Source organism: Podarcis tiliguerta, assembly GCF_965153285.1.
Source record: "Podarcis tiliguerta genome assembly, chromosome: 3".
In the NCBI taxonomy this organism is placed as follows: Eukaryota; Metazoa; Chordata; class Lepidosauria; order Squamata; family Lacertidae; genus Podarcis; species Podarcis tiliguerta.
The window spans coordinates 38,172,282-38,244,199 of record NC_139536.1 but is presented as its reverse complement, the minus strand read 5'-3'; the positions used below and the strand labels follow the sequence as shown (position 1 = coordinate 38,244,199).

Genomic DNA, 71,918 nt, shown 5'->3' with positions numbered 1-71,918 from the left:
ATGCTTGCAGACTTCATAATGATATTCTCAGTACCACGCTGATGCTTATTGTCAGACATTTTTCCAGACACAAGATCAGAACTCCAGTTTCCAAGGAATGTAAATGCACACAGAAACGTGATCCCTGTCAACCAAATCTCAGTCACAGTTCTAACAATCACCCATTTCCACTCAAGCTGGTAAAACATTAGGAGTCGAGTCCATTCAGGTGTATAGCAAGGATGCTTTATCTTAAAAAAAAACAGCACCCAAGCCATACTATCTATCGTGTCCACTAGTAAAAAGAAGGTGCCAGCTATGCGATTAAGTCACTGCTTGATAGTTTAGCAGAAAACAGAGGGAAGAAAAAGTGAGGCAGTCAACAGAAGTATAGTGTCCTGATCAAGGGAAGTAATAGTTCTGCTCTATTCTGCCTTGGTCAGACCACACCTGGAGTACTCTGTCCAGTTCTGGGTACCACAATCTAAGAAGGATATTCACAAGCTGGAATGTGTGCAAAGGAGGGCAACCAAGATGGTCAAGGGTCTTTTCTTTTCTCTTCTGCTGTATCACACTGTTGACTCATGTAAAGCTTGTTGTCTACCAGGATTTTGACCCAGTTCTCCAATCTGTTAAGGTCATCTTGAGTCCCAATTCTGTCTTTTGTGGCATTAACTACCCCTCCCAGTTTGGTACCATCTGCAAATCTGATCAGCATCCCCTTGATTCCTTCATCCAAATCATTTGCAAATATATTGAACAACAACGGGTCCAGGACAGAACCCTTTGCAATCCCATTTGTCAGTTTTTTTCCAGCATGATGAAGAACTGTTAATGAGCACTCTTTAGTCAGTCAACCAGCTACAAATCCACCTAACAGTTATTTGGTCCACATTTTACCAGCTTCTCTACAAGAATATAATAATAAAAAAGAGATTTATCTGGCATGACTTGTTTTTGAGAAACCCATGCTGGGTCTTTGTAATCACAGCTTCCTTTCCTATGTGCTCACAGACAGACTGTTTAATTATCTGTTCTTGGACCTTTCCTGGTATCAACATCAACCTAACCAGTCATAGTTACCTAGGTCCTCTTTGCCCACCTTTTTGATGATGGGGACAACATTTGCCTGTCTCCAGTCTGCAGAGACCTCACCTGTTCTCCAAGAATTCCCAAAGACTTTAAACAGAGGCTCTGAGATTACATCCACAAGCTCCTTTAGTATTCTTGGGTGCAACTCACCAGGCCCTGGAGATTAGAATTCATTTAAGGTGTTCCCTTACCACCTCTTTTCCTATCTTGGGGCTGCAGCTCCCTCCATACATTGTTTATTCTGTTATCACCATGTTGGGCACTGTTTTCCTTTTGGGTGAAGACAGAGGCAAAGTAGGTGCTGAGCAGTTCTACCTTCTCTCTGTCACCCAACAGGATTTCGCCATCTTCTTCCCCCAAGGAACCTACTATTTATTTGCTTTTCCTTTTGCTTCAAACATAGCCGAAGAAATCTCTGTCAATATTTTTAACCTCCCTTGCAAGCTTGAGTTCATTCTGAGCTGACCTTCTCCCAGAAACTGTTTACCACTCATGTGTACTCTTCCTTTGTGGTTTCTCCTTTCTTCCATTTCTTATACATTCCTTTCTTACATCTCAGCTCATCTACAGGCTCCATATGCAGCCCCATTGGTTTCTTTAGATGCCTCCCGCTTTTTGTTCTCGTTGGGATTGTCTGCCTTTGTGCCTCCAGACATCTGAAAACTTGAAATTTTGGAAATGAAGTGTGAATTCCTCTACCAATTGCTTTCAGCTCTTGTTAAGATATGGGAGTATATCACATATGCCAATTTTCCCTGAGATATAAGAATTTATACAATTTGGAATATTTAGCTATTAACAGCAGGTATTGTTCCCTTTCAAATCTAGGTGTCCCCCCCCCCAAAAAAAAATGAAGTTCAACTTCTTTCACAAAATGTAGGCATTATCTCTCCTCTCTCATTTCCCCCCTGCCCGAATCTGATGAGTAGCGGACAACATGGTGGTGGCAATGGGGCTAATTTGATCTCCGGGGAGACAGAAGGGGAGGGGCATGGTGCCAACTCACTGCCCCTTTGCACTCACCCCTCTACCTCCCTGTAAGCAGCAACAATGCAACTGGAGGCCAGGTGAATGCTGTTGCTCTGCCACATCACCTTCTACTGAATCTGGCATGCCTTTTAGTAAACAAACAAACAAACAATCAAATCACACAGACTTCCATGGGTACATTCTGTATGACCCATGGGGTCCCTAGAGCTGGGTATCTGGTTCCAAACTATGAATGAGAAACTATGCATTCAGCACTGAAAGATGACAGAAGTGCCCACTAACATCTTTTAGCTGATGTTGACTACCTGTTTAGAAAAAGGAACTGAACCTAGGTTCTTTTCCAGCTTTGCATGGCCACCTGTCTGGGATAGGGAACTGAACCAAGGCATATAATACAAATACAAGATGGGTGACACCTGGCTTGAGAGCAGTACATGTGAAAAGGATCTAGGAGTCTTGGTTGACCACAAACTTAACATGAGCCAACAGTGTGACGCGGCAGCTAAAAAAGCCAATGCAATTCTGGGCTGCATCAATAGGAGTATAGCATCTAGATCAAGGGAAGTTATAGTGCCACTGTATTCTGCTCTGGTCAGACCTCACCTGGAGTACTGTGTCCAGTTCTGGGCACCACAGTTCAAGAAGGACACTGACAAACTAGAACGTGTACAGAGGAGGGCAACCAAAATGGTCAAAGGCCTGGAAACAATGCCTTATGAGGATCGGCTAAGGGAGCTGGGCATGTTTAGCCTGGAGAAGAGGAGGTTAAGGGGTGATATGATAGCCATGTTCAAATATATAAAAGGATGTCACATAGAGGAGGGAGAAAGGTTGTTTTCTGCTGCTCCAGAGAAGCGGACACGGAGCAATGGATCCAAACTACAAGAAAGAAGATTCCACCTAAACATTAGGAAGAACTTCCTGACAGTAAGAGCTGTTCGACAGTGGAATTTGCTGCCAAGGAGTGTGGTGGAGTCTCCTTCTTTGGAGGTCTTTAAGCAGAGGCTTGACAACCATATGTCAGGAGTGCTCTGATGGTGTTTCCTGCTTGGCAGGGGGTTGGACTCGATGACCCTTGTGGTCTCTTCCAACTCTAGGATTCTATGATTCTATGATTCTATGATTCTATCCCTCCAGCTGTGTGTGTGTGTGTGTGTTTGTGGTGTGTCTGTGTGTGTGAAGAGCCTGGACTAAGGCTCCCCACCTCTCCAAACAGGTAATGAGTAATTCCAAAGCTGAGAACGGGGCCTGTCTATTTGACAATTTGTGTTGTTTCATGAGATAATATATCAGTGATGAGATGAATTTTTTTTTAATGTGTGCGATGCTGTGATAGTTCTTTTACCAAGATTCAATATGTTTGTTAATTTTCCATTTTCTTCTTCCATTCGTTTTCTCCTCCACAATGGATAGCGTATGACTGTTTCACACATGCAAACACAAAATGTACAACTCTGTTCTCAAAACACAGAGTGCTGTATAATCAGTATACCCTACTTTCATTGAGCATCCTTGTTGCATTTCTGCAGCTACATTCCAAACAACTGAGTGATGTTCTACGGGCCCCCACTTTCTAATCCCTCAAAGCTAGGTCTTGAGTTCAAGGGCTCTGGACATTGCGTAAGCATAAGCGTTAATGATAACATCTGCTTTTGAAAAGGGACTATAGACAGAGACATAAACAAAGGACCTTTCCATGTGATAAAACAAAACATGCCATGTGTGCATGTTGTTTTGTGTGTGTAATACATTCAGAAACCCCAGAGATACATTCCAGTAGTGGTGAACTTTGGGATCTCAAATGTCAGCAGCACCCTGTGCAACGCTACAGTTCGTGCTCCCCCCGCCTCTTGCACTCTGTTCTACACCATTGTTGTAGTGCCCCCATGGTGCTGGTGCCCAGTGTGGCTGAACTGGTCGTGCTACCCTAAAACCGCCTCTGATTCCAGCACCAATAACACCGTAGAACAGCTTAGCAGAACGGGTAGCCATTCTCCTTTTTGTCCATTCTTTTCACAATTGTGGGTAGATGCATGCTCTAACACAAGACAGAATGCAAAACCTTCAAATATTTAATTATATATATTATAAATAATTCCTAGAAGTCCGTGAATGACAGGGATGAAGGGGTATTGTAGCTGCTATTTTGTCACTTTAAAAAACAGCATTGGCTTTGTATACTTGCTTTGATGAGCCTCCCCTTGCATTGATAAGGACTGGAGACTTGGTGTTTTAAAAATAGAAGTTGATATTCATATACGTACTGAACGACTAATGGGACGCGGGTGGCGCTGTGGGTAAAACCTCAGCGCCTAGGACTTGCCGATCGCATGGTCGGCGGTTCGAATCCCCGCGGCGGGGTGCGCTCCCGTCATTCAGTCCCAACGCCTGCCAACCTAGCAGTTCGAAAGCACCCCCGGGTGCAAGTAGATAAATAGGGACCGCTTACCAGCGGGAAGGTAAACGGCGTTCCATGTGCTGCGCTGGCTCGCCAGATGCAGCTTGTCACGCTGGCCACGTGACCCGGAAGTGTCTGTGGACAGCGCTGGCTCCCGGCCTCTAGAGTGAGATGAGCGCACAACCCTAGAGTCTGTCAAGACTGGCTCGTACGGGCAGGGGTACCTTTACCTTTACCTTTACTGAACGACTAACAATGGCTGCAAACCCGATTTACATCCTTTTGACTGTATTGGCACTTTCCCATTTCCACACCAGAAATAATTTTGCAAAAGATTCCTGCATTTCAGGGGTTGGACTAGACGACCCTCGTGGTCCCTTCCAGCTCTGTGACTCTATAGATCTTCTAGTCTCGCAGAAGGAATTGCTCTGAATTCTCCCTAGTTCTTCCCCTCCTGCAGCTGCTTCTTTCTGCTTGGTGTTTCTGACATGCCTTTGGTTTTCTGTGGCTACTTCCTGCATAAATGCAATGTATTTGTACAGGAAATATTTGCACTGATTTGAACAAGTAGATAAGAAATTGCTTGGAGTCTTCTTGCTCTTTAAAAGCCGACTTTGGTGATCAGCGAACACTGAGGCTGTCACCCCACTCAACTTTCCTGTGTTTTCAAGGGTCACATATCAGCCAGACGTTCAGCAGGCCACATCTTTGCTCAGCATGGAGAGGGAGTAATGCCAAAAGCTTCTGTTGAGCTTCTTCCAGTGGGGAACTGTTAGAAAACACTGTAATGGTTAAGCAAGAGCAAAGGGACTGTTAACAACACAAGTGATTGCATAATCGTGAGAGGTCCATGTGTCCTTTAGGTCATGTCTAACTGGAGCTTTCTCAGTAGACTCATGAAATTAGGCTAGTGAAATCAATACACATAATCCACAAACAACTGAACACAGACTCTACCTGGTACACCAGCAGTCTGCATGGGAGCTCTGGGAAACGGAGGCCATTGCTGAAGAGGCACAGTCCACACTCAAAAATAGCAATTCTATTTACCTATAGTCCCAGTTTTATGACAGATGAGAGAACTGAAATATTCTTGCAGAGGAACCTTTTAAGAGCCCATTAAACTGATTTTAAATCTATTGTGTTATTTTAGCTGGTTTTGGGTTTATTGTTTTTCAAAAGTAATTACTTTGATAAAGTATTTTCAATCCTTTGTTTTAATATTGCAAATATATTTGATTCTAATGTACACTGCCCTGGAGTTCATGTGTGGATGGTGACTGCTGAGCATTTAAGCCTGAAGTATGGGAAATAAAATCCCATCAGATGACATAAAAGCATTCTGGATCCTAATGCAGTTCATGTGCATTTTTCCCCTCTGCAATAGTTGAAGTCCACAAGTTCTTACACCACAAAAACAAATGTAGATTCCCCCCAAGGTTTTCCATTGCTTGGCTACTGAAATCCTAGCTGCAGCTAACATCCATGTCAAAAGCTGGTAATGCAATGTAGGAAGTGCAGTAGTCAGCTGGATTCTGTAATAATGCATCAGCCAGGAAGCTGAAGAAGGCCGAACCATAGCTTGGCTTCTTATGAGGCCTGCCTGGGCCTAACTGCCAGTGACTACAAAACTACTAAGCTGTGTTGTTAGGGGCACCCCCCCCCTCAAATTCACAACGCGCGCACACACACTCCAAAGTCTCATTAAGCCAGTGGTGGAATACATATCTTCATCACATAAAGAATGACTGAACAGTAAGCTTATATGGACCTGGAGAAGCATCTACACGCAGGCCAGTACCAGTAAGGGTCTCTCTCTCCCACTCTCCATAATGAATTGGGCATAAAAGCCATCAGGCAATCATTTGGTGGTGGTGGGAAGGCAAACGTTAGTGCTCATCTCTTAAACAAACTATTCAAGGTTCAATGCAGGGCAGAGCATAATATTTTTGTAACTGAAGTAATGGGGACAACACTACCAGCCTTGCTCTGCTGTACCTCAAAGTGCATGAAAATATTGCGCAAAAAAACTGTGTTATGTCATATTCTGGGCTTCTGCTTTGACTTACAATGACTCTGGGGAGGCAACGCCAAGTCTTGAACACAAGCCAGTTGTGGGGACGTGCTGCTTTGGGAGCAAGCCAAAGGCTGGGCTGTGTTTGTGTATTTGTAAACATGACTGAGGTCTTCACACCAGAATTATTATTTTTTCAAGATGCTTAGTACTTACAATACGAGTTCAATTTTCAGTCTGTCCGACTGGTACTTTCTACCTCCATTTTCTCCTCTGTTTCTTAAAAAGAAGATAAATTGAATCCTATTTATATTTTAATGGCATCTCTCTCTGTGTGTAGTTAATAGCATATAGTTATGTATATAGTTATGCCACTAATTTTATATTGTAAGTCACTTTTCGTTTATTTTTCGTTAAAAAGTAAAAAAGCTTCAAGAAGTACAAAGCAAACCCTAGCTTACCACAGATTTGTGTGGAGGATATTGTTACTTTCACATTCTTTACTGGGTGGACATGGCTTGTTGAAAACAACCGATAGATGTAAATAACATAATGTAACATAAAACAATAAGTTCCTTTCTAGGGTATGAGAGCTTGGGAATACTGCTGTGGCAATATGTTATTCTCATTAGATGAAATAAGCAGTATTAAACTGCAGCACAGTGAATGATCCTTTTAAGAATTTAATTCTAAGTAGGTTTCATAGAATCATAGAGTTGGGAGGGAACTTAAGGGTCATCTAGTCCAACCCCCTTGCAATGCAGGAATCTCCTCTAAAGCATCCATGACAGATGGCCATCCAACCTCTGCTTAAAAGCCTCCAAAGAAGGGGAGTCCACCACCTTTTGTGGGCATCTGTTCCACTGCTGAACAGCTCTTATTGTCAGAAAGCTTTTTCCGAATGTTTAGTTAGAATCTCCTTTCTTGAAGCCATTGGTTTGAGTCCTACCCTCCAAAGTAGGAGAGAAAAAAGCATGTTCCCTCTTCCATGTGACAGGCCTTAAGATATTTGAAGATGGCTATCATATCTTCTCTCAGTTTCCTCTTTTCCAGGCTAAAATTACCCTGCTCCTTCAAGTGCTCCTCATAAGGCTTAGTTTCCAGACACTTAATCATCTTGGTTGCCCTCTGCTGCAGACGTTCTAGCTTGTCAATATCCTTTTTAAATTGTGGCTCCAATAACTGGAAACAATATTCCAGGTGTGGTCTGAACAAAGTAGAATAGAGTGGTACTATTACTTCCCTTGATCTGGACACTATACTTCTGTTGATGCAGGCTAGAATAGCATTAGCTTTTTTTGCTGCTGCATCACACTTGACTCGTGTTAAGTTTGTGGTCCACCAAGACCCCTGGATCCTTTTCACATGTACTGCTAGTAAGCCAGGTGTCCCCCATCCTATATTTGTGCATCTGGTACTTCCTGCCTAAGTGCAGAACCTTACGTTTGTCCCTATTGAAATTCATTTTGTTAGCCTGTGCCCAGTTTTCCAATCTGTTAAGGTCATTTTGAATTCTGATTCTGTCTTCTGCGGCATTAGCTACCCCTCCCAGTGTCATCTGCAAATTTGATTACCATCTCCTCAATTCTTTCATTCAAGACACTGAACAACAACAGACCCAGGACCGAACCCTTCAGCACCCCACTTGTCACTTTTCCCCCGGATGACGAGGAACCATTAATGAGTACTCTTTGGGTTTGGTCAGTCAAGCAGCTACAAATCCACCTAACCGTTACAACGTTAAATCCACATTTTACCAGTTCCCTTGTGATAATATCATGGGGTACTTTGTCAAAAGCCTTACTGAAATCAAGATACACTATGTGCACAACATTTCCCTGATCCACCAAGTTTGTAATTCCATTAAAAAAGAAAAGAAATCAGATTGGTCTGGCATGACTTATTTCTGGGGAACCCATGCTGGGTCTTAGTAATAAGAGCATCCTTTTCTCAATGCCCACAGACTGACTGTTGAATTATCTGTTCTAGGACCTTCCCTGGTATTGATTCTCTTTCAGGGGATTATAATACTGTATCAAGAAAATAAGCAGAAACTCCTTTAAATGAAGACATCTGGCAAGCCTAGTACTCCAGGCACAGCTGATGAAATCAGGAAGGACGCAAATGCAGCTTTGCTACAAAATATAAAGCATTTAAGTTTTAGGAAATCCTCTGGTTGGAGAGGCATGGACTAGAGATGATCCTTCTGGCTATAATCTGATTATAATCTGATTAGGGTGGCCAGTTATGTTATACATCGTCCCCCAAAAAGAGGCAAAGCAAAAGGCAGAAAATTTGGTGCAGGTTTGCACAAAATTTGCACATGCGGATTTATGTATATAGATGCACATTTAAAAATAATATGCTTTAAATAGGAATTCAATATTTTTCACCCTAGTGGGGAAGACAGGCGGCAAGTCTTTTTTTTTCCTCCAGCCGAAACTCATCAGAACTCACCAAAACTCAGTTCTGGTACCTCTCAGGTGGGTGCCATTGCAATTACAGTGGTACCTCGGGTTACATACGCTTCAGGTCACATACACTTCAGGTTACAGACTCTGCTAACCCAGAAATAGTACCTCGGGTTAAGAGCTTTGCTTCAGGATGAGAACAGAAATTGTACTCCGGCGGCACGGCAGCAGCCGGAGGCCCCATTAGCTAAAGTGGTGCTTCAGGTTAAGAACAGTTTCAGGTTAAGAACGGACCTCTGGAACGAATTAAGTACTTAACCCGAGGTACCACTGTATAAGAGTTCCAGCACCTCTTTTTCTAGAAAAATAGCACTACCAGGTGGCCTGTATTGTGTGTGCTCATTCTGTTCTCCAGGTGCCAACTTTTGAAGGGCAACTTCAAGACCTTTGCTGCTCTCCCTTGTTAGAGGTCTTCATCTTCAAACCAGACGGCCTTCAAATACCTATTTATTTATTTTGTGAATTCAACAAATAAATATATAGATATTTGAAAGGGCTGCCTGGTTCATGTCTGGTTTAAAGATAAAGAACCCTAAGGAAGGAGAGCAGCAGAAACCTTGAAGTTGCCCGTCAACTGGACAGGAGTCTGAGGACTACTCTATGAAAGCTCTTCAAACAGAGGGCAGAACACACGGACCCCCTAAATATGTTGCTAGGATTGAAGGGGGGGGGAGCATAGCAGGCATGTGGAAAGCAGTGTGTGTGAGAGAGAAGGAAAGGAGGGATTTATACATTTTTAATGTCATGGTTTCTCAAGGCAACACATCTAGGACAGGCCATATTCAGCGTGGCACTGACTGGTAAGAATCAAGTAGTATTGGCTGAAAACTGGACGCAAAGTGGACTCGCACACATATACGCCATTGGCCAAAATCTATTCTGGTGTAAGCAGGTTCAACTCAATTGACCTCAACTGGTGAAAGATTTAACATGTCACATAATGTGCGCCTTTGTCTTCCCCAGAAAAGTGAATTTCAATGAACGGGACCTAGGCGGGAGGAATTAGCTGCCAATGAGGAAGAAGGGATCACCGGGAAAGAGTGAAGGCTGAAACCATGGAAACCATCATCCGCTCTGACCCCCGCTCCACCCCCTAGCCCCTTCCTTTCCCTCTGCCTTTCCCAGAACAGACACTGAACTCCAGTTTCTTTTGATGAGGCAGACACTTGGGTCAATGGAGCTGTGATTAAAGTGGTCAGTGAGGTAGCCTAACAAGGGGCGATTGGCGAAGGATCCTCCTTACCCTTCCCCCACCTAGGCTGGCTGTATTATTGCCCAGTAAGGGAATGTTCAATATCTCCCACAAGGTCACTTTAAAAAAACAAGATACCTTGAGGGGATGTTGGTGGCGAAAACGTAGCCCTCAGTTAAAAAAATCTGTTTTACTGCAGCCCATGCCAAAGGTTCACTTATTGTTAGAGATGAAATAGGGCTTTTGAGGAAAATCCAATCAAATTCAGAAAATCTTAGAAAAATATCATTTAATATACTTCAAAATTCTCAAAAAATAAAATAAAAATAATAATGTTTTGCCTCACCCCAATTTGCCTCAAATTTTGCTGTTGCTGAAATCTGGTAGCACCCCTTAGAATCTTAGAATTGGAAGGGACCCCAGAGGTCATCTAGTCCAACCCCCTGCAATGTCGGAATCTTTTGCCCAATTCAGGGCTCGAACCCATGACTTTGAGATTAAAAGTTTCATGCTCTACCAACTGAGCTATCCCTTGAGATTTTGCTTTCCGCATCTCTCAAATATTACAATGGTGGTCTGTGCGGCAACTTCTGGCATACTATAACCAAACTGACAATGGCCTTTCTGTGCCTCTTAAAACCATGGGCACATTTGCAGTTTATCTACATCTGTCTATATAGTCCAGTGGCTGGACTAGATAACCCCCAGGGTCCCTTCCAACTCTACAGTTTTTTGATGTGTCTGAAGCCAAATCCTGAATCTTTTCCTGTCTTCTACTTGCAGATATAGGTTTGAGTTAAGTAACTGGGAATCCTGGGAATTTTACTTTGTTAAGAGTGCTGAGAGTTATTAGGAGATCCCCATTACCCTCTCAGAGGTACAGTTCCTAAAGTCTCTTGGGAAGAAGGATTGATTGTTAAGTTACTCTGGAAATTGTAACTCTGTGATGGGAATAGGGATCTCCTAACAACTTTCAGCACCCTTGACAAACTAAAATTCCCAGGATTCATTGGGTGACTCTGTAACTGTTTACCGTGGTGTGATCCTGCTTTCAATGTATTGTGCAGATGGGAATTTAGCCATGCTTATGCTACACCTCCATCATGCCTAACTTACCAAGTTTGGCTCCAACCCATACAATTATGCACATCCACACCAGAAAAGTCAGTGTTGCACTGAGCCTTAATGTCCAAAGTTCTGAAAGTTTTGAGGAAGGAGAAGAGGAGAGAATTAGAATTTTACAGAGGAAAAGAATGACATGGATCTGCAGAAGGAAGCTGTGAATGATCAGTGGAAGCTGGGGAGTGGAGGGAATGAAGACAGATTGACCAGGAGTTTGGTTTGGTCATTCCCGCGAAGAAGCAGAATATTCAACTAGGGATTCTCAGAGAATTGCTGTGTTCTAGGGGCCTTAGAGCAATATGTTCATCTCTTAGCTCCTGAAAACCATTGCCGATACTTACATCATATTCTAAGAAGGAGGGGACTTTTACTCATAAAAACACAACAGGAACATTGGGCTCAAGGGAAGGCTACTTGAAAGGCGTGTTTCTTTAGGATTTTATGATTATGTAATTGAACAGATGCAGATCTCTTTTCTTCTGTGTAAAATCTGAAACTATTCTTCTGGGACTTCACCAAGTGTCGGGTCTGAGGGTTCAGGACACCCTTACGTGTGTGTGTGTGTGTGTGTGTGTTGTGCTTTTGCCCAGCTGATAGGTATACAATGTGAGCAAGTAAGAGGAGGAGGATTTTAACAGTTTCTCTGTTCTTTGTATTTTCCGAAGCTTATTTGAAAGGATTAACTATGTGATTCTTTGGAAAGCACTGCAAACAAAAGTGAAATGTAAGGAGCAGGGCCGGCTGCCTGAGGTGCAGGAGAAAATGGCACTGTGCTCCCCCTACATAAGTATCTTCCACTAAGGCAGCAGATTATTTTAAGGGGTCAAGGGCAGGTTGTGTCCATACACAGCTCTCTGCCATCTAACATTCCACTGTGAATTCATGACTCTTTAGGTTTAATTTTTAATTTTTTCCTTGCTTTTTTGAGGCACAATTATATATTTCTCCCATGAATAGTTGCCCGGCTTCAGTTCAAGTGCGAAACTGCACAACTTTTGTTGCTCTCCTAAAGTGCTCCTAAGGCTGTTTCTTGTTTGTTTGTTTGTTCATTATTTTTATATCCCACCTTTTCCCCCTCCAAGGAGCTCAAGGTGGCATACATGGTTCACCCCCTTCTTCATCACAACAGTCCTGTGAGGTAGAGACAGTGACTACTACCCCAAGGTCACCCAATGGGCTTCTTGGGCACCTCAACCCTCCTAGTCCCAACCATCAAACCACTCTTGCATACTGGCTCTCGTATGGTGGTTGCTGTGTTAACACTGTAAACTGTGAAGGAGAGCAGCATATCTCCAAGGCGTTTGAGATATATAATGGAAAGTTACTGGCCAAGGATTTGTTCAGTCCCATGCCTACAGTTTGCACACTGCAGCGACACCCCTCTCCACAACCATTGCTGTGACGGTAAGGCCACCATCCTCTTTACCGTCACATCTACCCTACAGTCTTGCTTCTAGGCAGGTGCAATAGAGAGGGAATACATGGAACTGCACCTCAGAGGCTTCTTTCGCAACAGGAGCAATGGCAACAACCCACCAGAGCACCAGCGTAACTGATGGGCCCTCCTCGCTCTGGCAAGTGAATGAGGTGATAATGAAGCTGTCAGGTTTCACTATAGTTTGTGACCGATTAGCAAGGAAATCTTTGGGGCTGGATTTTCAGGTTCTTCTTGGTGGGCTGCCATAATGGGCTCCTGCACACCAACAAGTAGCCTGCTTCTTGAGTTGTTCCTTGTCTTCTGCTGCTCTGTGCTAGGCCCATGCAGCCAAAGGACTAAATGATGGCTTCCCCCACGCTTTATCTGCACCCCACCCATACCCACCACTCCCAGGGACAACGCTGCTTTTGTGTTGTGTGATGTGCAGACTCAACCTGCAAGTGCTTTCAGGAAGAAAGATCAAAAGCAACCAGATTTGTGAAGCGTTCTCTGACAAGTTGGTTGCTTCCGGTATCATATTTTAGGCCTATTGAGTTTCTGTTTCCATCTTCTAACTGAAGGAGGAACATGCTCTTTAATAATAAATCATTTCTAGAGGAAATGCTGAAGGAAGCAGCAGAAGATGGAAGCATGGGATGGTGGAGAAACTCTAGGGGAGAAATTAAAACTGATGATGGATGAGAGGTAAATCAGGCCACAGCAATGGAGAGGCTCTTTTTATCTCCCAAGTCAACAGTCCATTGCTTTCTATGTATAGTAGGGACAAGTTAGGGACAGATGATGGTGAAGTGAGGCATCCAAGGACTTGAGAGTATGGAAGGTTAACTAAATGACATACCACAAACATTGTCACAGCAATGGCTAAATTTGCAAGCCCAGCCAGAAGAAACGTAATATGACTACTGATATAGGTCAATGGAAAATCACGCCATACAAAATGATAAGGCTGATTTCCAGCTATATACACCATGACTGCTTACAAATCCAACCTTTTTTGTTGCTTTTGGCGGCAATGGAATTTGCTTGATTTGGAAATAATTTATAAAATTGGGTTAAAATTTGGAAAATCGATAAAAATAAATTGAGCAGACTGCAATGGAATTTGCTTCTTTGTAAACATGCATGGGATTGGTGACTAGATCAACAACAGCCTAATCACAAGATGGCTAGCAAGGGAAATACATATAACTATGCTGTTAAAACTATTATGATTTGCTTAAACCTGCAGTTAAATATGATTGAGGCTATAACAAAATAATATGAATATTCTCAGAGGAGGAACTTGGTGCTTTCTTGGGTCACACAGTGAAGCATGTTGTTCCATTTCCAGAAGAGAAACAAAAGTCTCCTGGAAGTCCCAGATTACACCATGTGTCCCTTTTACAGTAGTACCCAAGGTATTCAGCATCTGAAACATATTCATAAACTCAGCAGCCCTGACTGGCAAGGAGGTGCTGCTCATCTCGAATGAAAAGCTAAGACAGAGTTAAAACAGGTAATTTGCCCAAAGCCATAGAGGAGGTTTGTGATCCAACAAACATGTCTAAAAATCTGAAGTCTTGGGATGTGCAAACAAACTTCATTCCTGACTGGAGACAGTGCCAGATGGCACACACATTTCCTTTATCAGTTCACACAGACCAAAGGAGCCATGTGCTGTTATCCTAAAAGAGGTTTGGTTTTCTTACATACTTGTTGAGTACTTGAAAAGTTTCTCATTCCTTTCTTCTCAGTAGCTTTGCATGCCCTCCCACCAAATGAATAGATCTACCAGAGTTCTGCTCATGTGAATATGGAGTTGCATACCTTATGCCATATAGTGATACTTTGTTTTTATTTCTAAGGCTGGATATATTCAGTGCTTTTTTAAAATAAATAAATAAACCTAAAACCTGTTTAAAGGTAAAGGTAAAGGGACCCCTGACCGTTAGGTCCAGTCACGGACGACTCTGGGGTTGCAGTGCTCATCTCACTTTACTGGATGAGGGAGCCAGCGTACAGCTTCTGGGTCATGTGAACAGCATGACTAAGCCACTTCTGGTGAACCAGAGCAGCACACAGAAACACTGTTTACCTTTCCGCCGGAGCAGTACCTATTTATTTACTTGCACTTTAACGTGCTTTTGAACTGCTAGGTTGGCAGGAGCAGGGACCGAGCAACGGGAGCTCACCCTGTTGCGGGGATTCGAACTGCCGACCTTCTGATCAGCAAGCCCTAGGCTCTGTGGTTTAATGCACAGCGCCACCTGCATCCCTTAAAACCTGTTTACGTTCAGCAATTTGAGCAATTTTCGTCCTGCAATTTTGCTATGTTGCATAATTTGTTCTGGTTTCACTGGTCGTGGGAAGGGCAGCTCCCCACCCCCCCTTACCATGGAAACCAAATTCAATATATTTCCTCACTTCTGGGATTTCACCACCACACATTTTCAACCACACCTTTTCAACCACAGGGACTAGAAACTTTTTTATTTAATGGAAAGCAAAGATTCTCTGGAAGCTGAATTTGTTGCCTAGTGGAACATTATCTGCACTGCCGCAGAATCCCTCAATACCTCAATGCTGCAATTCATTTCTCATTGCATTTTTCACATTGTGCATGACATTGGACCGGGATGTGTGTATGAGGAGATGGGATACAGTGGCATTCATGCTTCTCTTCTGCTGAAGGACTTTCCATCAGGGGCATAATTGCACATTAATGCCTACTGCCTGTTTGAAGCCAATGACTCCTAAGACAGCAACAGACCATTGTTATCTTTTCCAAGGCAATGGTTGAAAATAAAGCTTGCCACTACCTTACTCATTGGATGCATCTACCTTTGAAACCGAGATTCTCCCTGTAATTTCTTTCTAACTTCACAGCTCCCAGTGGTGGGTAATAAAGAGTTGTTTAAAATGGACAGTTTCCCCAAGAAATTTGGCACATGTCTAGATCTGTCCATTGACAACAGGGAAGTTCAATGGTATTTCTGCTGGAGACAGAAGACCAGTTTACTGAAGAAAATACCTCAAGCTACTAAAGCAACACACATTTTCTTCCTTGCTTGCTCAACCATTGCTGGAAGTGACATATTAGCAAAATCACACCAGGGCTGGGAATGCCTTTGAGTACTGGTTTGGCAAGAAACTCTAGGGAGCATAGAATCTATTCATAGAATCCTGTTTTTAAGAGATTCTATTTGCATTTGGAAGATAAGACTTGACCGCGGGAGCACTTACTAAGCAGCATGTGCTGAAAAAATTCCTAACACTGAGGAGACCTAGGGTAGGCTCTGATTTAATATTTGTGACCAAGTCCATAGAAAATATTAGTAACTCCACTTTTCCCCTTAGATATTTCCACTTGAACCTTCTTTGGGACCTTCTTCAAGATGACTTCTCCTGTGTCTATGTCCCCTGCAGGCCTTGGCATTCCCACTGAAACCAACTAGGATTTTCCAGTTGGCATAGCAGGCACTCCTGTTAAGGCTCCCATCTCTCTGTGGAACAGTGAGATGGAAAGAGCCATGGACAAGGTCATCCTTAAGCAGCTCCTCCATTGTGGAACTTGAATGACTCCTTGGTTTGGGGAGCTTATTGAGGGTTAGAGCACAAGTGTCACAAGTACCATATAAAGGCAACTGAGTGAGCACAGGTCAGAGATCATAATCACACCTACTGTGTGGTGGCAAAGAAACAGACTTGTCAGCTGCAACTGCTTCAAGAGTTATCCAGTGGAGCTTTCCCAGGTGGTTAGGGGGCTGGTACAATCCTCTCCTCTGGGAGAGAGCCTTGAGAACTTGGAGGCCTGCTGTGGCAAGTTTCCAGGGCACTTTGAGGCAAAAATTTCCTAAATTGGAGTTGAACATCACACTACAGTTGTTACAACTCTGGCATAGGCATCCTGAGCATATTGTGTCTGGTTATTTCAGATTATTTTCAGTTGTTGCAGACTTATTATGTGGCATAAAGTTGTTGGGCCTACCACCTGCAACTTTGACCCTTTCCCATCATGACTTATGGTAGCTAGCCAGAGGAGATTGACTAGGTTGGTCCAGGGAGTGCCGACCGCTTCCTCGAAGCAGGGGGTGAGGCGAGCTGCCTTGAAACCAGAGGACTCCATGGCAGAAGCCCTGGTACAACCAGAGTTTCCCCTGATCTGTCAGAGAAAAATATTGCTGTTGTGAGCTGGACCCCTTTATTTTCAAATGCTGTGGCTTGGGCCTGAATTATTCAACTGTGTGAGAGACGGACAATTGCATGATGACAAGTGTTGCCTTCTAATTTGAAATTAGCAACAACTATTTTCATGGGAACAAGAAGCTACAGGGCCAACCACTCAGAGGAGGACATTATTCAAGATCCTTATCTTTTGGAACTGGAGTTGGTTGTGATTGTGGCTCCTTGTTGAACAGAGAATTTGCCTCTTCCCAATCGTATTTGTACTCCCTCTCCTTCAGCTTTCCGTGTGATGTGCTTCGTTCTGCTCGAGTCATTTTGAAAGTGGGACTTGTGGGCGAGAATGGAAACACAGAATGGAAATACAGTTATGGTCAGCAGTGTGTGAAGCCTTTTTTTTTTTTTGAAGTGCTGGACAGTAACCACAGGATATTGGTTTCTGTAATTACTTATGGTTTTTGTTCCTCATTCCCCCTGGATTTCTAAAGGGAGAGGGAGCAGTCTGCAGAAATTGTATAGACTCTTGGTCTGGAGACTGATTTAAGTTTTTAAGGCCATTTTTGTGCTTGCGGGCAATTGCTGTTTGGACTAATTATATAAGAGTTCACAAAAGGAGGGGGAGGGGGAAACTTGCAATTATTCTTCACAAACATTGTTTGCCTTTTTCTTTTCAAATACATGCATGCTGCTTTATTTTAAAAGACTGTGAGTGTTTTTCACCAAGGGATGCCAAGAACACTTTTAGGGTACAATCCTACCATCAAGTTTGTGCAATGTATACAGAAAGTACAGGAAAGCAGCCTAAAGACAGGAATGTCACTTTTGAACGCTGTTAATGTGGTATAGAAAGCAGAAGAGAGCCATTTTTAAATTGAATGTGCCTCCTAGACAATGCAGGGCTTTCATTCAATTTACAGACACGGAAAATGCAAAAAGCAGAAGCATCACTTGCGAAAAATAAAAATACCATTTGTCATTCATGGGAAAGCATTCTTCAAGTCAGACAGCAATTATGTCTTGGCTGGAGTACCATCGCCATCTTTAATTGTAAAAGAATGTGAGGACTTGCTATTTATAGTTTGGTAAAATTATTTAAAAACAATAACCAAACAGGATTGTAATAATTACTTTCTGTTTCAATTTACATTGTTTTGTTAAATGAAACGTCTTAAAAAGAGAAAAGAAAGACTGCTAGGGCTTCAGGGCAAGGGCATATTTGGTGATCCTAAGCCAAGGGATATTTGGCTACTCCTGTAGGTTAATGGGATTAATGCTGTGGCCTTCCAGTGGTTCCAGGAGCAGGGTAAAATCTATCCAGCAGAGATATCAAAGGCTAGGCTTACGGAGCTTCAGAATTAACAGGGACACAATGGAGTTAGACCAGCACCAGAGCACACTCCATCGAATGTAGCATCCTGAGGGGGCTGGCTGAAGCGAAACTGTGACATTGCTCCGACTTCTTCTCCTCTTAGTGCTCAGCTGAAACCTGTCCTCCAATTTCTGTGAAAGAAGCTGTGAAAGAAGCTTCCATTTCTCTCTTTCTCATGCTCAAGACACTTCAGAAATTCTCTAGTGTGGATTATTGTTGTGCATTCGTTAAAGGTGGTATGCATTTTTATTTCTTCCCTGTAAACATTTCCCCAGCACTTTGCAGCCCCCCTGTCTGCCCATATGCTTCCTGACCTGAAAAGTCCCAGGAGAGGAATTACCTCAGGATGTCAACCCCTAGGCATTAATTGAAGTGTGGGCACCCAGGAAAGCTGCAGAGTGAAGCTTACCCCTTGGCTGCTTTGAAAGTATAGTAGACACAGCAAAACCCTTGTGACAGCACTATATTATCTTGATGTCTAGCTCAATAACAATAAGAGGATGGAGAAAAGGAGGAAGGAGAAAGAGTTGACCACATCTAGCCCAACCACAGAGTTACATTCTCAAATTATGCTGGTTTCAAAACCAGTTAGAAATAACAATTATTTTTTTTACCTCCAAATTTCTGTTCTCTAAGTTCTGTGCTTGAATAATACAGTATTCTGCTTCTTTAGTAGAGAAAAGAGCAATGGTATTCAGAATAGAGCAATACAGTTTCTAAAAAACAGGGAACTTGCGATCTGTGAGGAAAAGATAGAGGAGAGGGATGTGGTAAATATAGCGATCACACTAAGGACTGGGTGGGAAACCTTGTGAGTTCAAAACAACAACAATTCTATGTGTAATTTTAAGGATTTTATTTATTTAATTTCTATACTGCCCTGTTTAAAATATAAAAATACAAAAATACACAATCTAGTAACAAACAGAAACAATACATCCACCCACAGTTTAAAAGGCCAAAGCTTGTTTAATTGGCCAAAGGCCTGGGAGAAGAGGAATGACAGTTCATAGCCAGTAGCTGATTGTCCAAATCTGATATTCAGTATTTGCAACCCAAGCTGTCATGGATCGTTAGGGAAGCTATTGGTTAAAAATGCTTGAGGAAATTCTAATCTGGCACCTTACTCTAATTGGTTGCCTGTGTCCCTGGTTGGGTTCTGCTCAATTAACAATGGCTACAATTGACTGGTGTCTAACCTGAAACAGCTGCTCACCACCAGCAGTCGACCACCCAATGCAGCAAAACATCAAGACCTGCCGCTCTGGCACCAGCTGTTTCCCTTCATTTACTCTGTATCGTAGGGGGCATCAGCCATGCTCTCAAAGGTACATTCACCTGTGCATCACTATCTGTTCTGTGCAATATGCTGGTACTTGTCAGGGGTGCCCTTTAGGATCTACACTAACACAAAAAAGGGAGTTGTCTTTAGTCATAGCCAACAGTAAAACACACACACAATGCAAAGGTGAGGGTAAAAACTTCAAGGCTATTTCAGAGCCAAATAAATGCAAAAAAATTATTGATCAACACAATAGAGAAATATAATTCAACAGGCAACACCCCCATTTGATGAATCTGTAGTGAATTCTTGTTCATAGTGGCTCATGACACAATTAGCCATGCACCCTTCCTCTTAGCACGTTTCTCCCTTGCGTCCTGAGTTCGAGTGTCTTCAAAGCCCGTGACGCCTTTGGTAAAGGCTGTTCTCCAATTGGAGCACTCACAGGCAAGCGTTTCCCAATTGTTGGTGTTTATACTACTTTTAAAAAAAAATTGCCTTGAGACAGTCTTTAAACCTCTTTTGTTGACCACCAGCATTATGCTTTCCACTGTTAAAACTGTGTTTATGGAAGACAATCTTACTCGGCTACGAGTGATCACCAAAGAAGAAGAAGAAGGGGCTTCAGTCATTTACACCAAGGAAAGCACCTCTGTAGAGGGGAAAAGGCTTCAAAGTGCATGTAGATGGTCAGATATTATTTTCAAATCTATGCGTAGGAAGTTGTGACTGAGTGTGGCTTCACAGGCCAAATGTACTATGGGTTGTATTCAACGAAGGGCCAAGGGGAGCGTTCTGTTAAGAGTCTCATGCTCTTCTGACTGAACTATCTTAAACCTATATAAAACACATGCATCTCTTCCATGCATAGCCTTGCCAATAGCAGCAACCTACAGAAGGGTGGCCTGCTAGCCTGTTGCAGCAAAAATAAGAAATCTTGTGGCATCTTAAAGACTAACAAATTAATGATGGCACAAGCTTTTGTGGACCATAGTATTTAAGACTAGTACCACTGAGCACACATCTGCTTAAATAAAAATAAAATCCCCCCAACCCCCGTCTGAAAGCTGTCACTCCTAATCCCAGATGGGTTGAAAGGCCTTGCAGTTACTGAGCTCCAGTCAGCACTTCTTCTCCTCATCTTCCTAATTCCCCTCAAGCCTAGCTTTCTTTCATACCACACCTACAGCTTCTGTGCAGTCACACTGTCTGTTTATTCAGCCATCGTCATCATTTGTCTGTGAAAGGCTTGCGATATCCACAGTTTAATGAGCATTCATTTTGATTTGTTTCTGATGAGGTTTTATGACACCTCATGGAGCAAATTAATCCCACCCTTTTCAGTGCGTTTCTCCATCACTTTCCTTACTGCAAAAGTCTAGTTTTAATTTTATTTTTGGAAGCGGGTTTGTTGTGCAAGAGCACAAAATCCTCTTTAAATGGCGCAACTTGAATTGGCAGGTATGTGACTGAATACCACTCGCAGCGACAGTTTGTAATTTAAATATACGGAACAAAATGATCTGTTTTTAACAGGACCACAGAACACACTGTGTGACCAAGAGGAGTCAATTGAAACAATTTATTTAATTTGCATTATTTGTTCCAGTCACAGTGTTTTTCCTCCACCTGGTCCGGGGCCCAGCCTTGGGAAATTTCTAGCAAAATGTTGAAGACTAATTGATTCAAGCAGCAGACCGTTTACAAGGTTCTCTTGAGTATGCAAGATAATTATAGAATGATATGGCACAGATGAAAAAAACTAAATGGTTTGTCCAAGTTGTTGCTGGTTATAAGGTAATCACCGTCTTCAAAAGATGCAGATTTTTGACAGCCAGCACAAGTTTCAACCCTGAAAGGGGCTATTAGGGAAAATGGCTTGGCAATGTGCTAATTAATAAATGAACTGCGGAAGTGCAATATAAACCTGTCAGTTGATGCAGGATGCTAGATGTCAACCCCACAAAAGACAGACTGGCCTGAAACTTGCTTTAAAAAGAGGTGGAACAAACAGGAACTTCACCAAAGAGGTGCTTAACAAACAAAGCTCCCTTTTAAAAGTAGTGAACATTCCAAATCAAAAATTAAGAATTAAAAAAATCCACCCTCAACCCAAGCTACCACCCCCCAACAAAATAGCTACATGCACCCAAGACATGAAGTAAAGAAAGAAGTTTGGTGTGTAAATATATTAGCAGTACCCAAGGGAAAGTGCAGGTGGTAAGGCAGAATAATTAAAATTTAGAAACTACCTCCTGAGGCAAATGAAATGAATATGGTTATTGGAGTCTCGCCGTTCTTCTTTTGTTTGATTTTTTTTATTTCCACATTTAACAAAGAGAAGTAAAATGGCTATTTTAAAAATAAAGAAAAAAGAGATCATATGAGTAGTAGTAGTAGCAGTAGTAGTAGTACCATTACCTCACGTTAAGGATGCATCAATCTTAAAGTAAACATAAATTATAATTAGCCCTCCAGATGTCCAAATAGGTATCAATACAAAATTGATGTCTATATGAAATATGTTCAAATGCAGTCAGAGCAGTGAGGTCCTCAGGCCATTTTGTGATAGACCGTGGATATTTATGCTTCAAGTATAATCTATTCATGGCCATAAGGGTTTTTAAAATATCCATTTTTGTTGTCCTGCCATTAATTCCCATACTACAGGTATGGTATACTACAGGTATGGTATAAAAGGTATACTGCAGGGACAAAACTGTGAACAACAACTTCAGACAACCTCCCCTCCCCACCCACTGGACAAGGCCACATCATGTGCCTCAGTGAGGCCTTTTCAGAATTTCACCTCCATCATCTAATTGTATGGAACAGTGCCTGCCTACACAGATGTTGTGGAGTCCAGTATACCTGAAATATTATTTTTTGACAGACTGATCTTAGCTTCAAATCTAAAGAATAATTCCATATAGATTCTAAAGGAATCTTACATTGTTTACACTGTAATAGACATTGTGTGTTCAGACCCAGAAACCTCCCCACTAAATAAATTCACACTTGACTCAAATTTTAGTTTGGTTTTTGGCAGAATTTAGGCCACAACTTTATTGATTACAGAAAGTGAGTGGTTGCATAGGCTCTGGTTCAACTAGCTCCCTGCACTTGCAGATAGCGCTGACCCAGGGTTCCAGCTTAGGTCAGCCAAGGGTGAGCACCTGGATGGGCGAAAAGTCGGGAACAGACTATGTCCACCACCCAGATGTCCCCCTGGACAGGGGTTGACCAAACCATTTGAGCCCCTGGATTACTTCAACGGAATACCCTTCACATAGGGATGGCAAGAGCGTTCTCCCATCCCTATCACCTGAACCAGAGCCTATCCGCAACCTTACAAGTTGTGACAATTTGCTACGCAGCAGGCAAAACCCAAATGGCAACAGCGTTTGATCTTAAACTAAGCCAATCCTACCCAAGATAATGGCATAATGACGGGGGGCGCCCTTTGCATGGACGTGCGCAGCCCCTGGATCCGGAGCAGGCTCCATCAGCATAGGCTTGGCTTTGCCTTCCCTCAGGTGGGATACCTGGAGGACTCCGCCTACCTCAGTCAGTTGTCCAATCCCACCTGGGGGAAGCGTTGCCAAGGAGACCAGGCCAGGTAGGGGAGGGATTACCTGCCCACACAATAGAGGGAGGATCTTACCTGGGAATCCTCACTTGGCTCCAGAGCTTCTCCTACCCTACCCACCCTCAGTTAGTGTCTTATTTTGCAGGTTAACTTTTCTTCACAGGTTTTGCAGGTTAACTTTTCTTCACAGGTATGCGGGCACTGCTACGTTAAGGTCGCTGTTAAAGGGCCGGTTTCGCCTTTCCCGTAGCAAAACGTCACAACTTTGGCGGTATCAGGCCTTGGGCGGAATCCTTTAGTCCATCTTCCTCTTTGCGGCGGCGATACCAGGGTTCCCCGTTAAAGGGGTTTCTGAAGGGAGGCTTTGACCGTACGCCGAAAGGTCGTCATTGCTCTCCCCTGCGGCGGCGGCGTAACGGGGGCGGCTATCTCTGCTTGAACATACATTCTCCAGAGCCGGCCCATCCCCCCCCCACTGGATAACCCTGATGCTCCCTAGGTCCCATGAGTTTGCGGGGCTGACGACAGGGAGGAGCAGGCTTCTCCTGCCGCCAGCCTCCAAACCAGGTTGGGGGACAGCGGGATGGCGGCGTTCTGCCTCCCTGCTGCCCCCCGAGCTTGTGGGGCTGGCAGTGGGGCTCTCCAGGCTTCAGCAAAAGCCTGCATTCGCCCCATAGGACACACACACTTTCCCCCTTCATTTTTGGAGGGGAAAAAGTGCGTCCTATAGGGCGAAAAATACGGTACTTAAAAAAATGCACTTCTATGCATGCTGGCTCAGAAATAAATTCCACTGTGCTCAATGGGGCTTACTCATAGGCAATGCTGTTGGTGGGTAATAAATTGAGGTGCTGGTACTCGTAGAATAAGAAAAGGGCCGTGGGTGTCAGCACGAAGTAATTTCCTTGTCCCCGAAGGGGGCAATGACAATAAAGATATTATTATTATTATTATTATTATTATTATTATTATTATTAAACTGGCTGCCATCAGTAGCAACAAAAGAGGAGCTGCTACTCCATACAAGTTAGTACAGTCACAAAAAAGTCTTGCTCATCAGTGTACACAGGGATGGATCTGAAGGAAAATCACGCTTCCAAGGATGATACTGGGCAAATACAAAGTGTATTTCTGCCTTGAACACACCAGAGGGAGCGTTAGTCATGCTGTGTAAAAAAAGTATCTCTGATATCTTTAGCTACTCATGCAAGTGGAGCTGAAACGAATCTTGCTTTCTTGCAGGAGTCCCAGTACTATGCAATAATACTGTACAACTACTGTATGTGATTGCATTTTTAAAATTTATTTTGCAGTTTTGATTGGTATGAGTGACCTGAAGCATTTCTGAGATGTGAGGATTTCTGGACTGCTTTTCCTCGGAAGTGAATGCTCTTTGGCCTTTTCCCTTGACCTGCTGAGAAACCCAAGGAGTCGGCTGCTTTTTCTGGTGCTGGGCTTTGGGTTTCCTGTCCAGGGATTTTATACGAAATCAGAGTGTGGTTTGAGAGTTAAGAAATAAAACTGGCATCACACCAATACCATCACATGATTCTTCTTCTTGTTTCCCTGACTTCTCTCCCGAATTATCCAAATCCAAATAACTTCACAAGATGGAACTCTAAGGAAATAAGTTGTTAGTTTGGTTTCTCTAAAGCCCAAATTTTCTCAAATAGAAATTGACATTTGAATTTTGCACAGGACTCCCTTAAAAATGTTTGGACTTTTCTTTGGAGGACACAGATCAAACTGCTTCCAAAGAATGGGAATACAGTCGTACCTTGGATCCTGAACGCCTTGGTACTTGGACGTTTTGGCTCCCAAATGCCACAAACCTGGAAGTGAGTGTTCTGGTTTGCGAATGTTCTTTGGAACTCAAACGTCTGATGGGGCTTCTGTAACTTCCAACTGGCTTGGGTTTCTGAACGTTTTGGAAGTCGAATGGACTTCTGGAATGGATTCCGTTTGACTTCCAGGGTACGACTGTATAGTTTCATTGGATAAGATTCAGAAGTTATTACTAATGTGCAGTGCCTCAGACTTTTCAGTGTGCAGGACAATTTACATGGCTTGGACTATCTCTGAGTAGGTAGTACTCTTGCACAGATGCCTTTTGGTGCTGTGGGTTAAACCACTGAGCCTAGGACTTGCTGATCAGAAGGTCGGTGGTTTGAATCCCTGCGACGGGGTGAGCTCCCATTGCTCGGTCTCTGTTCCTGCCAACCTAGCAGTTCGAAAGCATGTCAAAGTGCAAGTAGATAAATAGGTACCGCTCCGGCTGCTCTGGTTCGCCAGAAGCGGCTTAGTTCATGCTGGCCACATGACCCAGAAGCTGAAGGCGGCTCCCTTGGCCAGTAAAGCGAGATGAGCACTGCAACCCCAGAGTTGGCCACAACTGGACCTAATGGTCAGGGGTACCTTTACCTTTAAATGTACAAAAGAGCAAATCTTTCTTACACCCATTCTTCTTCTTCTTCTTCTTCTTCTTCTTCTTCTTCTTCTTCTTCTTCTTCTTCCCTAGTGCTTATTTAATGCTTTAGAGCAGGAGTGGATAATTTGTGGCCCTTTGGATGTTGCTCGACTACATCATCCCTGACCGTTGGCCATGCTGGATGGAGATGCTGGGAACTGGAATCCAGCAAACATTTGGAAGACCAAAGGTTCATCCCCCCTGCCACAGAGTGTTCAAAGTTATTCATCTACCCTATTGTGTTAATATTCATAGCAGCCCGGTAAGGCAGGTCGCTGTTATCTCTTCATTGCAGTTGGTGAATGAGTTTGAAAAGAGTGAGGGCTCATCTACACTTCTGTTTATCCTGTCTGGAAAGCATGGGTCTGAGTGGTTTTCTGCTTGACTCAATCTTTAGCTTTAAATTGGAGCAAAGAGCAATCCAGAGAAACCCTAACTTGCTGTTTGCTCTGATTGAGTGCTAAAGAACAGTTTTCTTTGGGTGGAAAGCAGCATCTCCAGAGGAAGTATGGACAAGCCCTTACTTAAGCACAGGTACCTAAGTGAATTCAGGGCTACGATGAAATTTGAACTGTGGATTCCTTGGTCTACCATTCACTGCTTTAAATCTATACACATAATCTGGGAATAAGCCCCATTGAACAAAGTGAGGCTGGTGGAGGAACCCTAGACATGTCTACTCAGATGTAAGCCTCATGGAGTTCAGTGGGACTTAACTTCCATGGAAGTGTGCATAGGATTCTAGACTGAGTAAACTTGTTTAGGATCGCACAGGTGGGCTCCTTACATTTGAATTAACATGAATAGGATTCGGCTGCACACTACAGTGCTATACATTATATAATAATAATTTAACAGAGAAACAATGGTGTGTGTGTAACAGAGAGAGAGCAGAAATAATGCACATCATTTTTTTAAAAAACGGCATTATTTTATTACTTTGTAATGCAGAATGCCAGCATTTTAAGATCCCTGGAAAAACATATAGCTGTCTCCAACACCAGAGTTTTTGTTGGAATTGGAACGAAATAAAAGAATTGGGCTTTTCATGGCTTTTTTACTGAATTCATGCACTTGCACGAACTCATTTAACGTTGACTGATTTTTTGGGTACAGGATGTTGTGGCAAGTGTCAGGCCCATGAGATCCAGATGAAATATAAAACCAGCCAAGCAAAGCCATAGTGGTAATTTTAGAAGAGAGGCTGCACTGAAGCTTTACAGGGATATCCCCTTTTAGTGGACAGCAAACTATTTTGATGGATTACTTTACCTAGAAATTCCCCCCAGCATGTGATGGTCCAAAGAAAGAACCATGTGCCACTGTGTTGATTTCTCTCCCTTTTATATTCACCTTCACATAAGGAATTTATTTGAGAAACCTGGCCCATGATTCAGATGCTGATTTACTCATAGACAACTTGCAGTTTGCTGAGAATTTGTTTGAAATTATTTGATCAGTAACCTCTAGGTCCATTTATTGGCTCATTGCATTTTGCTGATTTCTGCCTCTTTTATTTTTACCCCGAGTCTCATTACAAGGGAGTATTTATTTTGTTTAACTGGATGACCAAGCGCCTTGAGAAGACTGATTTTTCAGCTCCTTTGCATTTGTTGTAGATTTTTCAGCTCCAAAGAAGACATTTACAGTGCAAGTCAATGGATGTCTACAGAAGCAAGCACTTCTGTTCAGCAGGACTTAGGGTTGCCAGACCTCTAGGGCTGACCCAAAGTCTCCAGCTTTACCCCCCCCCCCCCACACTCCCCGGTGGCAGGGGGAGGGCTTGAATCTCCAGGTAAGGGAGAATGCCTCTGCAGTTTTTTTAACATTAAGAAAACTATGTGTGCAGCTTGCAGGCTTCAGCCTGGCACGAGCTGGCTGCAAATTATTGCAGAGTTTCCTGGGGTACAATCACCAGGGGCCGCCCCATGACATCACCATGGATTGCCTCTAGGTCTCAAGTTTGGGTCCTGAAATCTCCAAGGTTTTGCGGAAATGCAAAGAAAAAGAAGGTACCTTTTTGTCATATGTGGTGGACATTTAAAGTACTGTAGTTAAAAACTTTTGGGAGATGATACATAATGAAATTTTTTAAATGTTCAAAATAACATTCGTTAAAAAACCAGACGCGTTCTTACTAGGAATCCCAAAGGATCAGAAAAGATTATTTATGTATGCGACAACAGCTGCACGGATGCTACTGGCCCAGAGATGGAAGGAAGAGTCAACCTCGACCAGGGAAGAATGGCAATTCAAGATTTCAGACCATGCCGAAATGGCAAAATTAACTGGGAAGCTCAGAAATCAAGAAGACAAGAACTTTAAAAAAGAATGGGGAAAGTTTATAATTTATATAAGAGACCACTGCAAGCAAGTTAAAACATTGGCAGCATTTAAAATAAAGAACACTATGGAGAATTTAGACAGAAAATATTTGGATAAACTGTTCAACTGTTACTGAGATCCTGGATAATCCTTACGTAGCATCTCTGATTAATACCAAACTAACTCATCTGACATGGTAATTCTGAACACTTCTTCTATCCTAGCATACCAGGACAGATTTTTCCAAATCACTGGCTTTGTTCACTTTTGGCTTTTTCCTCTGTATATGATGACACACAGATATTTTTAATTCCCTGACCATAATAGGTATACAGTGGTACCTCTGGATGCAAACAGGATCTGTTCCAGAGCCCTGTTCGCATCCTGAAGCGAACGCAACCCGCGTCTGCGCATGTCACGATTCGTCGCTTCCGCGCATGCTCACAATGTCATTTTGAGCATTTGCGCATGCACGAGCGGCGAAACCCGGAAGTAACGCGCTCTGTTACTTCCGGCTCGCCGTGGAGCGCAACCCGAAAAGGCTTAACCTGAAGCGACTTCAACCCGAGGTATGACTGTAGTTTTCTACAGAACCTCAAAAGGAACAGAAAAATAATAATTAAAAAATAATCTGCACTCATAGGAATGGGACTGGTGGCATTTGTTGGTTTATATCATTTCCTCTTCTTTTGTATTTGTCCCAAAGTCTTCCTCCCCTAGCTGTGAGTAGTTTCTTGCTCTGAGTAAGTTTCTTACCTCACTGAAACTCTTTCCATTTTGATACTATTGCAGCAGCCACTAATGAGTGATTTCACAATAAACAGGACAAGTTAATAACGAATTTACTGTTCATAAGCAATTTACAGAATTGTGAGTCAAGAGGAGGAATCTGAGTTCAACTGAATCTGATGTCACTGAATCTCTGAAGCTTTTGCTTGGTGTTAATAGAGCCAACAATCATGCAATTCTTTGTGTGAAAAGCTAGTGAGGGATAGCTTAGGTAGCCTTGAGCCATAAGGGTGGGGAGAAGGGAAGGAAAATAATAATAACACTTCTCTCCCTGCCATGGTCCTGATCAAAAACTTCTCCAAAACTGTCCTTTGCATTTCAAGGGAAGCCTCCTTTGGTGCCAAGGAGAGTCATAGCTCAGTGGCAGAGCATCTTATTTGCATCCAGGTTCAATCCCTGGCAACTCCAGGTAGGTCTGGGAGATATTCTCTGTCTGAAATCATGGAGAACCACTATTACTATAGACCAGGCATGTTCAACTGGTCGATCGTGATCTACCGGTCAATCGTGGGGCATCCCTGGTCAACAACTTAGCTGAAGCCTCCCCAGAAAAAGCTCAAAAACTTGAGCAGTTTCTTTTATTAGTGGGAGTAGATCACAGTGTCTTGGGAGTTGGACAATACTGAACAAGATGGACCAAGAGGTTGCCTCTGTTGCCTATAATCCTGTGCCTAGTAGCTTCAGAGAGGAGGTTTTCATAGTCAGGGAGAGAAATAGTTCTCCACACCACTTACACGAGGCTTTCACAAAACATGTGTGCATTAATTGTGTCTATACAGTTAACATCACAATTGGTTTGGTACTCAGCAGGTAAGTGCCAAAGCAGCAAGCCAGAGGCAGGCAGGCAGGTATAGGGGCAAGTGAGGAAAGCAGTTTGGAAGCTCAGTGGAGGTAGATGAAGGGAGGATTGAGCCCTTGTCCATCATTGTGGGCACAATGGGTTCCCATTTGGCTAGGAATCTGGCTTTGAATAAGCTACACAAATAAGCCACATTCAAAAATTCAAAGAAAACGCTTTGGTTTCCTTATTCTAAAGCCTGACTGGGGGAATTTGCTTCGCCCTTGTTCTCAGGTATTTGTGCATAGAGTTGAAGGTTGAGAATGTGTGAGGAAAAATAGAAGACCTCCATGTATATTATCATATAAGATGATCCTGATGTGTATAACCTGCTGCTCAGCATGTATACAACTGCATGAAACTGTCCAGTACCTGTACACCTGATAAGGAGAATGGAGTAATTCCCCAATGAGGAAAAGTTGGCGGCATTTGAGACTTTAGAGAAAAGGTGAGCAAGAGGTGACCTGATAGACATGGCATGGAGAAAGCGGAGAACGAGGAAAGTTTTTCTCCCTCTCATAACACTAGAACTCGAGGGCATCCAATGAAGCTGAATACTGGAAGATTCAGGATGGATGAAAGAAACTACTTATTCACTCAGTGCATAGTTAAACTATGGAACTCACTGCCACAGGATGTAGAAATTGCCACCTACCTGGATGGACTTAAAAGAGGATCAGACAAATTCATGGAGGAGGAGAGGGCTACTAGTGGCTTTTAGCTATGATGGCTATGCTCCGCCTGCATAGTCAGAGGCAGTATGGCATTCATGTCCAGCTCACAGGCTTCCCACAGGCATCTGGTTGGCCACTGTGAAAACAGGATGCTGGACTAGATGGCCCAATGGCCTAATCCAGCACACTCTTCTTACGTTCTTAGTGAAATATTATATACAGGTGTTAACATCACGCACGATCACAAAGTGCAAGGCTGTTTCACGCTTTCCCCTAAATGGATTCCCCCTGCCACCAAGAGGAAAAGTGTCATATTTAATGTGGCCGGTGCAAAAAACAACAACATAAAAAATCATGTTATTTTCAATCTGCAATAACCATGCCTCCGATTAACCTCGCTGACTAAAAAATATGCTGCCAATGTGCAAAGCTTATTTCCTCACACTTTCTGTGAGGAGTTAGCCACATTTGCTCAAGTTTCTTCAAATTTCTGCCACCAGGTAGCGCTACAGTCACAGCTCTGCCCATTTCATTCAAGGTCCCTCGGTTTAGTGCCGACTGCTTTCTAATGATATTTCCTCTCCCCCTCCCCACCCCCCACCGCGCTTTGCTTCCTTCAGCTGCGGCGAAGAGCTTGCATTTTGCCCGGGCTGAACTTCTGAAGTGTGGAAACCATTGCAGAGTTCAGGGAGAGATTCTGATTCAGAAGTCGTTGGGCAGGAAGAGGGGGGTGAAACTGGGCTTCCCAAGTGGGGAATACATTGGGAATGGCTTTCCAAAGCCAAGAGGGGGCTTGATGAACTTGGAGAGAGAATGGTGCGCGCAGCTTTTGGCCTACGCTCACCTATGGAGCAGACAATAAGGCCAGTTCCCTGGAAAGCACAAAGTATGTCCACATGCGCGCTCAGGAGTGGCATGCTTGCCTCTTTTGCAGGCAAAAGCGGGTGGGAGAAGAGAGGCTTACAAAAGCTGCCCAGAACTTTAAAAACTCGCAAGCCTTATATTCAAGAAAAACGGGTCGGGAAGGAAGCCGCGTTACTCTGTTTAGTTCAGCACTGTCTGCACTGGTTGGCAGAGGCTCTCCAGCGTTTCAAATATGATCATTCTTATTTATTGAATTTGTATACCGCCTTTCACCCGAAGATCACAGGGCGGCTCACAACAGATAACCACCGCACTTCGGTTTTTTTGTCCCAGGAGATGGATAGGATCGAACCTTTTCTACGCTTTACAACTGAGCGAGATCTCTTCCTCAGGGAACACCGGGAACAAGGAAGGAACTCCACCCGCGACTTCGCCTTGTCCCACGCCAATAGCTTAGGGTCTTTTTTGAAACAACCGACCATGGCAGGCGCCATGGTCACTATATGGACTTGGTACTTCATTTCTTAATGTGGGGTTTTTTTTTTAGCATTTTTATAATGAAGGTCATAACCGCACTGGCACAATTCAATCAGAAACCCTCGCCTAAATGAATGGGACATCTGCGCTCTTTCCACTCGTTGAGTGAAACAGACGCGCGCGGAAGCCTTTCCATGCGCCTCGATCCCGGATTCCCGGCTCAACCTTCAATGCGCTGAAGGATCTGCGTGTGCAGCGGAGGGAGGCGGGCGGTGGTAAAGAGGAGGGTCTTTTTTAATTCCAGGTGACAAGTACGGAGTGTCATAAGTAGGGAGGGAGTGGGGGGGAGGAGGGAGGAGCGCGGAGGAGGAGGGCGAGGGAGGGACTACGGAGCCTGAAAAAGAGTCTCTTTCCGAGCAGAGTCGCGAGAGGCAAAGTCAGAGCGTCGTTGCTGCTGCTGCTGCTGCCTGACATTCAATCGAGAGAGAAAGGGAGCCGCGGACGCACAGAGAGCGAAAAGTGCAGGCTCCCTCGGGAAAGGAAAGGGAAGAAATAAAAGAGGAAGGAAGGCAAGAAAGACAGAAGAACGGGAAAGAAAAGATTCAGGCGAGGAGGAGCGATCTTCCCTATATCCTACGCATTTAGGATCTGCTATTCCTTTTTTTCCTATTAATTTATTCCACCACCACGATCGGCTGAGAGGTTTCGCTTTCCTCGCTAAGCAATTTGGATTTTTTGATTTTTTTAAATTTTTGGTTAAGTGGAAAGAAAGAGGGGGGACATTTTCTGCTCCTCTTCTTCACGCCTAGCAGAGGAGAGTCCCGAATCGAACTGGGCTGGGCGATCCCGGGCCCCGAAGGTGGTGCTAAGACGAGAGAGAGAACACCCCCCCCCCCCAACCACTTCTGCTTGGAAGCAGCGACAGCGGCTGCAGGATCCGAGCCCACGCGTGCGTTCGAGAGAGACCCGGGGGAGAGAAAATGCATTGAAACTTCGCGCAAACTTTCCTCGCTTCCCCCCCCTCTCTTTTTTTTGGTGTGTGTGTGTGTCTGCCTGTGCAGTGCACGCTCGCTCGCGTGTGGTGTCTTGCCACCGAAGGTTGGAGAGTGAGAGAGTGGGCGGCTGGAAATCTGTTACAATTCAGAACCTTCTGACGAATCTGGTGGGATTCCTGCGGAGAGGCTCCGAATCCGAAGCGAGGAAGCCCCGAGAGCCTTCCTGCAAGCCGAAAAGAGAGCCGAGAGGTGTGCGGAGGGGAATCTGCGTCTCGGGCGCCTAGGGAGCCGGGCTTATGGACGGGTGAAACCAGAGACTGAAGTCTCCCCCCTCCCCCCCACAACCCACCCCTGCGCTTTCCTTGATCGGAGCGGCCCCAGGAAAAGGAAGAAGAGGAGTTCAAGAGAGCGAGCCAGCGCGGCTCCGACCAGCTACTCCGGCTCCTCTTTGCCTCGCGCCAGGAATCATGAACTTTCTGCTCGCTTGGATGCACTGGGGGTTGGCCGCGCTGCTCTATTTCCAGAACGCCAAGGTAAAGCAGGGGGCGGGCGGGCGGATCCGGGGCGGCGGGGAAGCCTTCCTCCTGCCCCCGCGTGGCCTTGCTCGCTGCACGCTCGCTTGGCGGCCGGGGCGCGTCGCGGGGGTTCAGGGGATCGTCCGCCGGACCAGAAAGAAATCCGCGCGCGCGTGTCGGAAGCTGCCTTGGCGCAAATGGAGGGCAGATCCAGGTGCCTCGGTGCTCCTCGGCGCCAAGCCGCCTTCGGCTTGCCCTGGCGCGGACATGCGGTGTCTGCGCCGCTTGCGGCTGCCAACAAAAGGCCGGGAGCGAGGCAGGGTCGAGGCGTGGAGGTTTTTCCTGCTGGCGTTCGCGCGAACGGGGCGCGCGGGGCCTGTGGCAAGAAGGGAGGCGCGGGATCGGATCCCCCAGGAGGACAGGTCGGACCTCCTCTTCCTCGCACGTTGCCCAGACGGTTCCTGCTGGGCTGCCCTCCCTTCTGTCTGCGCGGAGTTGAGCAGGAGTTGGAAAACCAGGCGTGAAGACGACACAGGCTCTGCGTCGTCATCGATCGCCGAGCGGGGAGGCAGCGGAGCGCGCTGACTTCTTGCATCAGCACACACACACACACACACACACACACGCTCTCCTTCCTGACATTGCAAAATGGGGCGGGGGGGGGGGGGTGGCTGTTTCGGCCTGTTTGCTTTAGGTAGAGGCAGGTTTGCTGACCGGAGTTCAAAATTCCTGGCTAGGAAAAGCAAATAGAGATCAAAGACCACAAAATGGATCCTTGTATTTCTTCCAGATTGATTTTCAAAATAAACGGCTCTGCTGAGCTACCATAAGTAGGAAGTTTGTTCTGCTGCCCTCATAACTCTTTTCCTGTATCAGTTTATTGGTACTTCTGATTGTAGAAGTCCACTGCATTCCTCCTAATATATACCATAAAGGGCTTTTATCCTGCTCTTTCATCTTACTTTTGTTTGAACTCTCCTTGTTTAAAAAAGAGAGAGTCTAGAGTTGGGTATCGGAGTTTAGACAGATTTTCCAGCTGAGGTGGCTCATGTGTGCTGTTGCATAGAGATTCATGTCATAATTAGTACAGAATAAGTTTTATTCTGCTGTTTGTCTTGAGAAATTCTAGGGGAGGTCAGTATGGGCACAGACCACCCCTGCAACAACATGTGAGAATCAGTGTGTCATAGGAAAATGAATCTGCATTTGTTTAATTTAGCACCAAATGTAAGACCTCAGTTAGGAGCCATTTCAGATGTCCTGTTGCCAGGGGGGATCACATGCTTTTCCTGCGAACCTGTTAGCCTGCCACTTGTCTCCAAGTGACATCAGCAGTTTAGGCTGTGCCTGATGGGGAAACGTGGCTCCGATTTCTTTGGGGAGCCTTGCAGCAAGGCAGCGTGATATCACGGCCGTCCTCGCTTTGGAAAGCGGTCTTAAAATGGCATTGTTTAAATATGAGGTCCTGCAGGTAAAGTGAAAGAGGGAGGGTTACTCCGAGGTGAATGAAAAGTTGAGTGTAGATAGATTGAGATGGGGGAACCAGAGATGCCTTTTCTTCCAGGGAGGTGTGGTGACTGGATGCTCAGTTGTGAAGACTGCACAGTCCCTTGGGTAGATTGTATGGAACTATAGTAAAGGAGAGTAATAGGAGTGCTAGCCGAAGCTCACGTTCTTGGCAAGCTGTGTCTCTGCTGGGAAAGGGAAATTGATAAATTTATATTTATCAACTTCCTGAAGTTCTGACTACACACACCTGCCTGCCGCTGAATGTGTTGAGGGAGAAGAATCGGAGTTCTGTGCAGTTGCTTTTAAGTGAGCACAAGAGGGGAGGTGCCGGGTTGTGATAAGGTTCCTTTTGTCAAGGGAAAGATACATTTACTAACCACAGATGGAGGCTGTGAAGTGAGTCCAGGAAACCTGCAAGTCGGTGACCTGGCAGAGGTACCACAGGTGTTGGTTTCCAATATATGTCTATATGTACCTCCTGTGGATATATTGGTGCAGCCAGTGGCCATTCCCCAGCTCCTTGTCTACCCCAGCGATTAGCCAGTTCTGAAATTGCTGGTCAGGATATGGTGGGAAGAGGGTTAGAGATGACTTGCTCCAAACTTGTCAAGTTACGACTTTGGGTACTTCATGTTCCTGTTGATTTTCTTGCCCTAGTTCAAAGACCATTTGGATCTAGGCTCCGTCCAAGACCTTGGACAGTTCTATTCTGTCCTGGTTTTTACTCAACTGGCATCTTGCAGTTCCCTTTCAGCCATCACCTTACTTAGTGCGATTTGATGTTAAGTTAGGTGTAGTGAACATGCCTTGGAGCTCCTTCCCAGGATGTGTTTCCAGTGGGATCAGGCAAAGATCAAACGCAGAGGGAGGAGGAGGAGAGGGGGGAGGGGACAAGAGCGTGTGACTAGACTGCTAATGATCTTGCAGCCACTAGCCGCTTGCTGTTGATCAGGCCACACTGGGGACAGGGCTTTCCTCCCAACTCCTTGTGTTAAGCTCAAAAGGAACAGAATGGGTCACCTCCCACTAGGATCAACAAGTATTCTCAGCAAAAGGCAGATTCTCCCCCCCTCCCCTTCCAGTTCTCCTCTGATAATATTCCTGTCATTTCTGAACAGTTCAAGCCTCTCTTTCTCCTCTTAATGTGCCATTTCAGAGATCCCTCCTCTTGCTGCTTGCCTGGGATTACTGGCCTCTCTCCCCTTGTATGCATAATGGGGGGTGGGGGTGGAAGGAGAGAGATTTTGCAGACCAAAGCTCCTCCTTAAGTAGAAACCTCTGAGAAGACTTTTTTAGCGCCTGAGATGGAAAGGGTTTTAACTCCTGTCCCAGGGGGCCTTCCAAAGTAGCTGGATTGTTTGTTCCAGTCCTAAACAGTTACAAAGCTCTTTTAATGAGGCTGCAGAGATTAGGGGGAGGGGTGGGGGAGGAGGGAAAGGGGTAGTTGTGGTGTGAAGGAGTAAAGTGTGTGTGTGTGTATAATTTATTGGATTAACCTTTTCCTTGGTTCAAACTGGAACCGGGCACCTTGTTGTAAAAGCAGGAGGTAGTGGTTTCAAGAAGAGAGTCTTTCTTGGTGACCTGCATTTTCCCTAGTACCCAGTTTGCTCTATCTTTGCTCTAAGGCAGAATCTGTCTTATGGGAAACTCTGAAGTGAGATGGAAAGATAGCCATCGTATAGAAACAATGAGTAAAACCCCAAGCCAGCAAAGGAGATGGGTGGAAGCAGCCTGACCTTCAGAAGGGCACTAGGCCCTTTTGTCCCTCGGAAGGATCCCGCCCCCCTTTAGTGTCTTCCCTGCGATGGAGAAAAGTTCGGTGTAAATGGGGACAAATTGCCCTCCGCCTAAGCACTGCTGCTTTGGTTAGCTGAGGATTGCCCAGTCGCAACAGCAGAGAACATAATTCAGCACTGTAGGCAAGCAAAGCACCTTCATGTTTCTGATATAGACTCAAGGTGACACTGCTGTATAAATAGCTCCAAGAGGCTGTCTCGATCCCAAGGCAAACGGCATGAGCAATGCTGTGAAAATATTGTACGTGATGGCTAACAACTGTGTCGTTACAGGAGCAATGGAGATAGATGGCAATCCCTTTTAGGAGAATACCTCGATGTAATACATCTGATCTCTGTTAATCAGCAGTATTCAGTCTCGTCTTAACACATACTTAAAAAAAACAACAACCCAGAGTAAATCTCCATTTACTGTCTGGAATGATTTCTAGTGGCCTTTCAGCCAGCTCCGAAACTAGAGGTTTTAGCAGAGCAGAGTGTTGTAAGCAATAGTGTAGCCCAGGCGTGAGGAGCCTGTATCTCTCCACATGTTGCTGGATTATGGCTCCCATCATCTTTGTCTATTGGCTTGCTGGTTGGGGCTGATGGGATTTGGAGTCCGACAACACATGGCAGGCCACAGGTTCCACTTCAGTGGCTTAGTTGGCAGTCCGTTTCCTAAATGTATTTTTGTTTCATTTTGAACACTGAAGATAGAGAGAGCACTATTTCAAGCGAAATTAGCAGGACTTTGAAAAAACAACACAAAGTACCTCAAAGGCAACTTTAGCTAAAAAGTAATGAGCAGCTCGTAGCTGATTCAGAATCTCCCAAAGAAGAATAAGAGGAAATAAAGGATGGCAAGCTGAGACATTTTGCTCTTTCACTAGGGCCCTGAATGTGTTTGGCCTGCATTGTGTTCTTGCCTACTCATGTGGGAACAGGTGCATGCGATCACGTTTGCTGCAGGTGTGGTATTCCAACATAAACTGGAGGAGTCCCAGGACAGCTTGCCACTTGATGCTTGCTCATAAGGGCTACGTGCGATACGCAGTGCCGGCGAGGTGGGTGGACACCTGCCTGACAGCTGTGGCAGCTTGCCATCTCACTTGCAGGCTGTGCATCTGAGGCCTCGGATGCAACTTTTCCTTGAGTATATTCCAGCTGCCTGCTGGCATTGGTTGGTTACTGGGGTTCAGGTGTGGCCTCTTCCTCCCAAATCATGGTTATACCTGTTGTCGTCACCTTCACACTGAGATAGAAACCGCTCCCTGTTTTTGAATAGAAATCTTCCTCTGTTCTTAACATTGTAGCCTGTTGACTACCAAGCTCTCTTTGCTAAGAAAGCCAGCCAGTTGTGAGTTTTCTTTCTGTTTAAGAACAGGTGGTTCTGTCCACTTGGCCAGCACACAGTTTAGGCTGCTTAGATTTCATGCATGTAGATGTGAGTTCAGCAGCCGAGCTGTTCAAGAGCACAGGCCAGGCTACTTTCCTCTCGCTTCTCCTGCAGCCACCTTTGTGGGTTCTTATCCATTATCTACAGATCAGGACTGTTGACAGTAATGGAATGGCCTGATGGTCTTCTCTCCTCCCTGAAACTGGATTATTGACCTTGGCTGAGTAACTCAGAGATTTGAAACTAAGCATCACTCAAATTCCTTGAAGTTTTGGGACAGAAACCGAGAGACTTGGAGGCATATCATTAGCAAATGCAAACCGTAGGGGAAAATTTATGTGGATACTTCCCCCCTTCCTCAATTTTAAACCCCCATTACTCTCTCTAAAATAAATGTGCAAACTGCTTGCATATAGATATGGCCACCTGCTGTCTACCTGTGCTATCCTTCTTCACTGTTCTGGCTAAATTTCTATTCATGCAGCTATAGAAATTAATTTGTTGACTAAACGTGCAACCTGCAAATTGTGTGTCGCTTGTATATATACGCCGCACGTTCACCCCAAAACACATAGACACCAGTGAAGAGAATGGCTTAGCTGGAAAACCAGGACTGTTAACAGTGACTTCCTAAGGGTTTTAGTATTTGAGCACTTGAGAAAGGAGCTGGTTTTGAAGAATGCCATTTAAACAGTTCTCTGATAACAAGAACTATAGAGCGTATCTTGGGCAGTTTGGATGTGAGATAGGTGCTTGTTTGCGATGGAGTGACTGAGAAAAAAAGATGGAAGTACTTGCAAGGTTGGTGAGGACTAACACTTATCCGATTTTAATGGGACATCTAATTTCAAAGACTTGTGGGGAAACAAATCAACATTTTGTGATACTGTATTTAATACTTTTTATTATATTTTTATTCCTCTTTTGTTCCAGGCAGCTCTAGGCAGCATGAATGTTCTCCCTCCATTCTATATTCACAACAGACCTGTGAAGTAGGTTAGTCTGAGAGAAAGTGACTGGCCCAGGGTCACCCAGTGAGCTTTATAGTGGTTATAGCCCTAGTCTCCCAGGTCCTGGTCCAACGCTAAGCACCATATCACACGCTGGCCCTGATACTAGCTAGGAGCCACAGGTAGATGTAGCACAGGTAGAGTCTCCAACCTGAGGGACACTTCTGCTCCGAATTTGCCTCACATCACGCCATGCCCATCCTGTTACAAACTAGGAAGGGGAAATTTTTTTGATTGTGGACCCTTTAACGGCTCTGCCAGCTCCCTTTTGCTCTCTGCTCCTGGAGTGCTTTGTAGCGGGCAGGCCCCTTTTCGAAATACCTTCTACTGACTTTCCATGGAACAGGGACGTGTACAAATCTCGTGGCATATTTGTCATGTCAGCGCTAGAAGGTCACCAATGTTGTTTTCTCCTTAGCCACCCCGCTCCCCAGTTCAGCTTTGCTCTCTTGTGTTTCGACCTTAATAATCTGAAATGCCTTTGAGAGCAGCGAGTTGCACTTCTGTTGCCTGTTAAAGTGACAGGGAGAAGAGCTTTCTCCTTTCACGGACGGGGCCTGTGGAACTTGGCTCTCTTGGGCCTTCCTTCCCCTCTGCCCTTCCCTTGCCCTGATGGGTGGCATTTGAAGCCCACTTTCCTTCTTGTCTGAGGGAAAGAGAAGGGTCTCTGTGGGTGTTTCAGTGTGGAAACTGGAGAAATAGGCCTCACAACTGAAAAGAAAGAAATAATTCCACGCAGCCCTGCCATACCCCAGAAGTGCTTCAGCTGATAATTCAGACACTTTCCTTTGAGGATGTCTCATTTCCCAGTGAAGAGAAGAATTGCGGACTTGCAACTGTTTGCCATCAACATTTTTTGTAATAATGCCACAAATGATGGCAGGCCTCATCTGCACTTTATCATAACTGTAGCATTATGGCCTCCCTTCAAGAATCCTGGGAAATGTAGTTTGTCAGGGGCGCTGAGGGTTGTTAGAACACCCCTGTTCCCTGTACAAAGTTACCATTCCCAGAGTAGTTTAACAACTTCCTAAAGATCACTGGGAACTGTAGCTCTGTGAGAGGAATAGGGCTTTCCTCACAATGCTCAGCACCTATAAAAAACTACACTTCCCAGGATTCTTTGCAGGGGGAGCCATGACTGTTTAAAATGGTGTCTTGCTTTTGCCTTGCTGCAGAGTCCTGGGAAGCAACTTGGTTCTCTTGTTTAGAAGAATTTTTTTCTGGAGACAGGTTAACAGTGTTTTTGTGTTTTGATGAGTTTTCTCTTGTTTTCACAGTTCTCGCAGGCTGCTCCTGCCCAGGGAGATGGGGAAAAGCAACAGAGTGAGGGTAAGTGGCTTGTCTTCCTTCTGCTCCCCTAATTGGCATGGTGGGTGCAGATACATTATGGGAGAAGGATGGCAGGTTGTGGAGGCGGATTGGATCCATTTGCTGGGCTGCTGAGGGGGGGGGGAGCCTCATTAATTCTGCCACCTTCTGGAAAATGGGTATAAACTGTGGGGGATCAAACACACATATTAAAAGGAAGGAATGGGAAATACAGTTTGAACAGTTAACGACCAGATTTAACCTTGCCTTAGCTTCAATATATCCCAGCTTGTCCCCCCCCCCCAATTAAAATTGCCCCAACTAAGAAAAATATTGTTATGTTTTGGAGCACAGACGGTGTGAAACCCTGAGTTTTACCAAACCCTATAAAACATATTGCCTGAAGCTTATTTTTTAGTTTCCAGGGTGCTTGCCCTTTAATTTGAATGAATTAAAAATAAAATTACTGCCCCCCCCCCATTCTCAGCAACCCTTTGAAGAAGTACGGAGGAATTGGCCATGGTTTCTGTGGAAGGTTTGCCATTTTTGTGTGACCACTGGGCACCTATGCATCTTTCCCATTGGCAAGCCTTTGACCCAGTTGTATTGTTCAGACACAGAAGCAAGAAACCAAACTAGTAACCAATGTTTGAGTCTTCCAAAGATCATGCCGCTGCCAAACCTGAGTTAGGGAATTAAGAGGGGATAATTTCCCAGTCAATTCCCTCTCTATCCTTAGCAGCAGTGAAACTTATCAGAAGGTGGCCATCTTTTCAAATGCTGCCATCCTTGGCAGACTTACCTTGGGACAAACGTCACTGAACATAGTGGGGTTTACTTTGGAGGAAACATGCACACGATGGCACTGTCAATGTATTGGGAGGAGGGAAAATGCATGTGGTGGCGTGGTGGCGTGTTTTAATTTTTAGATCAGTTGTTCTGTACAAGGCAGGGCATTGGGGCTGAACTTTTCCAGCCAATACATTGCTGGGGATCAGAGTCCAGTATAGCTGGGAATATGGGCAAAGGGTGAATTGAAGCTCCTTGGTGCGTCTGACGTTAGAGAAGTTGGAACAGGCAATTCGGCTACTTCTGGGGCCAGGATGTTGTGACTATACCGATTTGGAGGGTAGTAGTGGGGGGGTCTGAATGCATTTGCTTTCTGAACCAGGGGGACCCAATGTGCTGCCCTCCAGATGTTTGTGGACTAGAGCTCTCGTCAGCTGTGGTCAGCTTGGCCAACGTTGAGGGGTGATGGGAGTTGCAGTCTAACAACATCTGATGGACACCATGTTGACTTTCCTGGTCATTAGACTTCAGCAAGTGTTGGGCAATTAGGTCTTGTTCTGGAAGTGAGTGCAGATTTTTCACAACAAGCCTCTTGAGAGAGAGGGAGCAGCCAGCTCCCTGCTCCTTGCAAAAGTCTTATATCTTGCATGAATGTGCATCATAAAAGAGAAGGTTGAGAGATGCTGGAGGCAGGAATAGCCTTGGGTGAAGAGGTGGAGCCAGAGGAGGATTTAGTGAGTAAAGAGAGCAGAGCTTATTTTGATAGGTGACTGAATCACCTCTGCAAGACTTACTTCCTAGTTGTGAGGACCTCAGTATAATAATACATGATGCAAACTTTGGACCTTTAGGCTGTGCAGTCTCCACCCACAGTGAGATCACCAAGTTGCTGTTTTCCAGCTTTGCAATGTACCACTTTTCAACGGCAATGTCACCTGCCTGCTTTGGGACACTCAGGGAGTGGCACTGGGCTGCTGTTCTTAGTGCAGGGCACCAGGGGGCAGCCTCTCATCTTGCCACAGTAGGTTACAATTGCAACAATTTCTTTTGGCTGGGTAAACCAGAGGAGCATTGCCAGAGGCTTATAGGAGAGCAAGTCTGTAACAACGGACCCATTTTATATTGTCGCTGGATTTCTTTTCCTGGTGGGACAGTTGAACATTTGTTACTCTCTGGGTTTGTTTTAACTAAATGGGAGGAGAATTGTTGAGTTCTAGAGGAAGGAGTAGGACCGGAATTCTGAGTTTCTCTTCCCAATTATTGCGTACTCATGCTTAGCCTCTATTCCTTAATATTCACAGAACATGTACTGGTTTGGGGATGAAAGATCACTTTGTTCCCCTGGGGTTTTATATGGGCTTAGGCATACACTGGTCTTCATTGATTAAAATGATTTATTCTGGGGATAGCCACTTGTATTTTACTGTTCCTGGCCAACTACCACTTAGCTGTCGGTCTACATGATTTAGGAGTACAGTAAGTTGTAGTGCAATCCTATACAGTGGTACCTAGCAAGACGAATGCCTCGCAAGACGAAAAACTCGCAAGATGAAAGAGTTTTTTGTTTTTTGAGTTGCTTCACAAGACGAATTTCCCTATGGGCTTGCTTCGCAAGACGAAAACGTCTTGCGCCTTTTTCTTAAAACCGTCAATGCATTCCTATGGGAAACCGTCAATGCATTTCCTATGGGAAACCGTGCTTCGCAAGACGAAAAATTCACAAAACGAAAAAACTCGCAGAACAAATTAATTTCGTCTTGCGAGGCACCACTGTACATGCATACTCGGAAGTAAGCGCGCCAGGTTTAATTTCTGCTATCCACAAGGGGATTGGCCACCTGTAGAGCCTGTATACTCTGTGTGGGTAGGCCAAAGTCGTGGGGTTGATCTCTTAATTTTCTGTGGAGGATCAAATGAATTTTTCTGTGGAGGATCAATGGACCTATTTAGGCCGATGCTGCATAGGATTGTATGTGTGCAGGCCCTGGGTTGTCCCTGTGTGGGTGACAGAGACAGGGGCAGCTCCACACACAGGGCCAGATCAGACCTCATAAGAACATGCAGACATAAGAAGAGCCTGCTGGATCAGGACCATGGCCCATCTTGTCTGGCTTCCTACTCCCAACCAGATGCCTGTGGGAAATCAGCAAACAGGACCCACTTTCCCACCTGTGATTCCCACCAACTGGTATTCGGAGACATAGTACCCCTGCCAGTGGAGGTAAAATTTACATACCTTTGAAATACGTGGAGAGAGTGCAGAGAGAATCCAAAAAACCACATTTGCTTTCAGGGGCAATGCTTCCTCCCTGTAGTATGTATATAAGGGAAGCCTCTGGCTGCTGTGATTGCTCCTTAAATTGCATAGCCCTTTATGTTGAGCTGCAGGTATATCAATGGCAGCAGAGGCTCAAGCTGTGGTTCATTGTTGATGCTATTCTATCGCAAAGCAATTGTTTGGGTTCCTTCATCCTTTAGCTTTAGGCCTGATTTCAGTTCTACAGAATGCTATGTACTGAAACTGTCCAGCCAAGTTGGCATTGCTGTCAAAAGCAGGCTCCTGGTTTTGTAGGTTTATCCTAATTACATTTCAAATGCTGTTTAAAGACTGTGGAACATGCCTCTCGTGTGCTCAAGAAGCAGCCAGTTAAAGTGGCAGCTTCTATAGGAAATACCTTTTGACAGTGTGTTTTATCACTATGCATTGTCATGATTGTCACAGATTAATATAAGTGGTGGGCAGATGTGGAACAGTCACTGAGCTAGATTCAGGCAACTGCATTTAAAGCTCACTTGCAGATTCACTCTGCTATATTAATAATGAAATTTATCATAATGCACTATCTATAAAGCACCACAACTGTATAAAGGTAAAGGTACCCCTGCCCATACGGACCAGTTGTGTCCGACTCTAGGGTTGTGCGCCCATCTCACTTAAGAGGCCGGGGGCCAGTGCTGTCCGGAGACACTTCCGGGTCACGTGGCCAGCGTGTCGAAGCTGCTCTGGCGAGTCAGCACCCGCGCAGAACACGGAAACGCCGTTTACCTTCCCGTTATAAAGCGGTACCTATTTATCTACTTGCACTTAGGGGTGCTTTTGAACTGCTAGGTGGGCAGGAGCTGGGACCAAAAGACGGGAGCTCACCCCGCCGCGGGGATTCGAACCGCCGACCATACGATCGGCAAGTCCTAGGCACTGAGTTTTTACCCATAGCGCCACCTGTGTTCCTACCGCAACTGTATGTGTAGTCACAAATGAGGGACTCTACAACACATGCACTCTCCTTCTAGTTGTGCATAACTTTCTCCACAAAGCAGCCTGATTCTGCCATCTGGGATTGATATCTTAGAATTTAGTAGCACTAATTCTCAAAATTCTTTATATTCACACAGTTTCCATTTCTTATTCCTCATTATAATGTAAGTCATTGCAGGCAACGGAAACTGTCAGGCCACTTTCTTTGGAAGCTCCTAGCTGGTTTACATTTCTGCTTCTTGTGCTGTCTATTGAGATTCTAAGATTCTTAGAGGCTAGGCAATCCCTCTCTTCACCCCCTTCCATTTAAAGGTGAAAATGTCAGAATAAAAAAAGGAGAGCACGACGCCTATTGATTATATTTGGGCACCTGGCGTATTTCTTTGAGTGATATGCAGATCACATGTTCAGTTGCACATTTTGTTCTGTGTAATTAAGTGCAGCCCTCCAGATGTTGATGAATTTTGATGTGATCGGGGGTGAAGAGGTTGCTCATGTAAGAACAGTGTATAAATCAACACACTCAATTGCTACCACTTTGCATACTCTGTAAAAAAACAAAACACCTGCTGGCTTTTGTGTTTTTGCAGCATGGATGGAAGGGATCTTGAGACGCACTGTCCCTGTGCCCATAGCTGCTTGGCACTGGTGTGTGTGTGTGTGTATACATACATACATACATACATACATATATATATACACATATACACATATATACATATGTGTGTGTGTGTGTGCGTGCGTATGCGCAGAAGCGGCGCCTCTAGATGCAGACTTTTCGGGGTACGTACAGACCCCCGGAACGAATTAAGTTCATATCTGGAGGGTCCACTGTACGCAGATGCATACTGAGCAGAAAAATTATTTTTACCCCAACCTGTTCCTTGCTGCCTCATTCTAGGAAAGGTGTGAATAATCAGCAATGTGGTTACGTGTCTGGCTGCATGCCTGCAAGTTTCCCAGGCGCTGAATTGTTTAATTCTCCAGTTTATAGATAGCTGTATTTTAAGGTTAAGGTCACTCTGAAGGGGAAGGAGAAGGAGGTGGCCCCATACCAGGCAAGAAAGGATATGAGAGGCTGATTCCAGACTTTGGACTGGGCAGAGGGCTGGGGAAGAAAGCAATGAAGGGGCTTGCATTTCCCCCATGAGCGCTGCCAGTCAGTACTCTGCAATTTTGCTTCCTGAGCAACTGCCTCTTTAATAGGCACTTAGGCAGGGCAGCCCATAGAAATCCCAGGCGGAGCCTCCTCCTTAGTTATACCTGCTGCCAGCAGCACTGTGGCACTGTCAGCTCCACATGACCGAGAATTAACTTTTGACAATTAATTGAGAAGCCCTGAGCTCAAAGCCTGGCAGCTTCTGTACATTCCTTTCTTCCCTCCCTCCCTCCCTGCACCTCCACTGCTTCGATGGAACAACCTTTATGCAGGTTTGTCACAGGTTCAGGGCTCTTCAGAAACGCTTACCGGAGTCCCTTTTTTTTCCATGATGCAAGCAGTTTGTGCTTGTTATCACACCGGGTTATCAACCTCACTACTGCAGGGACTCTGCATACGGCACAGGCGTATGATCTGAAGGCAAGAAAGCTCGGGTCAGATGCTATCTGCTGTGTCTGTGAACTGAGCCCTGCTAACAGCTTTTTTAAAAAAACAGTTGCACGCTGGAGGAAGAAGGAACAATCGCATGCTGCTGGGAGTGTATTTGGAAGTATGCAGCACAATCTTGGGGCGAGGACTTTGCACGCTTGCATGTGTTCCTTTTGTGTTGCTCTGCAGCCTTTCCTCCCCAAGTCCAAGCTCTGCTGTGCACTTGGGAACATTGGGAAATTGGTGTGTGTGGAAATTGGTCAAGTTTTTCTCTCTTGGCATATGCACAAGGTCTTTGGGGAAGGGCTGCAGCTCAGCAGTAGAACATCTGCTTTGCATGCAGAATGTCCCCAGTTCTGTCTGGATAGGGCTGGGAAAACCCCTTAACTGAAGCCCTGGACTGCTGGTCAGTGTAAACAATACTTAGCAAGATTGACCAATGGGCTAATAGTATAAAAATTATAATTTAAATTGCTTGCACATACCTTTGCTCGCCTTTTTTTTTTTGGTAAAACAGCGTTGTGCTCTTTTCCGACGTAAAGCAATGTATAACTACTTAAAATCGAGAAGGCAGCTGCCTGTGTTTGTATAGCATGGAAAATCTGCAGCTGAAATGGGTGCACCTCAGCCCGTTGCACCTTTTCCGTTCTACTAGCTACATATTTGTGGCCCCGTTCATGTCTTCAGTACTGTTGGAATGCAACATATCCTTTTATATTCATAAAAAATAGGGACACAAGTCTAATAACCGGTCTGGATAATGAAAGACATTATTAAACCTTATGGTGATGATGGGTTGGACCCAGGCTAAGGCTTTTTTCCAATGGTGGAAGTCAGGTAGGATCCTTCCTGCAAACACACCAAGTATAGAGCATGAAACACAAGCAATAGGAAGAAGGGGGTGGGTGGGAGGAAAAGTGTATTAATTTTGCTAATGTCATACCAATATACAACCTGTCTCGTTGTAATGTATGGAATCGGCCTTGTTGGAGGGTGCTGGTAGCTTCTTTGCTCTTTGCCAGGTGGGGTGGGGTGGAGGAACATCCCGGGACACAAACACCCCAGTGCTGAAATGAGGAAGGAGTGAGACCGCAGCTTTGAAAAAAGTAACCTGAACATTTTCTGAAAGGCTTGAAAAGTGGCAGGTCATTCCTTCCTTTACTTTGCCTTCAGGGCTTTCCTGAGTGATGGACAGGTATCCAGTAGGTGACTCTAGAACTTGCATGGCTGCTGTTCCAGATTCCATGCCAATCGCAATAAGCCTAATATTGTAGTTGAAGGAAAAAGCACATTTTCCTTGTGATGAAACATTATGTGATGAGTGCCAGGAAAATATCCCCACCGCAGAAGTGCTTCCTTAGGAGATGATGTCTGGTTCTCCCCAACAGCTGCCTTTTATTCTGTGAAAAATGCCAATTTTTATGAGAGGCCCTGAAATGCACAATGCCTAGGACTTGTAGTGGCTTTTTTGTTTTTCATATGGTGAGCTATTGGGTTGAGTTATCTGGGTTTGGCAAATTGGTTTCTGAGCAGAATGCGTCAAACTCCTCATTCCACTTCCACTAGCTTCAGGGGAATGCTGCTCTAATAAGGTCTGCCATGGTCCTCTGTGAGATCTGCTCTGATTTCTGAGGCTCACGATTCGCTTTAGTTTCTGCCTTGCAAATGCGTTCAGAATATCTAGCTCATTAAAATTCAAACGGGCAAATGCTGAACCTGCCAGTGATTTGGCCCTATCTTGCTTTTCTACAACCCCTGTTCTACTCTGTATCTCCTTGGGTTTAAGTGCTTTTTAACTGAACTAATGCATTTATTGACAGCATGTTTCAGTGAGCCCATGAGATAATGGGAAAGGTATCTAGGCAGAAAGAGCACCGAGTGCAGAGCCATTAATCCACACACCCACAGCCCTGTTTCCTACATTGCCTTGAAACAGCTTACGAACGATCACAGTGCAAAACAGAGATGTTCTTAATTCCTAATTTCTCTCCCTCCCCCACCTCTTGTTTTTTTGTAGTTATCTCATTTCTGGTGGTCTTTGAGCGCAGTGCCTGCAGGACAATTGAGACCATGGTGGATATTTTCCAAGAATACCCTGACGAGGTGGAATACATTTTCAAGCCATCCTGTGTACCCCTGATGAGGTGTGCAGGGTGCTGTAATGACGAGGCGTTGGAGTGCGTACCCACATCGACGTACAATGTCACCATGGAGGTGAGGCTGTAGCTAAGGAACTGGAGGTGGGGGACAGAGCAAAGAGGGAGGTGACATTGCTCGTTTCCTTCAGTGTAACTCACACAGGACCACGGGTGGTTTATCTAAATCAGGAATGGTCAGCTGGTAGCTCTTGAACCACATCTATCAGCCTCCTCCGTCTACTGATGCTGTCGGCTGTCAAAGGACTGGAGTAGAAGGATTTTTAATTCTTATTTTTGCTCTGCTTTTTGCCTGCCGGGTGGCACTCCTTTCTTGAGTGATTTTACTTGCTAGGGAGTGCTGGTGAAGTTAAAAGGAGCATAAGAGACTCCTTGCATCAGAAAATAGGGAACTGATCTAGTGATTTCTGTAGCATTACAGAGACCTCTCCTCTCCTCTCGAGGGAAGGGTACTAAGCAGCTGTGAGAAATGTGGCTCTTTTGGGGGGGTATTACTGGGTTATTGCTTTTATTTTAATTTTATATACTGTGATCTTTTCATGTGAACTGCCCTAAGACCTCCAGGTATAGGGCAGTAAATAAATTCAATTAGTAGTAGTAGTAGTAGTAATAGTAGTAGTAGTAGTAGTAGTAATAATAATAATAATAATAATAATAATAATAATAATATCAGTTTTTCGTGTGCTGCCTTTAGATCAGGTAGCCCTTCAAATTTGAGAAATAGCTAGCTGATCTAGAAGCAGCATGTGAATTGTTGCCCTTCACTCAGCTACTGGGCTGCCCAGCTGGAGTGTCCGTGATTTTTTGAGCAGCTTGAATGGGGAGAATCCATCTACTCCCTGACTGAATATGTTGCCCACTCCAATCTAGCTTACACACTACCCCTTGCACTAGATGAGCTTGATGTTTTTTGTCCCCATTAAGTCTCATAGAAAAGCTGGGGATGGGGAGCCTCTGCACCTTGAGATGCTCTTGGCCTGTAACTCCCACCATCGCTGACCATCGACCACACTGGCTGGGACTGGTGGGAGCTGGAGCCCAGCAACATCTGGAGGGAACCCGTTAGCTACAAACTGAGGATCTGTGTGTAGACAGGGCTCCCCTCAGGTCCATTGGCCCCTCTTCACTCTGGCTTCTGCTTAATTCTTGTTTTGGCTTCTGTATCTTCCAACCCCATCTCCCAGTGCAGCAGACTGTGGCATACAAAAGGAGCTGTGAACTTTCTTCATCAAGAGTTGGCCAGGTCAGGGTCCACTGGCCAAGCTAGAGTTCTGACTTGTTAGTTGCAAAGGCACTGCAGGGGTAGGAAGAACAAGAATGCAGAGACAAATGGAAGAGCTTCCTCTCTCTTTTACTTTGAATTTAGTCATCCTGAAGGGAAATGGTTGGAAAGAATAGCTAAGGCCAAAACATACTGTGAGGATGCACGCTTTCCACACAGAGCACAGCCAATACGCCTCTGCCAGAACTTGCTTCCTGTCTGTTCCTCTCAGCTTTGCAAAAATGTCTTTAATCCTGATCCGCATCCGCATCCGTGCCTAAGAAAACGACTGCTGATGCCCCCCAGTTACCATTTACAGATGTCAACCTGCCATTCTAGACCTGGCCTCACCCAAACAGAGGGCGTAAATGCCGTGGTGGTTTTTTGGTATACAGACCCAAGACCACAAGTGACAATTCCAAGGAAACCAGTTCTACTAATGACCTTGGTGAAGTGTGGAGTTAAGCTTGCATTCCTGCCAGTTCTCATTTCGGCAGTGCCACCCTTGTGTGCTGTTGCACAAGGCAGAGGAACAGGCCCCCAAGCTGAAGGGTTTATCACCCAAGCCTGCTGTTCACCAGACAGACAACACTAGCAAGCCTGTCTTTGAGACACAGTTTAGTGTCTGCAGGACTAGGGAGCCTCAGTATTTCTAGCACCTGCTCTCCACCCAAAAGTCTCTTGCATGCAAGCAGTTCAGACAAGACAGTCCCTGCCTGCAGGGGTGAAATCTGAAAGATCTAACAGAAAAGGAAAAGGGAGGGAAGAGGAGGAAAAGCAAACTCAGATGCCAGTTCTTAAAAGTTGAATAGTTATTTTAGTGACCAGCTGGAATGGAAACGGTTCTGGGGCAGGAGGGTGTCCATTCAGCAGAGCTGATGGATTGAGCCCTGCTTCCCGTTTCTTCTGCTAAGGCAGACTCCTGGAATGGCTGCTTCCAGTTGACAAGCAAGGGAAGAGGCCTGATAGAGTTGGCTGATGGAATGAGCCCTGCATGTGTGCTTTGCTCCTGCACACATCTCTCTTTCCTTAGTATTGCAAATGCACACACACTCAGTAGCAACCTGCACTTCAGGTTTCATCATCCTGTGTGCTCTACAGACATTTGAAATCATTGTGGCTGCCAAAAGTCTCCTGAGTCTGTAGCTGCCTTGCTCAAGTCATGTTTCATTGTGTCTTCCTGAATCCAGGCACCAATATGCCTCCAGAAATGGTCCTTTGCCCCACCTGTGGAGAAGCATGACATTTTTGTGGGCAAGTAGGTTGCTTGGTAGCTAAAATTCAAGTAAGAGGAAGATGATCGAAAAATATGTATAGACTTGCCCTTTTAACAAACTGCTGACTGAGGGTTCTTGTGCTGGTCATCTGGAGCAGGAATTACACAGTTTTCTATTTCTTTACTGCTTTAGAAACCAAGTCTATACATGCCTACTCAGGAGTAAGTCCTACTGAGTTCAGTGGGGCTTGCTCTCAGGTTAGGTGGGTATAGGATTGCAGCCTCTCTTAATTTTGGTTTGCCATAGTGCTGTTTGCCTCTTTGTTTTGAGAGGTTGTGATTGGTGAATGAGACTCAGCCTCTACCTTCTTTCTTTGCCCTCTTTTCATTTCAGATCCTGAGAATTAAACACTTTCAAGGCCAGCACTTAAGCCGGATGAGCTTCCAGCAGCACAGAGAATGTGAATGCAGGTGAGAGTGTATACCTTCTTGGAATTGAACTGACTGCTTTACAATTGCATCTTAAAAAAAGAAAAGACAAAAAAGGTCCACAGCCTTAGTATGGAGGGGCCTCTGTTTGATGATTGCTTGAAGGAGAATATTTCAATAGAGGTATTATGTTCTTAATATAATAGTTGTAGGTTGTTCGCCACCAATTAGGTATGTTCACAGGATGATGCAGACTGAAGCCGTGAATGCATAGTGCTCGCGAAGTTGGGGCAGGGACACCTAGTTAAACTCCCACCTCCAACTTCTCTTGCCGCGTGGGCTTCCCTTTAGATCTTCACTCAACTAGTTGTAAACACCTGGAAAGGGTTTATAGGTACTTTCAATCAAACATGGTTAGAAACTTCCCACAACCAGGAACCCTACTAAGCTGTGTCTCCCACTTGTGGGGAGGTTTCTAAGTGTGTTCAATGGAGCACACTTGCGAAACCCTCTTCAGAAGCTTCCATTAAGTTCAGAAGGAACTCTCTGTGACCTCTGAAGCACGGGCCTAAGGAGGCCTGCCAGGCCCCTCTGAATAGTCATTTCTAGCAAACCCCAGCCATGTGATGGCATTTGACAATTGACCTTCCTCGCCATTTTCCAGTCTTCCTAGGGCTGGGCTTAGCATTTTACGTATTTTGCATTCATTTTTACATATTTTTGAAATATTTTATATACAACAGTATATAAAAGTGTGTAAGATATGTTTTGAAACCAGCCCTACCCCCTTCTGCTTCTGCTCCTGCCCACTGTTGTATTGCAGCCCCCGGAAGAAGGCTAGCCAGGTTAGGATCAGGCCCTTGGGTAGAAAGTGGCCCCCCACTCCCAATCTAAAGGGAAGCCCATGTGCCTAGGGAAGCTGGGGGGAAGGAGCTTGTATGCTCACCCCTGCCTCCACCTCTTGCTTTTGAGCATCACATGTTCAGGCAAAATACCTGCACACAGCATGAGACTCCATTAGATGCCAATAGCTAGCTGTGAAACATCTTAGCATCATGGCCAGGAATTATTTTGCATCTGGCTGCGATAATTTATTTAAAATGTTTGTTAATGGCCCTTGATTGAGAGATTCCAGGATGCCTTACAGAAGTGTGAATAAAAACAAATTCGTGCACAACATATAACACAAGCAAAATGCTGAAAGATAGAAAGGGCACCCTTGTAATCATTTTTGAGGGGAGAGGGGGTTTAACATGGCGAAAGGGTGGGTGTGATACCTGTGTATATATTCTTGGTTCCCTCCTGATCTCTCTTCTCTTGTCTTCCCACACAGAGAGAGACCAAAGAAAGAAGTGAAACCTAGACAAGAAAAGTAAGTAACTTGGCTTAAGTTCTTTTTCTCTTTTGGTGTTGGTAATTTCCCTCCCTCCCGCCCTCCTTTCCTTCCAATCATGGGAAACAATAACTGATTTAACAAACAAACAAAATTGCCATCATAAGGGCTGCACCCTGAATCCATTCTTTGTAGGCAGATAACACATACACACACCTAGCTTTGATGGCTGTTGCTTCTTTCCTGCCTGATAACATACTGAAACGGCTTACTCATAGAAATTCATAAAGAATAGCAAGGACAAAATTGGTAAAGAACAACAATGAAGCAACAGAATCTCCCCCTCCCTCCTTCCCTTTGGGAATGGATTCTAGGTTAAAGTTTCCTTCCATGAGCAGTTGTTGTTGTGGACACTGGAAATCATTGCCTCTCTCTTGCTGCTTGGGTGAAAACTTGCTGACTTATTCATAGCCGCTTGCATAGATTCCTAACACCAAGGCTATGCATGTGAGCTTTGCTGTCTCTCTCAGAGAAGGGGAGTTCTGCCAGCTATAGGGGGAAAAGCTGAAAGTAGAAGCCTGTTCAGGGTATGGGCAGGAGGTGAGGTGACATACATGTGAATGAACTTCGCATATTGATCACAATGGGTAGAATAAAATAAAATGAACCTTCTTGACATGTGAACCTTCTTGACATTAGATGGGCTGCCTTGTGGGAAAGGGACTAGCTGATGTTATAATGTGAACGGCGATCTGCTTTCAGCTTTGTGTGGACTAATGCGGCAGTGTTGATTGGGGAAAAAAATCCCTCTCTACCCATCTCCCAGACCATACCGAACAAGGGCGAAAGTAATGTTTTCTCCTCCCACTCCTGGTTTAAAAAATAAATAAACACATATGCATTATAAGGGCATGAGTAGGATAGTGGACAGTCTCTGATTTGGTATGGCAGCTAGGCAGAAACAGAGAGAGAAAGGAGAAAGGAAGAAAGAGACTCTTAATGGCCAGCTATGTTGCCATTCCCATGTTCTAACCTTCTCCTTGGGATTCGTTTCACGGAACCATCAAGAGGGGAGAGCCCAGCAAAGCACTTTCAGCTTGGCTTGTTCTTTCTGGAATATCTTGTTCAATGGAGTGGCTGAAAGAGATCAGGGTGTGCTGCTGCGATGGAGAGAAAATGCTCGTGTAGCCAAAGTCCTCTCACCTTCTGCTGAAACTTCCACTCCTCACCTTTGGCTGAACTTCAGGTGGCTTACTTCACTTTGCAAATTTCGCAGAACATGGGGCACTCTGCTTTGAGTTAAGCTGAAATTCCTCTTGCGCTTGATGCTGTTGGTTTTGCTTTCCTCCTGGGGAATGTGTCCTTCACGAAGTCAAGCATTGTGGAAAGGTTTTCCTCAAGTAGGCACCACTCCCTCTGTCTTGTTTGTAGCTCTAGCTGCCATCTGGGGGTGCTTACTCTGCCTGTAGTAAGGAAAAGAGAAACTGGTGCCAACCAACAGGCTTGAACAAGTCCCGGGAAAGATGCAGCCAGTTACCCCCACAGCCCGCCTCTTCTTCCCATCCCATTGATGTGGACTTGCCTGTGGGAGGGAAGGAGGTAGATCTTGGGAGCGAGATGTAGGAACCCTCTCAAAATGCTCTTGCTTCTTTCTGTGTGCACCTCTCCCTTGATCTGCTGCTAACACAGGGAATCAGGGTTCCCCAGACATCCACCTGGGTCATGGGGTTGGAGCTGAGCATTCCTGCCAATCTCGATCAATTCACATTATCAACATACATTTGGAAGGGCTGTAACTCAGCAGTGAAGCATAAGCTTTGTACCCAAAGGGTTTGAAGTTCAGTCTTGGGCATCTCCAGGTAGGGTTGGGAAACATGACTGCCTGAAACCCCGAAGAGCCATTACTAGTCAGCATAATAAATACTGAGTGGTCTGGCTTGCTATAAGGCAGCTTCCCATCTTGGAATAAGACTTGAGTTCCCATATTAGCAGGTTATCAGTCTTATCATAGCTACAGGAAGGTGGCTCCAGGACTGTGCCATAACCCAAAGAGCGCTAGCTAGGTTGATGCTTTGCTTCACCATCTCATCATTTAGAAATAGGCTGTTTGGCAGGTCTTTGTTCCTGGCAGGCCTTGAGAGGCAAGAGAAGTTCAGCAGCCGGTTCTTTGGGTTAGGACTCCTCTTCTTGCATCGTTGTTCACCTGCCAGCATCAGTTATGGCTTCAGTCTTTGTGGATGACCCCAGCAGCAAAGCGATAGCAGAACTGGCTGCTTTGCTGTCAGTTGCAACATGACAGTCATAGCTGTGGAACAGCATGCTGGGTTCAAATGGACCCAGAGTTCATGGTCTCCAGAGTAAGGCCAAAGGGACTGAGGTTGAGATTTTAGTCAGCAGTTCCATTTGCTGCCTGTCTACTTTTGAGCACCACTTAGGGCTGAGTTCAACTAAATAGTTGTGCTAGCGGGAGCCAACACAAGAAGTCCAGCTAGTGCCATGGGGCTTCCTTCCTTCTGTGCCCCCCAAATCAACCCACAGAATAGGGGCAAAGATGGGTGGTCTCCTTAGTGCTACCTTGAATTCCACCCTTATAATTTTACTGGAGTTCTTCAAACTGGATTTCTGAGGTCAGAAGTTCTGTGTGTCAGAATAATCCAGACATATGCTGGGCAAGACGCAAATGCTTTATCAAGGATGCCTGCCTGCACTGTCTCTTACCAGCTGATGGTGAATAGTGCATTTCATTTGGGCACAGGCGGTTTCCAGGCCTCTTTCAGCAAGATGGAAGTAGCTCCTCCCATCTCTTGCGCCAGTGGCAGGGTTGCATGCTGAGACACTGTTGGGTCTGCCATGGTTCAGCTCCGTAGCCCTGACAGGGGTTGTGCTGGTGGTGTGAAGGGGGCTAGAGTAAGAGGTGGCAAAAAAGAAACCTTGAGCCAAAGGCTTTCCAGCCTTCTCTTCTTCCTGGGCTTCCTGTTCGCCCAAGCCCACAGGGCAGTTCCTCCCCCATTTCCTGTCCTCCCTCCCTGTTTCCTTCCCGCTTTTTCTCTTCCTCCTTCCTTCTCTTTTCTTTCTTTCTGCTTTTTTTTTGTTTTGTTTTTCTTCCAGAAAATCAAAGCGAGGAAAGGGGAAGGGTCAAAAGAGAAAGCGCAAGAGAGGCCGGTATAAACCACAAAACTTGTACGTTTGCATCATGTGCTTGTAGACTCTGCCCCTTCCCCATTTCTTCCCATCACCCCTCAAATCGAAACACCTGCTTGCAATACACCTAATTACAACAAAGAGACAATTCCCCACCCACTTCTCCAAATCACTCCTTCGTGGAGAGCTGGGGTGGCCTCACTGGTGGTGGTAGCGTAGCAGCTTTGGCACGTCTGACGCAGAGGCATAAAAGGAGGAGCGATTCTTCTTCTTGCTTGGGATTACTCTTTCTCTTCCGAAGGCACAACAACATGAAGGGACAGGCAGGCTTATTTGCTTCACTGTTGCTGCACCCTGCAATTCCCCCTGTGTGATTTCCCATCTCCTCGCTTCCCTTAATTTCAGCTTTCCCTTTAAGGCTGTCATTGTTAATGAGGCTGGCAACAAGGGCTTGGTGCTTGCCATTCATGCATGTTTATGTCTGTGTGTGTGATCTGTTGGTAACACTAACCAGTGAGGAGCTAGAGGACTCTGGGAAACATATGAGGAGCTCTCTCTCTCTCTCTCTCTCTCTCTCTTTCTTTCTTCTGGATATTGGTGGCTCCTCTTTTACTCTCTCTCTCTTCAATTCACAGAATCCTGCATTGCTAATAATCTGGTGGCAGTTCTGGAGCAGGAAAGGGATTTGAAAAGGAGCTATTTTGATTCAATCCCTAAGGGGGAAATTATTATTATTATTATTATTATTATTATTATTATTATCCCGACGTGCAAAGCAGCTGAATCTAGGAGGCTGTCTTCTCTCCTCTCCACCTTTTGGTATAGCTGTTGCCCCTGTTGACATTAGCAAGACTTTCTTTGTAGGAGGAGCTGCCACTGGGTATTTAACATGTGTCCACTCTTGTTTTGGGGACCTCTGTTAACCTGAGGAGGCTCTCGCCATTGTGACCTTGGCCAATTGGACTAATGCAGGATTTGTGAATTGTGCAGCTGCAGAGAGCCGGTTTCTTTCTCTTTAAGCTGTTGCAAGTAAGTGTTGGAACGCCTTTGGGACTGTCTGCCAGCCAGCAGTGTTCTGAATGAGCAGTGCTGAGCAAGTGGGGGTTGGGGGCAGGGGTTGCTTCAATGTTTAGGGTGTTGCATGTGTAAATTTCTTCCCGCTAAAGCGCTGTAGCTTAGACCTCTTTCCTTTTGCCTTTTTGCAGTCACTGTGAACCTTGCTCAGAAAGGAGAAAGCACTTGTTCAAACAAGATCCCCAGACCTGTAAATGTTCCTGCAAATTCACAGACTCACGTTGCAAGTCGAGGCAGCTTGAGTTAAACGAGCGCACTTGCAGGTTTGTGTCCTGAAGAATGAAAGAGAGAGAAAATACCCACAAACATATGGGCACACACACACACACACACACACACATACACGTGCGTGCAGCTCACACAAACACACAAACACTCTCAGGTTGAGAAAGAGCAAGAGGGAGAAAGTTTGCTTCCTGCTGGCTTCTGTTGCCAATGTTCTATGATCCCTCCTTTTCCCTGCTTGACATGGATAGGGAAAAGGACAGGGCTATTATGAGTCTCATGTCACAAGCTTTCTGTGTTATGGTAGGGCTGGGCTGGAATGACGACAAGACAGGGCGGTGTTAAGATAGAACGTGCTCTTTGGCTAGCAAGATGGCTCATTTCATGCTGCTGGAAACCAGGGGAACGGACTCAGTGCCTTTGATGCAAGTGCTTGTATAATAGGATATAGGCTATTGGATCATAACAGAAGTCCCTTTTGCTCCAGACACAGGGCTGTAAGGAGAACTGGAGTGTAACTAGACAAGCTCTTTAAAATCTTTATTAAGGCTTGCAGCAGTAGTCCACCTTAGGACTGAGTCCTTCCATCTGTGGTGTAATTGGAAGAGTGACTTGCGTGGACTAGAATAGGCAGAGAAGCAATGCCACAAGCCAATGATATGCACCACCTCAAAGTCTGACTGAGTGCATACGAGATGTCATCATCTCTGTATCCACTTTGTAACCACAAATACCACTTCACAAAGATCCCAGAGCTTCCTGCCACCAAGAGGTTTCATACATCCTGTTTTTACGTTTGGGAAATGAGCATTTCTGCCTCGATAGAAAGGGTCCCCTGCAGCCAAGGCTAGAAGGGCAGGAGTCCATTTAGTTCTCTGAGAATAGCACATGTGGTTCTACAGTAGCTTTGTCCATTTGGTGCCCTGCAGATGCTTTGGACTTGCTGGGACTCTGTAGAGTTGCAGCTGTAGTCAGAAATATCTGGAAGACACTAGATTGGTGAAGACTGACCTACAGTATCCACAGTCGACCATGTGTGCTTGCAGATATTGAGCTGGATACCGTTGGGCTTTTTGATATGATTGGCCAGGAAGCTCCATTCTCTGTTAGTGGAGGAGTTTGAGACACGCTGCTCTCTATGCAGGGGAATTTTGTGAGGGGTTGTAACCTGAGTGTGGATGCCTTTTGCTGCAGAAAGAAGGGAGCCAGCTCTTCTTGGGTTACAGTTCACCCTGCAGAAGTAGTCCCTGGAGAGAAACCAGGCATCTTCTTGCCCTTGACCTTTATAGTTTTTCCTCAAACTTTCCAAAGAGCAGCTTTGGAAAACCATCCTTGCTAGAAGCTTAAGGCTCAGAAGGTTTCTCAAAGGAGGAAGAAAAATGCTCTAGGATTTGGAAATTACTCACCTCATGGTTAGGTTCTCCCCTGTGCCAGGGTAAAATGCTGACTTTCAGAGTGTCTTGTCAGTGCATCGGGTGGGAGGAGAAGCTGTACTCATTGGGGCTGGCAACCTCATATCTGTGTGAGTGTGGAAAGCTGCTTCAGATGAACTTTCATTCCTACTGAGTTATGAAATCTGGACCTTAAAAGGGCACAGCAAATTCATCTTCTTCCTGCTTCTGCCACAATCTGTTGCTGCTGTGTTCAGGCACTAACCACTGTCTCTTGGCAAAGAGTGGAATGACAAACAATATATATGTTTTGTTTCCCTTTTGCCTGCGTGAGACACTCATGGCTTTGTTTGGCTGCACCTCCACATAAAAAAAAACAAAACAAAAAACAATCTAGATTGGGAGGGGATAATTTGTGTGTGTGTGAGTTGCGACGTGCAAGGATGTATGACAGTTTGGAGAGGAAAGTGGTTTTCTGTCATTAGCAGGGATCACATGGAAATGCAGTGGTGTTGTTGGTTTTTAAAAAATCTCAAGTCACCCACCTCACCTGCTTTGTATGGATTTATGTGGGGAAACAATGGGACTGGCTGTTCTTTTAGAAGCTCTGTAGTTCTCCTCTTCCCCTTCCACTGCCTTCATCACCTCAGAGAATCCCACACCTAAGTTACTTCAGTTAGCCATAACCTCTTCTCCCCACCCACTCTCTTCAACAGATGTGAAAAACCGAGACGGTGAGCAGCAGAGAAGAAAAGGAGTGGGGGAAGAGAGCCTTGGTTTCTGGAGCCTGATATCTCGCCTGGTCAAAAAACACTAATCCAAATGAACACTAAAATGAAGGATCAGTAGAGCACAGCACTTTTGAGTACGGACGATGGACTCCGGAAGGAACATTCCCCGAGGACCCTCACAAGATTCACCTTTTGGTTTTGAACTGGTTTTCTATAGAGACTTTCCTTCTCATGCTGCTAAATAATAGAGCCAGGGAGACTGGAGTGGTATGTTTTGGGACTCCCGTTTCACATGAATAAAAATATATATGTTTGTAAATATAGATATACATATATATTCTGAGTTTTAAGAGAGAGAAAAAACATTGCTAACATTATTGGTGTCTTCACTGGATATATTCAACTGCTGTGGACACAAGTGGGCTACTTGGGGCGTAAGAAAGAAACGATGACTGGACTTCAGCCAAAAGCGCTCAGTGTAATCTTCATACTCTTGCTGACTCTGTTAAGCAATCTGCTCCACCAAGCTCAGTTTCCCAGGCCCTGTCTTGTATGGAGAGACATTGGCACCAGAGAGGAGGTGGCAGGGGATTCCAAAGATGGGGCCTTGGAATATTATGGGTCAAAAGGTCAAGGAAGTGACTCTAGCCACTAGGTCTGAGGATTCGGTCAACTTCCCTCTCCCTCCTCTCCAAAACGATCTGCCCCAACTTGTCTTGCAACCTGCCTGTTTTGATGGGACACTGGTGTATGTTGTCGAATTGACTTTGCTGCAGGAACTTTGCCCTGGATCTATGTTCTGGCCTTAACGGTGCTTGTCAGTGGCTGGTGATTGTCAACTTGAGCAGGCGTTGCTGGGATCTACAATCTTGCAACCTCTCTTTGCTACTTAAATCAAGGATATAGGGGCTTGGCAGTACACGGAAGCAAGAATATATAGCCAGGCAGTTGAGCAGTGCTGTCTGCCATCCTTATGCACAGAGCTGTCATTGAAGATGCTTATGGAACATCTCTGGAAAGGGATATTAATCTGAAGTATATATGTACAATAGATTGGGGCGGGGGGGGTGAGTGTGTGTCTGTGTGGGGAGTATATGCACACAAATATACAGGTTCAAAATTGGAAAGTGGCATTTACGGCCTGCTGGGCAGTATCCGATGAGAGATTACTTCTCGTTTTGTGAATTCATTAATATTCTCAATCTGTTGTAACATGAATGTGCCAAGACATCTTGTGCTATGCTGGAGTTTTGTAACGTTATTTCTTTCCACCATCATGCTGGTGGCGTAATGTTGCCTATCCTACCAATACACGGTCTTGTTTATTTGAAAACGTGTTCCGTTGCAACAGAAACTTATTTAACAAGACACTTATGAAGCATTCGCCACCAAACGTTGGATAATTCATAATGAGTTTATTTGCCTGAAGTAAACTCTCATCTGGACTTTGGGGGTGCCCACCTTAAATTTTCCTTCCCCCTCCCCCAATAACCTTGAGCAATGTGCCATGTAGAATCTTGAATTTTCAGTGTTGAATTGTTCAGAAAACACTTGTCTGACTTGGCTTGATGTGACAAAGATAGCCTCAAATTGACCCCATTCATCATGCTTCTGCACTATAAGGTTCAGAACATTCTTATGTGGAACCTGATTAAAGTTGGTAGCACCCTAAAGTGGCTAATATATTCAGGCTCTCTAGATGTTGGCAGTATCGTTTAACTCCCTTTAGCACAGCTTTCCCAACCTGGTGCTTTCCAGTGGTTACTGTTGCTTTTACTACAACTAAGTTTTTTTGGGATTACAACTAACTCAGCTAGGTTGGGGAAGGCTGTTGAATTAAAGGTGTATGTGTGTGTGTGTGTTTGTAAAATCAGGCCCAGTCAACAGCCACTATAAACGTGCATTGCCTGCGATTTGCGGGACCATGTGTGCACAACCCTTGGGAAAGTAGAAAAAAGCTTTGCAACTCTTAAAACTGGCAAGAGTTCCATTGTAACCCTGGTATGGGGACTGCATCACAACACAGAAGCTTGGGCTAGTCACCTAGATATAATGCACAAATTTTGAGTAATGGATGCCTAAGTGCTCTTGTGAGATCAGGCTATAATGCTCAGTGCCTTGCAAGATAAAACACTATAAACACCAAAGCACACCAAACCACTAGGTATTAAGTAAACATTCTGATCTGGAAAGGAGCTGGCAGCAATCTACTTTAAATATCTGAAGTTTGCTGACTTGCCCAAATGCACCCTGGCCTTAGCCAGCAAATGAGTGCTGGTGGTAATAGGGCCATATTGATGACTTGGCAAGCGCAACGTGGATACAATCCACTGGTAGCCTTTCCCCCCTCACTCATTAGTTCTAGATAAAATTGACTTGGTGGGTGAGTGGAACTGGTGCTCCTGCACTTGGTTTGATCCTGGAAGGGCAGTGCTTCCGTTTGCCCCCCTCCCCCAGTTGGATTGACCCCAGCACCTGTGACATTGTGGGCGGCTTCTGCTGCCTTCTAAACAGGTGCATGTGGTGCAGACTCTGAGATTTGAAGCAGCATTGTTGCCTTTGAAAACCTATTCCTATTTATGTAAAATATGTTGGCGTTCAGTGTGCATGTGTGTGCGCGCGCACCTGAGTGATGCTGCATGCATGGACCTGTGGCTGCCTGGCTGCTCAAAAGGTAGTAAGGCCAGCTCTGATTGGCTCGGTGAGTGGGCGGAATGAATCCAAACTTCTTCCCTTGCATTGGGGTAGCTGTAGGTTCTGGATTCTCCACCCCCCCCCAAAGAGATTCAGCACTTAGCGCTGGCCATCCATTTCACATTGCAGTCCTGTTTCCTAATTTAGTGGTGGGTGGCTGTGAATGCAGAGGTCTAGAACCATGTGCCCACCGTGTGTGTGTGTGTGTGTGTGTGTGTGTGTGTATGGAAGCTTGCTTCCAATTGCCTTCACTGGAGTGGGGTGTACGCCTGGTGCTCAGTTTCAGAAGTTTGGGTTTTTTAAAAATCAAGTTACATTTGGTCTGTGTGAGAATGCTGCCAAATGCCTGTCTGTTTCCAGACAAGCAAAAAATCAACTTGTTGCAAGTTTGATGATTAACCACTATGAAATTCCCTTCTACCCAATAGCAAGTGTGGTGTGTGTGTGTGTGCATGCGTGCAGGGGTGTGTGTGTGCTTGTGCGTGCACACACACGCACACAGCTGAAATGTATATATTCATGCTGTGCAAGGTGACAAACATTGTTCTATATACTTGTTTAATATCCCTTTTTAAAAATTAGAAATTAAAAATAATAATTTAAATTAGGTATTTTTCAGTATTCTTTGTTAATATTTAATTTTACTATTTATAAGCCGTACCTCTTTTTTTGTACTGTTATGTATAAATTTTTAACTCTTCTGCTCCATCCAATCTCTCCCCAGTTGTTGACAGAGTCAGTAGCATGATCAGTTATTTAATTAATATCTCTTAACACCCTCCCCCTACACATTCCTTTTGAGGCAAGGGTTATACATCTACATATTATATATATATTTGGTTATATGTATGTGTGTGTGTATATATATATATATATATATGTTTATGTATATGTGTGATTCGGAATAAATAGACACTACGATTTTTATATATGTAACCCGCTCCTGCGCCCCAGAAATATAGAAAAATTTACTATCATTTTATTTATTGGTGCTACTGTTTATCTGTAATGTGGCAAGAAAAGAATACATTTGCCACACTGGCTAATCTCAAGATTCCATATGAAATATTTATTTTTAGACAAAAAAATAACAAATATATCTTTAAAAAAACCACCATCTATGGCTTTTTTTGTAATAAAGAATTTAATTCTCACTTGGTTTATTTTCCCAAACTTCTTTTGCATCTTTTTTTTCTGCTGGTGTTTTTGAACTGATTTTGCTAATCGGCTGTGGGGAGGGGGTCATGGGGGGAAGGGCTTGTATAGCTGTGAAAGTGCATTGTGAGAAAAAGCAGTGTACAGAATCAACACTCTGGGCATGCCAGGACAATCCATACACTGTAGCCCAGTCAAAGGAAAATTGAGAGTATATGTGAGGTTGGGAGGTAACAAGTAGCCAATTAATTAATGGTTAAATGAAAAATGCACGTGAATGGCCAGGATCTCAGCTGTCATAGGGGAGCAATAATTGTCTTATGTAGTGACCTAAGGCCACAAAACAGCCCTCTTTGATCTATGGGCAGAATACCAATACAGTGGTACCTCGGGTTACATACGCTTCAGGTTACACACTCCGCTAACCCAGAAATAGTACCTCGGGTTTAGAACTTTGCTTCAGGATGAGAACAGAAATCGTGCTCTGCCGGCGCGGCAGCAGTGGGAGGCCCCATTAGCTAAAGTGGTTAAGAACAGTTTCAGGTTAAGAACAGTTTCAGGTTAAGAACGGACCTCCAGAATGAATTAAGTTCTTAACCCGAGGTACCACTGTATGCTTTCAATGCTCCCTACTTGTGCTCTTAAGATATCCAAATATTCCTATATACAGTGGTACCTCGGTTTTCGAACGTCTCGGAAGTCGAACGTTTTGGTTTTCAAATGCCGAAAACCTGGAATTAAATGCTTCCGTTTCTGAACGCACCTTGGAAGTCAAATGGCTTTCATTGGTCCCCCCCCCCCAATTTTCTCTATTGAATTTGCAGACGGTCCTTTGCACCTCATTTTCGAATGTTTCAGAAGTCTTAACGGTCTACTGGAAGTGATTACATTCGAAAACCAAGGTACCACCGTACTAGCAAACAGTTCAGTCAGAAAGTAAGATGTCGACTCAGAAGGCTCTAATGAACACAGGTTGCTGGAAGATCTAACAACCTAGCATTTTCATATGACTGCTGTTTATCTGTGCAAGCTAGTTGTGGTGGACATTATTGAAGGCTCTTTCATATGAACCTATGCTACAGATGCCAGTCTTTTGATGGCATTCGCAACTGAGTTTATCTATACCCTTGTGATTTCCTGAAGTACATATCCGCACCAAGAATAAGTCTGGGCTTTCAGAAAATACAGTTGCATCACAATCTTTGGTTAACTGCAGGTGAGATGATTCTGTGGGGCTGTCAGATGGGTGTTCCAGCGGGTTCCATTTTATTAAAACATGGACACCATGCCTTTCTTTCAAAGATCTTTAAAAATGGCTTACAACACATAATGGGAAATTAAAAATGTCAAAGCTGCAACTGAAATTAACAAGTTGGAGGAGTTCCCCTATGAGGAAAGGTTACAATGTTTTGGGTGTCTAGAGAAAAAAGTGAGGTAAAATTGTGGCCAGAGGACTTCATGTTGGATTTTAAACTGGTTTTCCCACTTTGGGCAGTGTTTCAAAGTCTCTGACAACCAGCTGGTTGTCATGCACTTGGCACTTTGGAAGCTGGACAAGCTCCACTCTTTTGGTCACACACCTGTATGACATCAGTTGCAGGTTGGGTGGCTATGATTTGCTCAAAATGGCCTCATGGCCCTATAATGGAAGCCTGTCAGGCCAAGACTGGGCCATGTTCTGGAGTTTCTTGACCCCTGACCTCGAAATTTCACCTCAGGAACTGAAGGTCTCTTACCTGTGAAATGTTGAAGGCAGTCTTGAACACAAAGCATAAATTTCAACATAATTTAAGATAAATGCTACAACCATGGGGAATAATGTCCCTAGGAGAAATGTGATTATGTTGAATGAAAGGGCAGAAGCAGAAACAACCAGTGAACTACTAGTATCAGTTGGCAACTTCGTTATTTTGGGGTTTAAGACTGGGAAATTTAAAAAAAGTGGACTGGGTGATGCAATATTATATTCATTAACATGACGTCATCTTCAAAAAGAGGAACTTTTTTGGGCATTTGCCTTCCTGAAAATGACAAATGTTTGGTTGGAAAGAAGCAAATCATTTGAGTGTTGCCTGCAGCTAAGTATAAATTCCTTTGGGAATTACAACTTCCCTCATGGACTTGATGCTGACTGGCAACTTGTGAATGCAAGAGGGTTTAGCTTTGGAGCTATTTATTTGTGGATGTCTATCAGTGAATTGTCACATGTTATATTGGTCATGATACATTGATTCCAGGTCATTTACCAGAGAGCCTATTTCCCACAGTTTCCAGTAAACATTACCATAATTTTGAGACTCGTCCATGAAACATTAGCTCAGATAGAAAACAAATTATTGATCCATATATTTTTTTTTTTGGGGGGGGGGTCAAAGTTACAGATGAATTATTGAGATTGTAAAACTGTTACATTGGTCACATTTTAAAAAAAAAACAACCCACAATGAAAAGAAAACATTTAAACTACTTGTGGCATATTGATTGGTTCAGTTTATTTATATGCTGCTTTTCCACAATGAGCTTTGCCCAAAGCAGCTCACAGCAAACATTCAAAAACATCAAAACATTGAAAATGCAAACATACAAAAATACAGAACATGTTAGTAAATTCAAATGACAAAAATCAACAATTCAACAAATGCAGAATAAATCAGCATTACCAAAACAAACAAAAACCCCGTGCCAAATCAATGTTTAAGTACATAAATACAAAGCAAAACAAGAGTTAGCCAACAATAGTGCATATTTCATTATTATTTTTGTAGGGAAGATTAAACCAGTTAACAAATAGTTTAATGTTAATTGGAGTTAAATAATAATAGCTAAAACATAAAATATTATTTAAAGAATTATCCGTACTTGAGAATACAGACTGGGAGTACCTTTCAATCTGTGGGACCTACTTCTAAGAAGACATCTATGAAGATGGCACTGTTAAACTTGTAAATTTGACATTTTTCTATTAAAAGTCAAGTGGTCTAAGAACTTGAAAACCCTTCATGATCCTCCAACAGCTGAAGAATACAAGAAAAGAAAAAAATCCTTGCCTTTTTGTCAGTTTCAAGACCAATTGATTTATTACACACTTTTACTGGATATGTATTTAGTAATACAGCCTCCTAGGCCAAGAACTTTCTGTTAATTTGTTACATAACGTTACACAATATGCATTGCAACACAACGGCAAACCACAATGCAACTGTCAAATACCACTTTCACTGATACATAGAAAAGTTGCTTTAAAAAGGTTGAATTAGCTTCTGAAGAACAATAATACGCACTAAAGAGAGAAGAAGACCAACGGATGCAACTTTTAGGAGTGTGCTTGCTTCTTGTTTCAGTTTTTGTGCCCTGAACTCGCATATTAAGGGAAAGTCACGTGGAACGTTGAAAGACAAGTGGATTGCACTGAATCAAGAACAGAAAGCACACTGGATATTTTAAGTGTGGGGTACAAAGAACCCAGCTCAAATTAAGGCCTTTTTACAGTGTGATCCTAAGCATGTTCACTGAGAAACAAGTCCCACTGATTTCAGTGGGGTTCACCCCCAAGTAAACATGCCTGAGACTGCAGCCTCATGGCGTAACCCTATATATGTCTTCTCAGATGTAAGACCCATTGAGTCCCTCGTTGTCCATTATTCACAGGTTAGTGGGTTGATTTAATCAAGAGATAGAAAGTTATGAGCTTAACTCATTCGTTGAAATTGAAAAATTTGACCTCCACCCCTGCAAAGCATCCTACAGGAAAGATAAGGCAGGTATATAAAGGCCACCAAGGGCAAATACAAACAGTGTCAGGAAAAGAAAAGAAAATGTCTTCTTCATCCCTATACAAACTCAACCTGGTGGTAACAAAATAATTGATGCAAGGAGGGAGCTGCAGCCCAAGATGGGGAACGAGGTGGTAAGGGAACATCTAACTACTTTAAATGAATTTCAATCTCTAAGGAATGGTGATGGTGCTAAAGGAGCTTGTGGAAGTAATCTCAGAGCCTCTGTTTAAAATCTTTGCGAATTCTTGGAGAATAGGTGAGGTCCCCGCAGACTGGAGGTGGGCAAATGTTGTCCCTATCGTCAAAAAGGCAGCAGTGGGGTGGGAGAGAAGACCCAGGTAACTACTGACTGGTGAGCTTGACACTGATATCAGGGAAGGTTCTAGAACTGATCATTAAATAGTCGGTGTGTCAGCAGTTTGAAGAAGATGCTGTGATTACTAAGACCCAATATGGGTTTCTCAAAAACAAGTCATGCCATACAAGCTTGCTGGATCAGGGGAATGCTGTGTACATAGTGTATCTTGATTTCAGTAAGACTTTTGATAAAGTCCCCCATGATATTCTTGTGGAGAAACTTGTAAAGTGTGGACTGGATGAGGTAATTGTTAGGTGGATTTGTAGCTGGTTGACCGACTGAACCCAAAGAGCGCTCACTAATTATTGCTCATCATCCTGGAAAAAAGTGACAAGTGACAAGTGGGGTGCCGCAGGGTTCTGTCCTGGGTCCGTTGTTGGTCAACATCTTTATAAATGACTTGGATGAAGGAATCAGTTCTATGAAATTCAAGGCTCTCCCTACTTATGGCTCTTTATCTTTATACTAAACTTGGACCAGATATCCTTTCCCTGGAGAAGATGCCTCTTTTGTATCCTGTAAAGTAGGACATATGTCCAGAGTGTTATATGGGAAGAGGAAGTGATTGTTAAAGCACAACTGTAGCTCTGTGAGGGGAATATGGATCTCCTATCAACTCTCAGCATCCTTAATAAACTACAATTCCCAGGATTCCTTGGGGGAAGCCATGATTGTTAAAGTGGTATAATAGTACTGGATATGGCCTTGCTGAATTGTTTTAACTGGCTTTTAATGTTGTCTTTTAACATTGTTGTAATCCGACCAGGAATCACATAGTGAAAGGCAGGTAAGAAGTCCAATAAATAACATTAATAATATTAAACACACTACTTATACAGTGGTACCTTGGGTTATATACACTTCAGGTTACATACGTTTCAGGTTACAGACTCCGCTAACCCAAAAATAGTACCTCGGGTTAAGAACTTTGCTTCAGGATGAGAACAGAAATCGTGCTCCGGTGGCGCGGCAGCAGCAGGAGGCCCCATTAGCTAAAGTGGTGCTTCAGGTTAAGAACAGTTTCAGGTTAAGAACGGACCTCCGGAAAGAATTAAGTACTTAACCCGAGGTACCATTGTAATGAAGGAACTGGCTATGTATAGCCTGGAGGAGGGACAATTAAGGCGCAATATGATAACCACCTTCAAATATTTGAAGGGCTGTCACATAGATGGCTGAGCAAATTTATTTTCTGTTGCTCCTGACGGTTAAACAATGTTTTCGAATGACAAGAAAATGGATTTGAACTAAACATTCAGCAAAAAGACCCTAATGGTGCAAGCTGCTTGAGTGACTACCTCAGAACCTTTATTAGAGGTTTTTATAAGCAATGGCAAGATGGTCTTCTGTCAGGGATGCTTGAATACTCTGGGATTCCTGTATGTGGAAAAAAATTATCCAAAAAAAGTTCCCTGCCTCATTTTACTCCAACCCAGCTTCCTCAGGCCTTGATCCTCCTGTGAGCTGAAATATTAACAGGAGTGAGCCGACTCCATAACAACAAAGATCTCAGACCTTGGCATGTAATATCCTCCGTGCCACTGACTGTTGCTGAGCAATAAACACCTCTCACACTATTAATAAACCCTATATGTCAACCTTGGTATTTGTAATATTAGGACACAGTGCCCTAGTGTGCAGAGCGAAGGCTAAATTCAGATGCGAATTTTGAAGCTGGTGTAACCTACACCTTGCTCCAGTGCTTCCTCTGTGTATATGCAATCATGTGTTTGTCTCACTCTGCTATAAATACGGCATGTACACACTGGATGTCATTGCACCGCAGTCTTTCCTGATAATTGTCCATCAATTCAGCTATACTTGGCTATTCCTAGGGTATCCCTTGGCAGGAAACTCTCCTCTTAGTGGACTTTGCCTTGAAGAGGCATGAACGTGCAAACCCTTCAGCCTATCAGAGGGATGCTATTAAATGCTATTGGCTAGCATGAGTCAGCAGAATCACCTCAGCATCTTCCAAGCACCCTCTGCCACCTGTTACAGGGGTGACTGTGTGAAAAGCCTTATGTCCCACACATTGCCGCCTTGTGAAAGGCAATACAACACATCATGTTGCAGGTGTTTACAGACACAAATGCCTGCAAGTTGTGGTAATAAAGATTAAGCTATTTGGGTGTGCAGTTTGTGATCAAAGGTCCATGGCTACTCGCCATGCCTACAAGTTTTGTTAGGCTCTATGCAGTAATTGGTAACTGTAGAGTTAAATATTGTCTCTAGTTATTGTGGGTTGGAACTAAGACTCCACCCTTCTGCTTGTTCTTGTGGTTACTTTCATTTTCCTATGCAGTTGTGTATTAAGCCTGTTCTAGGCCTAGGAAGTGCGTAACCTTGCCTTGTGTTAGAGAAGAACTATGCTAAAATCTGGCTAAGGCTACAACCCACTTACCAGGTTCGGCTAAGCCCCACTGACATGTATAGGGCAGGGTTGAAGAACTGAAGGCTATTCAGATCTTGTTGGACTCCAATGGCCCCAGCCGGCATGGTCAATGGTTAGGGTGACCGTATGCCCTGCTTTACCAAGAACGGTCCTCTATTTTGAAGGGCTGCCAGGGGACATTTGTCCATTGGAAGGTGTCCAGCTCATGTCTGGCTTTAAAGAGAATGAACTATAAATAAGGACAGCAGGTGCCTTGAAGTGGTCAGCAGCCTGAGCAGGCACAGATGTCACCTGGTGTCTTCCCCACTATGGTGAGATGTATAGTATTTCCATTTAAATGACAGTAATTATTTGTAAATTTGTAGCTATACATATAAATTGCCACCAGCAAATTGCTCGTCGCTTTTGATCTCCGTTTTGTTGATGCAAATCCTCATTTTGGCAAAGCCTGACTGGCCACCCTGCCAATGACCAGGAATGAAAGGGGTCATAGTCCAACAACACTTTTGGCACTTTGGTAGACATGATTAGGATTGCCCCATGAGCAGAGCTTTGGACATGAAGAAGATGTGGAATAACAGGAAGCACAGGTGCCCACACTTCCTGTGGTGGTGCTTGACTACCTTGGCTTGAGGTAGAACTTTTGCATATCTTCCCATGGTGAGCTGTATACCTTCCTGGTTCCTGATCCACAGCTTCCTGATTAAGAAATGAGCTGCTACTATGAAATCTTCTACCCACCCAATCATGCTCACCATCCACGTTTTTACAAAACTGCCATCTGATCATCTGTTGAAGAATGGTGGTATAGAAATTAAATAAATAATACATAAAAATAAAAACCTTTCTGACTTCCTTCATCTGTTTGCTAGTTTCTTGGATGTGGCTATGAAAGCCATGGGACTCAAAGAAGACATAATAATAATAATAATAATAATAATAATAATTTTATTTATTTATACCCCGCCATCCGACTGGGTTTTCCAGTAGCTTCCAAGAAACCACTGGGCATTGGTAACGCCTGCTGGGGCCTCCACTCTGGGCAGCTGTGGTTGTGCCCACCATCTAAAGCTCCCCCCTCTGCCATGTAAGGTCTTCCAAGATGAATTCTTCCATGGTCTTGTGGGTAAAAAAAGGTGCCCACCACAAAAACATGGCTGCCACCATGTTTTCTTACAGTGTCAGAGACTGAAAGAACATCCAGGGCATTACATTTTGGGTAAAGAAAGATGGCACCCACAATTACAGCATTGGGAGCCTATGAAATGGCAATCTACTGAAACCCCGCCCCCTATCCCACTCCTATGTTAATTCATTCAAATGCACATTTTAAAAACAATTCATGGCCAGCATTGCTGATGAGTGCACATTCCTCCCTGCCCAAAGCCTGGGAAGAAAACAAAAAACGGTTAGGTCAGTATAATAAATACCAGATAGCAATCCTTTATGTGAAAAAGAACATTCACTGGAAACACAGTCAGAGTGACTGAGCTGACACACACACATTGGATTCCCTATGGCCTAAAACAATAATTTAACAAGAAGAGGGACAAGAATTCTACTCCTGCAGCTTCTCTACCATTGAAGTGAATCAGCAATTACCTGTTTAAGTATTTACCCTTTAGCCTGTCTGTGTCTCCTCTCCTGGTTCTGCTTCTTATGCAAATCAGGTTGTTTAGAGGAGCTTTTTCTACACACCTCTCACTGCTTTCTCTTTGTCTCCTCAGGCATGATGTGAAACTGATAGCTTACTTTTGTTTATTTTGTTGATTAGGTACCTCCCTCCATTACTCATATATCCCACACAAAGAAAACCTCTGGGAGCGGCATCTTCACCTGATTGTACTTTCAGACACTATGTACAGTAAGACTAAGATACCCTGGAATTATACCCTCATGGGGCCAGCTCTACCATTAGGCAGACCAAGGCAGCAGGTCCTGGGGGCAGGGAGTGGCAGTGAAGGGCTGGAAGGCAGAACTTTCTGTGTCCCCTAAGCTAGCCTGCTGCTCTCCAAGTAGTGAGAGTTGCTGGCCTGTTGCCAGCATTTAAGCAAGATTCTCTCTCTCTCTCTCTCACACACACACACACACACACACACACACACACACACAATCACTTTCCTCAGGAAAAATCACTCCATAAAGGGTAGGGTTGCGATATTACAAAAAGTGAAAATTCAGACATAAAAGTTGTTGAAGTTTTTGAGCTATTTTTTAGGAAATTCGCCCCCAAAATCAACACTTCCAACAAGGGTTGCCATACGCCTGGGTTCTCCTGGACATTTTCAGTGATTTTTGGAAATTCCGCCCGGACGCTGTTTCCAATGCACTAATACCAGATATGTTTGGGAAATTGCAGAACTATGGCAGCCCTAAATTCGGGTTTTCCACGGAGAGCCATTTTCTCTAAACAGCGGGTTTTTGCTGGGAAAGCACCAGGGGGAAGAAAACGTGCTTGGAATTGGAGATTTAGAGCAGGGGTCGGCAACCTAATGCCCTTGGACCCCTGCCGCCCGCTCAGTCGGCTCCCGCACTAAACCGGTGTAGAGCAGAGCGGGAACAGCCTTCCGCGATGCTGGCCGGCTTCCCATTGCCTGCAGGAAGCTCCTGCAGCCAATGGGAAGCTGCACACTCCTCCTCCGTGCCGGAAGGAGCACTGGAAATAGCGTTTGTGCATGCATGCACACACATACACTCCGGCCCACTGTGCCGTCTGCAGGACCGTGAACCGGTGCAAGCCACAAAAACTTTGCTGACCCCTGATTTAGAGCGTGGACTGTACTGAGAAATGCAGCATAGTCTGGCACCAGGTCACAGTTACCCACGCTCTGGTAACTTGGATTGGCTGCTTTAAAATCATTATTTAATTTACTGCATTTATATACATGCTACTTCTGAGCATAATTCA

At 44.4% G+C, this 71,918-nt stretch overlaps 1 protein-coding gene across 5 annotated transcripts; it reads left to right on the top strand.

Moving 5' to 3' along the window:
- Positions 1 to 31,933: 31,933 nt before the first annotated feature.
- VEGFA (vascular endothelial growth factor A) lies at positions 31,934 to 62,480 on the top strand. 5 transcript variants are annotated; one of them, XM_083434672.1, is made up of 8 exons: positions 31,934 to 33,059; positions 40,012 to 40,063; positions 47,693 to 47,889; positions 50,703 to 50,779; positions 52,071 to 52,109; positions 55,179 to 55,228; positions 56,417 to 56,548; positions 58,618 to 62,480. In XM_083434672.1, exons 1-7 carry the CDS (start codon positions 32,994 to 32,996, stop codon positions 56,530 to 56,532), a joined length of 597 nt encoding a protein of 198 aa, XP_083290798.1. In that variant the 5' UTR covers positions 31,934 to 32,993; the 3' UTR covers positions 56,533 to 56,548; positions 58,618 to 62,480. The 5 variants fall into 5 exon arrangements, with proteins under 5 accessions (XP_083290798.1, XP_083290797.1, XP_083290796.1 ...); XM_083434671.1 differs by having other exon boundaries at positions 55,179 to 55,232; XM_083434670.1 differs by having other exon boundaries at positions 55,179 to 55,250.
- The last annotated feature ends 9,438 nt before the right edge of the window (positions 62,481 to 71,918 follow it).

What these genes read in the sequence shown, in the direction of transcription:
- VEGFA (XM_083434670.1), top strand. Translation starts at nt 32,994, where the DNA reads ATGAACTTTCTGCTCGCTTGGATGCACTGGGGGTTGGCCGCGCTGCTC. An exon ending in GGAAAAGCAACAGAGTGAGG is followed by an intron (nt 40,064 to 47,692) that starts GTAAGTGGCTTG and finishes GTTTTTTTGTAG; the next exon opens with TTATCTCATTTCTGGTGGTC. An exon ending in GTGAAACCTAGACAAGAAAA is followed by an intron (nt 52,110 to 55,178) that starts GTAAGTAACTTG and finishes TTTTTCTTCCAG; the next exon opens with AAAATCAAAGCGAGGAAAGG.